The sequence below is a fragment of the Dendrobates tinctorius genome, unplaced genomic scaffold (genome assembly GCF_039654945.1).
Source record: "Dendrobates tinctorius isolate UK_male_01 unplaced genomic scaffold, ASM3965494v1 ptg000055l, whole genome shotgun sequence".
In the NCBI taxonomy this organism is placed as follows: Eukaryota; Metazoa; Chordata; class Amphibia; order Anura; family Dendrobatidae; genus Dendrobates; species Dendrobates tinctorius.
The window spans coordinates 6,536,299-6,593,588 of NW_027361723.1; the positions used below are offsets into that span (position 1 = coordinate 6,536,299).

Sequence of the window (57,290 nt, forward strand, 5' to 3'; positions counted from 1 at the left end):
CATCAAAGGACCGGATCGTGGCTCTGGATCTCCCCAGTTCGGGGAACCGGCTGCTTTTTTTAACAACCGGTTCCACCGAACCGGGGAGAACCCGCTGAATCCCACCCCTGCTGTCATGGGATTTTCTTGTGCAAATACTGTTGAAAAAAGTCATTTAGCATATTGGCTTTTCCCTCATCCTCATCCACCGTTTCACCCAGACTATTTTTAAGGGGACCAACACTATCATTTTTCAGTTTCTTACTATTTATGTAGTTAAAGAATATTTGTCTCAATCTTTGCTGCCTTGATTTGCATTTTATAGAATTTTACATTTACAGAGGTATTTTCTCATTCAGTGATTTCAGCATTTGGATGTATTGTACTTCCCTGGGAAATGTAAGAAGCGGCGGACAGTGTGCGCATTGTTCCCAGGGTGCGATGATTTCCTCCTCTCGCATTATCCGTCCTTTATTCTTGTGTTTATTGTGTGAGTTGTGTCATCCGAGCGTCACACCCAGAGATGGATCAGATGTAACCAGGAGGCTCAATCTCCCAGGAGCTGCATGCAGCACTACGGCCGCATCCATCGCCATGTCAGTGTATGTGGCGCCACTCCTGACACTGCTGTTCTACGGTGAGTACATCTGACGCACTCAGTGAGCTCATTCTGACTGTGCGCGCAGTGAGCTCATTCTGACTGTGCGCTCAGTGAGCTAATTTTGGCTGTGCGTGCAGTGAGCTCATTCTGGCTGTGCGCTAAGTGAGCTCATTCTGACTGTCCACTCAGTGAGCTCATTCTGGCTGTGCGCGCAGTGAGCTCATTTTGGCTGTGCGTGCAGTGAGCTCATTCTGGCTGTGCGCTAAGTGGGCTCATTCTGACTGTCCGCTCAGTGAGTTCCATTCTGGCTGTGCACTCAGTGAGCTCATTCTGGCTGTGCGCGCAGTGAGCTCATTCTGGCTGTGCGTGCAGTGAGCTCATTCTGACTATGCGCTCAGTGAGTTCCATTCTGGCTGTGCGCGCAGTGAGCTCATTCTGGCTGTGCACGCAGTGAGCTCATTCTGGCTGTGCGATCAGTGAGCTCATTCTGGCTGTGCGTGCAGTGAGCTCATTCTGACTATGCGCTCAGTGAGTTCCATTCTGGCTGTGCGCGCAGTGAGCTCATTCTGGCTGTGCGCGCAGTGAGTTCATTCTGGCTGTGCGCGCAGTGAGCTCATTCTGGCTGTGCGTGCAGTGAGCTCATTCTGACTATGCGCTCAGTGAGCTCATTCTGGCTGTGCGCGCAGTGAGCTCATTTTGGCTGTGCGCGCAGTGAGTTCATTCTGGCTGTGCGCGCAGTGAGCTCATTCTGGCTGTGCGTGCAGTGAGCTCATTCTGACTATGCGCTCAGTGAGTTCCATTCTGGCTGTGCGCTCAGTGAGCTCATTCTGGCTGTGCACGCAGTGAGCTCATTCTGGCTGTGCGTGCTGTGAGCTCATTCTGACTATGCGCTCAGTGAGTTCCATTCTGGCTGTGCGCTCAGTGAGCTTATTCTGGCTGTGCGCTCAGTGAGCTCATTCTGGCTGTGCGTGCAGTGAGCTCATTCTGACTGTCCGCTCAGTGAGTTCCATTCTGGCTGTGCGCTCAGTGAGCTCATTCTGGCTGTGCGCGCAGTGAGCTCATTCTGGCTGTGCGTGCAGTGAGCTCATTCTGACTATGCGCTCAGTGAGTTCCATTCTGGCTGTGCGCGCAGTGAGCTCATTCTGGCTGTGCACGCAGTGAGCTCATTCTGGCTGTGCGATCAGTGAGCTCATTCTGGCTGTGCGTGCAGTGAGCTCATTCTGACTATGCGCTCAGTGAGTTCCATTCTGGCTGTGCGCGCAGTGAGCTCATTCTGGCTGTGCGCGCAGTGAGTTCATTCTGGCTGTGCGCGCAGTGAGCTCATTCTGGCTGTGCGTGCAGTGAGCTCATTCTGACTATGCGCTCAGTGAGTTCCATTCTGGCTGTGCGCGCAGTGAGCTCATTTTGGCTGTGCGCGCAGTGAGTTCATTCTGGCTGTGCGCGCAGTGAGCTCATTCTGGCTGTGCGTGCAGTGAGCTCATTCTGACTATGCACTCAGTGAGTTCCATTCTGGCTGTGCGCTCAGTGAGCTCATTCTGGCTGTGCATGCAGTGAGCTCATTCTGGCTGTGCGTGCAGTGAGCTCATTCTGACTATGCGCTCAGTGAGTTCCATTCTGGCTGTGCGCTCAGTGAGCTCATTCTGGCTGTGCGCTCAGTGAGCTCATTCTGGCTGTGCATGCAGTGAGCTCATTCTGACTATGCGCTCAGTGAGATCCATTCTGGCTGTGCGCGCAGTGAGCTCATTCTGGCTGTGCGCGCAGTGAGTTCATTCTGGCTGTGCGCGCAGTGAGCTCATTCTGGCTGTGCGTGCAGTGAGCTCATTCTGACTATGTGCTCAGTGAGTTCCATTCTGGCTGTGCGCGCAGTGAGCTCATTTTGGCTGTGCGCGCAGTGAGTTCATTCTGGCTGTGCGCGCAGTGAGCTCATTCTGGCTGTGCGTGCAGTGAGCTCATTCTGACTATGCGCTCAGTGAGTTCCATTCTGGCTGTGCGCTCAGTGAGCTCATTCTGGCTGTGCACGCAGTGAGCTCATTCTGGCTGTGCGTGCAGTGAGCTCATTCTGACTATGCGCTCAGTGAGTTCCATTCTGGCTGTGCGCACAGTGAGCTCATTCTGGCTGTGCGTGCAGTGAGCTCATTCTGACTATGCGCTCAGTGAGTTCCATTCTGGCTGTGCGCTCAGTGAGCTCATTCTGGCTGTGCTCGCAGTGAGCTCATTCTGGCTGTGCGTGCAGTGAGCTCATTCTGACTATGCGCTCAGTGAGTTCCATTCTGGCTGTGCGCGCAGTGAGCTCATTCTGGCTGTGCGCGCAGTGAGCTCATTCTGACTGTGCGCTCAGTGCGCTCATTCTGGCTGTGCACTCAGTGAGCTCATTCTGGCTGTGCGCTCAGTGAGCTCATTCTGGCTGTGCGCGCAGTGAGCTCATTCTGGCTGTGCGTGCAGTGAGCTCATTCTGACTATGCGCTCAGTGATTTCATTCTGGCTGTGTGCTCAGTGAGCTCATTCTGACTATGCGCTCAGTGATTTCATTCTGGCTGTGCACGCAGTGAGCTTATTCAGGCTGTGTGCTCAGTGAGCTCATTCTGGCTGTGCACGCAGTGAGCTCATTCTGGCTGTGCGTGCAGTGAGCTCATTCTGACTATGCGCTCAGTGAGTTCCATTCTGGCTGTGCGCTCAGTGAGCTTATTCTGGCTGTGCGCTCAGTGAGCTCATTCTGGCTGTGCGTGCAGTGAGCTCATTCTGACTGTCCGCTCAGTGAGTTCCATTCTGGCTGTGCGCTCAGTGAGCTCATTCTGGCTGTGCGCGCAGTGAGCTCATTCTGGCTGTGCGTGCAGTGAGCTCATTCTGACTATGCGCTCAGTGAGTTCCATTCTGGCTGTGCGCGCAGTGAGCTCATTCTGGCTGTGCACGCAGTGAGCTCATTCTGGCTGTGCGATCAGTGAGCTCATTCTGGCTGTGCGTGCAGTGAGCTCATTCTGACTATGCGCTCAGTGAGTTCCATTCTGGCTGTGCGCGCAGTGAGCTCATTCTGGCTGTGCGCGCAGTGAGTTCATTCTGGCTGTGCGCGCAGTGAGCTCATTCTGGCTGTGCGTGCAGTGAGCTCATTCTGACTATGCGCTCAGTGAGTTCCATTCTGGCTGTGCGCGCAGTGAGCTCATTTTGGCTGTGCGCGCAGTGAGTTCATTCTGGCTGTGCGCGCAGTGAGCTCATTCTGGCTGTGCGTGCAGTGAGCTCATTCTGACTATGCACTCAGTGAGTTCCATTCTGGCTGTGCGCTCAGTGAGCTCATTCTGGCTGTGCATGCAGTGAGCTCATTCTGGCTGTGCGTGCAGTGAGCTCATTCTGACTATGCGCTCAGTGAGTTCCATTCTGGCTGTGCGCTCAGTGAGCTCATTCTGGCTGTGCGCTCAGTGAGCTCATTCTGGCTGTGCATGCAGTGAGCTCATTCTGACTATGCGCTCAGTGAGATCCATTCTGGCTGTGCGCGCAGTGAGCTCATTCTGGCTGTGCGCGCAGTGAGTTCATTCTGGCTGTGCGCGCAGTGAGCTCATTCTGGCTGTGCGTGCAGTGAGCTCATTCTGACTATGTGCTCAGTGAGTTCCATTCTGGCTGTGCGCGCAGTGAGCTCATTTTGGCTGTGCGCGCAGTGAGTTCATTCTGGCTGTGCGCGCAGTGAGCTCATTCTGGCTGTGCGTGCAGTGAGCTCATTCTGACTATGCGCTCAGTGAGTTCCATTCTGGCTGTGCGCTCAGTGAGCTCATTCTGGCTGTGCACGCAGTGAGCTCATTCTGGCTGTGCGTGCAGTGAGCTCATTCTGACTATGCGCTCAGTGAGTTCCATTCTGGCTGTGCGCGCAGTGAGCTCATTCTGGCTGTGCGTGCAGTGAGCTCATTCTGACTATGCGCTCAGTGAGTTCCATTCTGGCTGTGCGCTCAGTGAGCTCATTCTGGCTGTGCTCGCAGTGAGCTCATTCTGGCTGTGCGTGCAGTGAGCTCATTCTGACTATGCGCTCAGTGAGTTCCATTCTGGCTGTGCGCGCAGTGAGCTCATTCTGGCTGTGCGCGCAGTGAGCTCATTCTGACTGTGCGCTCAGTGCGCTCATTCTGGCTGTGCACTCAGTGAGCTCATTCTGGCTGTGCGCTCAGTGAGCTCATTCTGGCTGTGCGCGCAGTGAGCTCATTCTGGCTGTGCGTGCAGTGAGCTCATTCTGACTATGCGCTCAGTGATTTCATTCTGGCTGTGTGCTCAGTGAGCTCATTCTGACTATGCGCTCAGTGATTTCATTCTGGCTGTGCACGCAGTGAGCTTATTCAGGCTGTGTGCTCAGTGAGCTCATTCTGGCTGTGCGCGCAGTGAGCTCATTGTGACTGTGCGCTCAGTGGGCTCATTCTGGCTGTGCGCTCAGTGAGCTCATTCTGGCTGTGCACTCAGTGAGCTCATTCTGACTGTGCGCTCAGTGAGCTAATTTTGGCTGTGCGTGCAGTGAGCTCATTCTGGCTGTGCGCTAAGTGAGCTCATTCTGACTGTCCACTCAGTGAGCTCATTCTGGCTGTGCGCGCAGTGAGCTCATTTTGGCTGTGCGTGCAGTGAGCTCATTCTGGCTGTGCGCTAAGTGGGCTCATTCTGACTGTCCGCTCAGTGAGTTCCATTCTGGCTGTGCGCTCAGTGAGCTCATTCTGGCTGTGCGCGCAGTGAGCTCATTCTGGCTGTGCGTGCAGTGAGCTCATTCTGACTATGCGCTCAGTGAGTTCCATTCTGGCTGTGCACGCAGTGAGCTCATTCTGGCTGTGCACGCAGTGAGCTCATTCTGGCTGTGCGATCAGTGAGCTCATTCTGGCTGTGCGTGCAGTGAGCTCATTCTGACTATGCGCTCAGTGAGTTCCATTCTGGCTGTGCGCGCAGTGAGCTCATTTTGGCTGTGCGCGCAGTGAGTTCATTCCGGCTGTGCGCGCAGTGAGCTCATTCTGGCTGTGCGTGCAGTGAGCTCATTCTGACTATGCGCTCAGTGAGTTCCATTCTGGCTGTGCGCTCAGTGAGCTCATTCTGGCTGTGCACGCAGTGAGCTCATTCTGGCTGTGCGTGCAGTGAGCTCATTCTGACTATGCGCTCAGTGAGTTCCATTCTGGCTGTGCGCTCAGTGAGCTTATTCTGGCTGTGCGCTCAGTGAGCTCATTCTGGCTGTGCGTGCAGTGAGCTCATTCTGACTGTCCGCTCAGTGAGTTCCATTCTGGCTGTGCGCTCAGTGAGCTCATTCTGGCTGTGCGCGCAGTGAGCTCATTCTGGCTGTGCGCTAAGTGGGCTCATTCTGACTGTCCGCTCAGTGAGTTCCATTCTGGCTGTGCGCTCAGTGAGCTCATTCTGGCTGTGCGCGCAGTGAGCTCATTCTGGCTGTGCGTGCAGTGAGCTCATTCTGACTATGCGCTCAGTGAGTTCCATTTTGGCTGTGCGCGCAGTGAGTTCATTCTGGCTGTGCGCGCAGTGAGCTCATTCTGGCTGTGCGTGCAGTGAGCTCATTCTGACTATGCACTCAGTGAGTTCCATTCTGGCTGTGCGCTCAGTGAGCTCATTCTGGCTGTGCATGCAGTGAGCTCATTCTGGCTGTGCGTGCAGTGAGCTCATTCTGACTATGCGCTCAGTGAGTTCCATTCTGGCTGTGCGCTCAGTGAGCTCATTCTGGCTGTGCGCTCAGTGAGCTCATTCTGGCTGTGCATGCAGTGAGCTCATTCTGACTATGCGCTCAGTGAGATCCATTCTGGCTGTGCGCGCAGTGAGCTCATTCTGGCTGTGCGCGCAGTGAGTTCATTCTGGCTGTGCGCGCAGTGAGCTCATTCTGGCTGTGCGCTCAGTGGGCTCATTCTGGCTGTGCGCTCAGTGAGCTCATTCTGGCTGTGCACTCAGTGAGCTCATTCTGACTGTGCGCTCAGTGAGCTAATTTTGGCTGTGCGTGCAGTGAGCACATTCTGGCTGTGCGCTAAGTGAGCTCATTCTGACTGTCCACTCAGTGAGCTCATTCTGGCTGTGCGCGCAGTGAGCTCATTTTGGCTGTGCGTGCAGTGAGCTCATTCTGGCTGTGCGCTAAGTGGGCTCATTCTGACTGTCCGCTCAGTGAGTTCCATTCTGGCTGTGCGCTCAGTGAGCTCATTCTGGCTGTGCGCGCAGTGAGCTCATTCTGGCTGTGCGTGCAGTGAGCTCATTCTGACTATGCGCTCAGTGAGTTCCATTCTGGCTGTGCGCGCAGTGAGCTCATTCTGGCTGTGCACGCAGTGAGCTCATTCTGGCTGTGCGATCAGTGAGCTCATTCTGGCTGTGCGTGCAGTGAGCTCATTCTGACTATGCGCTCAGTGAGTTCCATTCTGGCTGTGCGCGCAGTGAGCTCATTTTGGCTGTGCGCGCAGTGAGTTCATTCTGGCTGTGCGCGCAGTGAGCTCATTCTGGCTGTGCGTGCAGTGAGCTCATTCTGACTATGCGCTCAGTGAGTTCCATTCTGGCTGTGCGCTCAGTGAGCTCATTCTGGCTGTGCACGCAGTGAGCTCATTCTGGCTGTGCGTGCAGTGAGCTCATTCTGACTATGCACTCAGTGAGTTCCATTCTGGCTGTGCGCTCAGTGAGCTTATTCTGGCTGTGCGCTCAGTGAGCTCATTCTGGCTGTGCGTGCAGTGAGCTCATTCTGACTGTCCGCTCAGTGAGTTCCATTCTGGCTGTGCGCTCAGTGAGCTCATTCTGGCTGTGCGCGCAGTGAGCTCATTCTGGCTGTGCGCTAAGTGGGCTCATTCTGACTGTCCGCTCAGTGAGTTCCATTCTGGCTGTGCGCTCAGTGAGCTCATTCTGGCTGTGCGTGCAGTGAGCTCATTCTGACTGTCCGCTCAGTGAGTTCCATTCTGGCTGTGCGCTCAGTGAGCTCATTTTGGCTGTGCGTGCAGTGAGCTCATTCTGGCTGTGCGCTAAGTGGGCTCATTCTGACTGTCCGCTCAGTGAGTTCCATTCTGGCTGTGCGCTCAGTGAGCTCATTCTGGCTGTGCGCGCAGTGAGCTCATTCTGGCTGTGCGTGCAGTGAGCTCATTCTGACTATGCGCTCAGTGAGTTCCATTCTGGCTGTGCGCGCAGTGAGCTCATTCTGGCTGTGCGCGCAGTGAGCTCATTCTGGCTGTGCACGCAGTGAGCTCATTCTGGCTGTGCGATCAGTGAGCTCATTCTGGCTGTGCGTGCAGTGAGCTCATTCTGACTATGCGCTCAGTGAGTTCCATTCTGGCTGTGCGCGCAGTGAGCTCATTTTGGCTGTGCGCGCAGTGAGTTCATTCTGGCTGTGCGCGCAGTGAGCTCATTCTGGCTGTGCGTGCAGTGAGCTCATTCTGACTATGCGCTCAGTGAGTTCCATTCTGGCTGTGCGCTCAGTGAGCTCATTCTGGCTGTGCACGCAGTGAGCTCATTCTGGCTGTGCGTGCAGTGAGCTCATTCTGACTATGCGCTCAGTGAGTTCCATTCTGGCTGTGCGCTCAGTGAGCTTATTCTGGCTGTGCGCTCAGTGAGCTCATTCTGGCTGTGCGTGCAGTGAGCTCATTCTGACTGTCCGCTCAGTGAGTTCCATTCTGGCTGTGCGCTCAGTGAGCTCATTCTGGCTGTGCGCGCAGTGAGCTCATTCTGGCTGTGCGTGCAGTGAGCTCATTCTGACTATGCGCTCAGTGAGTTCCATTCTGGCTGTGCGCTCAGTGAGCTCATTCTGGCTGTGCGCGCAGTGAGCTCATTCTGGCTGTGCGTGCAGTGAGCTCATTCTGACTATGCGCTCAGTGAGTTCCATTCTGGCTGTGCGCGCAGTGAGCTCATTCTGGCTGTGCACGCAGTGAGCTCATTCTGGCTGTGCGATCAGTGAGCTCATTCTGGCTGTGCGTGCAGTGAGCTCATTCTGACTATGCGCTCAGTGAGTTCCATTCTGGCTGTGCGCGCAGTGAGCTCATTCTGGCTGTGCGCGCAGTGAGTTCATTCTGGCTGTGCGCGCTGTGAGCTCATTCTGGCTGTGCGTGCAGTGAGCTCATTCTGACTATGCGCTCAGTGAGTTCCATTCTGGCTGTGCGCGCAGTGAGCTCATTTTGGCTGTGCGCGCAGTGAGTTCATTCTGGCTGTGCGCGCAGTGAGCTCATTCTGGCTGTGCGTGCAGTGAGCTCATTCTGACTATGCGCTCAGTGAGTTCCATTCTGGCTGTGCGCTCAGTGAGCTCATTCTGGCTGTGCATGCAGTGAGCTCATTCTGGCTGTGCGTGCAGTGAGCTCATTCTGACTATGCGCTCAGTGAGTTCCATTCTGGCTGTGCGCTCAGTGAGCTCATTCTGGCTGTGCGCTCAGTGAGCTCATTCTGGCTGTGCATGCAGTGAGCTCATTCTGACTATGCGCTCAGTGAGTTCCATTCTGGCTGTGCGTGCAGTGAGCTCATTCTGACTATGCGCTCAGTGAGTTCCATTCTGGCTGTGCGTGCAGTGAGCTCATTCTGACTATGCGCTCAGTGAGTTCCATTCTGGCTGTGCGCTCAGTGAGCTCATTCTGGCTGTGCGCTCAGTGAGCTCATTCTGGCTGTGCATGCAGTGAGCTCATTCTGACTATGCGCTCAGTGAGTTCCATTCTGGCTGTGCGCTCAGTGAGCTCATTCTGGCTGTGCACGCAGTGAGCTCATTCTGGCTGTGCGCGCAGTGAGCTCATTCTGACTATGCGCTCAGTGAGTTCCATTCTGGCTGTGCGCGCAGTGAGCTCATTCTGGCTCTGCGTGCAGTGAGCTCATTCTGACTATGCGCTCAGTGAGTTCCATTCTGGCTGTGCGCTCAGTGAGCTTATTCTGGCTGTGCGCTCAGTGAGCTCATTCTGGCTGTGCGTGCAGTGAGCTCATTCTGACTGTCCGCACAGTGAGTTCCATTCTGGCTGTGCGCTCAGTGAGCTCATTCTGGCTGTGCGCGCAGTGAGCTCATTCTGGCTGTGCGTGCAGTGAGCTCATTCTGACTATGCGCTCAGTGAGTTCCATTCTGGCTGTGCGCGCAGTGAGCTCATTCTGGCTGTGCGTGCAGTGAGCTCATTCTGACTATGCGCTCAGTGAGTTCCATTCTGGCTGTGCGCGCAGTGAGCTCATTCTGGCTGTGCGCGCAGTGAGTTCATTCTGGCTGTGCGCGCTGTGAGCTCATTCTGGCTGTGCGTGCAGTGAGCTCATTCTGACTATGCGCTCAGTGAGTTCCATTCTGGCTGTGCGCGCAGTGAGCTCATTTTGGCTGTGCGCGCAGTGAGTTCATTCTGGCTGTGCGCGCAGTGAGCTCATTCTGGCTGTGCGTGCAGTGAGCTCATTCTGACTATGCGCTCAGTGAGTTTCATTCTGGCTGTGCGCTCAGTGAGCTCATTCTGGCTGTGCATGCAGTGAGCTCATTCTGGCTGTGCGTGCAGTGAGCTCATTCTGACTATGCGCTCAGTGAGTTCCATTCTGGCTGTGCGCTCAGTGAGCTCATTCTGGCTGTGCGCTCAGTGAGCTCATTCTGGCTGTGCATGCAGTGAGCTCATTCTGACTATGCGCTCAGTGAGTTCCATTCTGGCTGTGCGTGCAGTGAGCTCATTCTGACTATGCGCTCAGTGAGTTCCATTCTGGCTGTGCGCTCAGTGAGCTCATTCTGGCTGTGCGCTCAGTGAGCTCATTCTGGCTGTGCATGCAGTGAGCTCATTCTGACTATGCGCTCAGTGAGTTCCATTCTGGCTGTGCGCTCAGTGAGCTCATTCTGGCTGTGCACGCAGTGAGCTCATTCTGGCTGTGCGTGCAGTGAGCTCATTCTGACTATGCGCTCAGTGAGTTCCATTCTGGCTGTGCGCGCAGTGAGCTCATTCTGGCTCTGCGTGCAGTGAGCTCATTCTGACTATGCGCTCAGTGAGTTCCATTCTGGCTGTGCGCTCAGTGAGCTCATTCTGGCTGTGCACGCAGTGAGCTCATTCTGGCTGTGCGTGCAGTGAGCTCATTCTGACTATGCGCTCAGTGAGTTCCATTCTGGCTGTGCGCGCAGTGAGCTCTTTCTGGCTGTGCGCGCAGTGAGCTCATTCTGACTGTGCACTCAGTGCGCTCATTCTGGCTGTGCACTCAGTGAGCTCATTCTGGCTGTGCGCTCAGTGAGCTCATTCTGGCTGTGCGCGCAGTGAGCTCATTCTGGCTGTGCATGCAGTGAGCTCATTCTGACTATGCGCTCAGTGATTTCATTCTGGCTGTGTGCTCAGTGAGCTCATTCTGACTATGCGCTCAGTGATTTCATTCTGGCTGTGCACGCAGTGAGCTTATTCAGGCTGTGTGCTCAGTGAGCTCATTCTGGCTGTGCGCGCAGTGAGCTCATTGTGACTGTGCGCTCAGTGGGCTCATTCTGGCTGTGCGCTCAGTGAGCTCATTCTGGCTGTGCACTCAGTGAGCTCATTCTGCCTGTGCGCGCAGTGAGCTCATTGTGACTGTGCGGTCAGTGGGCTCATTCTGGCTGTGCGCTCAGTGAGCTCATTCTGGCTGTGCACTCAGTGAGCTCATTCTGACTATGCACTCAGTGAGTTCCATTCTGGCTGTGCGCGCAGTGAGCTCATTCTGACTGGGCGCTCAGTGAGCTCATTCTGACTATGCGCTCAGTGAGTTCCATTCTGGCTGTGCGCGCAGTGAGCTCATTCTGACTGTGCGCTCAGTGGGCTCATTCTGACTGTGCGCTCAGTGAGTTCCATTCTGGCTGTGTGCACAGTGAGCTCATTCTGGCTGTGCGCTCAGTGAGCTCATTCTGACTGTGCGCTCTGGGCTCATTCTGGCTGTGCGCGCAGTGAGCTCATTCTGGTTGTGCGCTCAGTTGGCTCATTCTGGCTGTGTGCTCAGTAAGCTCATTCTGGCTGTGTGCTCAGTGAGCTCATTCTGGCTGTGCGCTCAGTGGGCTCATTCTGGCTGTACGCTCAGTGAGCTCATTCTGGCTGTGCGCTCAGTGAGTTCCATTCTGGCTGTGCGCTCAGTGAGGTCATTCTGGCTGTGCACGCAGTGAGCTCATTCTGACTGTGCGCTCAGTGAGCTCATTCTGGCTGTGCACTCAGTGAGTTCCATTCTGGCTGTGCGCTCAGTGAGGTCATTCTGGCTGTGCACGCAGTGAGCTCATTCTGTCTGTGCGCTCAGTGAGTTCTATTCTGGCTGTGCGCTCAGTGAGCTCATTCTGACTGTGCGCTCAGTGAGTTCTATTCTGGCTGTGCGCTCAGTGAGTTCCATTCTGGCTGTGCGCACAGTGAGCTCATTCTGACTGTGCACTCTGAGCTCATTCTGGCTGTGCACTCAATGGGCTCTTTCTGACTGCGCTCAGTGAGTTCCATTCTGGCTGTGCACTCAGTGAGCTCATTCTGGCTGTGCGCGCAGTGAGCTCATTCTGACTGTGTGCTCAGTTAGGTCATTCTGACTGCGCTCAGTGAGTTCCATTCTGGCTGTGCGCTCAGTGAGCTCATTCTGACTGTGCGCGCAGTGAGCTCATTCTGACTGTGTGCTCAGTGGGCTTATCCTGACTGCGCTCAGTGAGTTCCATTCTGACTGTGCGCTCAGTTGGCTCATTCTGGCTGTGTGCTCAGTGGGCTCATTCTGACTGTGTGCTCAGTGGGCTTATCCTGACTGCGCTCAGTGAGTTCCATTCTGACTGTGCGCTCAGTTGGCTCATTCTGGCTGTGCGCTCAGTGGGCTCATTCTGGCTGTGTGCTCAGTGAGCTCATTCTGACTGTGCACTCAGTGAGCTCATTCTGACTGTGCACTCAGTGAGCTCATTCTGACTATGCGCTCAGTGAGTTCCATTCTGGCTGTGCGTGCAGTGAGCTCATTCTGACTATGCGCTCAGTGAGTTCCATTCTGGCTGTGCGCTCAGTGAGCTCATTCTGGCTGTGCGCTCAGTGAGCTCATTCTGGCTGTGCATGCAGTGAGCTCATTCTGACTATGCGCTCAGTGAGTTCCATTCTGGCTGTGCGCTCAGTGAGCTCATTCTGGCTGTGCACGCAGTGAGCTCATTCTGGCTGTGCGCGCAGTGAGCTCATTCTGACTATGCGCTCAGTGAGTTCCATTCTGGCTGTGCGCGCAGTGAGCTCATTCTGGCTCTGCGTGCAGTGAGCTCATTCTGACTATGCGCTCAGTGAGTTCCATTCTGGCTGTGCGCTCAGTGAGCTTATTCTGGCTGTGCGCTCAGTGAGCTCATTCTGGCTGTGCGTGCAGTGAGCTCATTCTGACTGTCCGCACAGTGAGTTCCATTCTGGCTGTGCGCTCAGTGAGCTCATTCTGGCTGTGCGCGCAGTGAGCTCATTCTGGCTGTGCGTGCAGTGAGCTCATTCTGACTATGCGCTCAGTGAGTTCCATTCTGGCTGTGCGCGCAGTGAGCTCATTCTGGCTGTGCGTGCAGTGAGCTCATTCTGACTATGCGCTCAGTGAGTTCCATTCTGGCTGTGCGCGCAGTGAGCTCATTCTGGCTGTGCGCGCAGTGAGTTCATTCTGGCTGTGCGCGCTGTGAGCTCATTCTGGCTGTGCGTGCAGTGAGCTCATTCTGACTATGCGCTCAGTGAGTTCCATTCTGGCTGTGCGCGCAGTGAGCTCATTTTGGCTGTGCGCGCAGTGAGTTCATTCTGGCTGTGCGCGCAGTGAGCTCATTCTGGCTGTGCGTGCAGTGAGCTCATTCTGACTATGCGCTCAGTGAGTTCCATTCTGGCTGTGCGCTCAGTGAGCTCATTCTGGCTGTGCATGCAGTGAGCTCATTCTGGCTGTGCGTGCAGTGAGCTCATTCTGACTATGCGCTCAGTGAGTTCCATTCTGGCTGTGCGCTCAGTGAGCTCATTCTGGCTGTGCGCTCAGTGAGCTCATTCTGGCTGTGCATGCAGTGAGCTCATTCTGACTATGCGCTCAGTGAGTTCCATTCTGGCTGTGCGTGCAGTGAGCTCATTCTGACTATGCGCTCAGTGAGTTCCATTCTGGCTGTGCGCTCAGTGAGCTCATTCTGGCTGTGCGCTCAGTGAGCTCATTCTGGCTGTGCATGCAGTGAGCTCATTCTGACTATGCGCTCAGTGAGTTCCATTCTGGCTGTGCGCTCAGTGAGCTCATTCTGGCTGTGCACGCAGTGAGCTCATTCTGGCTGTGCGTGCAGTGAGCTCATTCTGACTATGCGCTCAGTGAGTTCCATTCTGGCTGTGCGCGCAGTGAGCTCATTCTGGCTCTGCGTGCAGTGAGCTCATTCTGACTATGCGCTCAGTGAGTTCCATTCTGGCTGTGCGCTCAGTGAGCTCATTCTGGCTGTGCACGCAGTGAGCTCATTCTGGCTGTGCGTGCAGTGAGCTCATTCTGACTATGCGCTCAGTGAGTTCCATTCTGGCTGTGCGCGCAGTGAGCTCTTTCTGGCTGTGCGCGCAGTGAGCTCATTCTGACTGTGCACTCAGTGCGCTCATTCTGGCTGTGCACTCAGTGAGCTCATTCTGGCTGTGCGCTCAGTGAGCTCATTCTGGCTGTGCGCGCAGTGAGCTCATTCTGGCTGTGCATGCAGTGAGCTCATTCTGACTATGCGCTCAGTGATTTCATTCTGGCTGTGTGCTCAGTGAGCTCATTCTGACTATGCGCTCAGTGATTTCATTCTGGCTGTGCACGCAGTGAGCTTATTCAGGCTGTGTGCTCAGTGAGCTCATTCTGGCTGTGCGCGCAGTGAGCTCATTGTGACTGTGCGCTCAGTGGGCTCATTCTGGCTGTGCGCTCAGTGAGCTCATTCTGGCTGTGCACTCAGTGAGCTCATTCTGCCTGTGCGCGCAGTGAGCTCATTGTGACTGTGCGGTCAGTGGGCTCATTCTGGCTGTGCGCTCAGTGAGCTCATTCTGGCTGTGCACTCAGTGAGCTCATTCTGACTATGCACTCAGTGAGTTCCATTCTGGCTGTGCGCGCAGTGAGCTCATTCTGACTGGGCGCTCAGTGAGCTCATTCTGACTATGCGCTCAGTGAGTTCCATTCTGGCTGTGCGCGCAGTGAGCTCATTCTGACTGTGCGCTCAGTGGGCTCATTCTGACTGTGCGCTCAGTGAGTTCCATTCTGGCTGTGTGCACAGTGAGCTCATTCTGGCTGTGCGCTCAGTGAGCTCATTCTGACTGTGCGCTCTGGGCTCATTCTGGCTGTGCGCGCAGTGAGCTCATTCTGGTTGTGCGCTCAGTTGGCTCATTCTGGCTGTGTGCTCAGTAAGCTCATTCTGGCTGTGTGCTCAGTGAGCTCATTCTGGCTGTGCGCTCAGTGGGCTCATTCTGGCTGTACGCTCAGTGAGCTCATTCTGGCTGTGCGCTCAGTGAGTTCCATTCTGGCTGTGCGCTCAGTGAGGTCATTCTGGCTGTGCACGCAGTGAGCTCATTCTGACTGTGCGCTCAGTGAGCTCATTCTGGCTGTGCACTCAGTGAGTTCCATTCTGGCTGTGCGCTCAGTGAGGTCATTCTGGCTGTGCACGCAGTGAGCTCATTCTGTCTGTGCGCTCAGTGAGTTCTATTCTGGCTGTGCGCTCAGTGAGCTCATTCTGACTGTGCGCTCAGTGAGTTCTATTCTGGCTGTGCGCTCAGTGAGTTCCATTCTGGCTGTGCGCACAGTGAGCTCATTCTGACTGTGCACTCTGAGCTCATTCTGGCTGTGCACTCAATGGGCTCTTTCTGACTGCGCTCAGTGAGTTCCATTCTGGCTGTGCACTCAGTGAGCTCATTCTGGCTGTGCGCGCAGTGAGCTCATTCTGACTGTGTGCTCAGTTAGGTCATTCTGACTGCGCTCAGTGAGTTCCATTCTGGCTGTGCGCTCAGTGAGCTCATTCTGACTGTGCGCGCAGTGAGCTCATTCTGACTGTGTGCTCAGTGGGCTTATCCTGACTGCGCTCAGTGAGTTCCATTCTGACTGTGCGCTCAGTTGGCTCATTCTGGCTGTGTGCTCAGTGGGCTCATTCTGACTGTGTGCTCAGTGGGCTTATCCTGACTGCGCTCAGTGAGTTCCATTCTGACTGTGCGCTCAGTTGGCTCATTCTGGCTGTGCGCTCAGTGGGCTCATTCTGGCTGTGTGCTCAGTGAGCTCATTCTGACTGTGCACTCAGTGAGCTCATTCTGACTGTGCACTCAGTGAGCTCATTCTGACTGTGCACTCAGTGAGCTCATTCTGACTGTGCACTCAGTGAGCTCATTCTGACTGCACTCAGTGAGCTCATTATGGCTGTGCGCGCAGTGAGCTCATTCTGACTATGTGCTCAGTGGGCTTATTCTGACTGCGCTCAGTGAGTTCCATTCTGACTGTGCGCTCAGTGGGCTCATTCTGGCTGTGTGCTCAGTGAGCTCATTCTGGCTGTGCGCTCAGTGAGCTCATTCTGGCTGTACTCTCAGTGAGTTCATTCTGGCTGTGCGCTCAGTGAGCTCTTTCTGGCTGTACTCTCAGTGAGTTCATTCTGGCTGTGCGCTCAGTGAGCTTATTCTGGCTGTACTCTCAGTGAGTTCATTCTGGCTGTGCGCTCAGTGAGCTCTTTCTGGCTGTGCGCTCAGTGAGCTCATTCTGGCTGTACTCTCAGTGAGTTCATTCTGGCTGTGCGCTCAGTGGGCTCATTCTGGCTGTGCGCTCAGTGAGCTCATTCTGGCTGTGCACTCAGTGAGTTCATTCTGGCTGTGCGCTCAGTGAGCTCATTCTGGCTGTACTCTCAGTGAGTTCATTCTGGCTGTGCGCTCAGTGGGCTCATTCTGGCTGTGCGCTCAGTGAGCTCATTCTGGCTGTGCACTCAGTGAGTTCCATTTTGGCTGTACGCTCAGTGAGTTCATTCTGGCTGTGCGCTCAGTGAGCTCTTTCTGGCTGTGCGCTCAGTGAGCTCATTCTGACTTCTGATGGAGAATTTTAAGCTTTTTTGTATTTTTTAATTGCTCTATGATGTTTTATATTTTTGGATCTATATATGACTGTTTCTCTTTAATCCCACACAGCAGTTAAATACAATTAAAGGACTATTGCTAAAAGAAAACCAAAGAATCGGGGATAAGATGCTGACCGCTGTGGGTCCAACAATTAAATACTTCTTGCATATCATCTCCAGTTACACGCCAAATCCAGCCTCCTTGTTATACAGCAGAGGTGGTCGGGGTCTGTGAGTGCACAGAAGCTCCTGCTCCCTCTTAGCACCTGGGGGATTGAGCGCTGTTAGCACTTTTCATATCGTTTACACAGATCTTGTTCAAAACTATATATACTATAACTGCCATAAGGAAGGCAGAGACAGTAATAAACCATCTGTCTTTTTTCTGGGGCGTTTGTCTGCCGGGAGCTCCCCACTCCTGTTGACTCTGCTATGACATTTTAGAAAGTCACTACCGAGTAACATGTGGACCGGTCAAACATTTTAACTAAGTGGGCGGTCTGCAAGTAGTTAAAAAGACACTCCAAATAACTTTTTCTTACTCTATGTATACTTGTATGTAGTGCAGTGTCAGTGTGTTAATGTGCTCACCTACCACCATCTTCTCTGATATCCAGTTTGATTCCACTCCTCATCTGGGTTACGTCACCGCTCTATGGAGCCTCGTTCTGCTCCTCGTTCTGGTGCTCCATAGGTTTACATTGTAAAATCAAATTTCCAAAAACTGACCGTCACATCCAAGCATAAACTAAGTGTGAACAGATGCTTAACCTAGAGTCACCAACTCATATACACTCAAACAAAAAAGGAAGCACACTGTAGCGCCATAGTATGCAAACAAGAAATATGAAAAATGAATTGCATCACTGCATTGGAAATATGAGAATGCTTAGCGCATTAAATGGTCAATTTATGTGTACCTGGAAGCCACATTAAGGCGTTTATCGTGTTCCAGGACCTAACCTAATGCCAATCCTCACTTATATTTCATGTTTGCATGCTATGGCGCTACAGAGTGCTTCCTTTTTTGTTTGAGTGTATATGAGTTGGTGACTCTAGGTTAAGAACCTGTTCACACTTAGTTTATGCTTGGATGTGACGGTCAGTTTTTTGAAATTTGTATTCATTAACCTTCTGACTGAGCACTCCACATCTTAGCCGCAGATGGTTTTAATCACAGCAGGGCCACCACCCCTCCACAGATATATAGATTTCAGTCTAAGGAGAACATTTACATACTGTAGGTTCCCATACAGATGAAGACTTTAGTCCAAGTGAGGATTGGCATTAGGTTACGGTCCTGGAAAACGAGAAACACCTTAACGTGGCTTACCGGTATACATAAATAGGCCATTTTATGCGCTAAGCTTTCTCAATTTTTCATATTTCCAATGCAGTAATGCAATTCATTTTTCATATTTCATGTTTGCATGCTATGGTGCTACATTGTGCTTCCTTTTTTGCTTGAGTACATTGTAAAATCGACTTATAGGTCCATAAAGCCCAAAAAAGTCAGTAATAGTGATTCATCTAATTCTCATCCATTTTATTGCTTATTTAGCCTCAACAGGAGCATTATTTCATGATGGAGCCTTTATTGGCAGTGAGACTAACACTAAGCCACCAGAAATTAGTAACATCAGCGCAGGACCAGCAGACCTTCTTGTTTCCCTGACCAATGCTACATTTCCTTCTGACACCACAACCCACCAGAACAAGGTGATGAATTCAACTGCCTTTCTGGTCAAAATATTTGATCCATCACCAATTAAACGTACAGAGAAAAAACCTTCCACGGATGTACCACTTATGAAGCCTATAGGAAGAAACGATGCCTTAGTCCCAACACCAAAGTCACATGATGATATTACATTGCAACCTATGGATCAGGAGATGGAGTTTAAGACATCTGTGGTTACAAGCAGCATAATCCCATCAACTACAACAAGGAACACCAATATTCCACATGAGCTGACGAAAAACATCATCGATGTACAGCAAACCACTCTATATACACACAGTTATCAAGAAACCTCTCAACTAATAAGCTCTTTGTCAACAACTACACAAGCCAAAACAGCACTGCCAGGATTTACCACAGATCAAGGATCAATCAGGCCTTCTGACACCGTTATCCCATCAAGTACAAAAGGATTCACCAGTATTCAACCTAGTTTCACAAAAAACATCATCGATGTAGCAGACACTACTGTATATAAACACAGTCCTCAACCAATAAGTTTTCTGACATCACCGACTTCAAATTCACAAGCTAACACAGCACTGCCAGGATTTACCCCAGAACATGGATCAATAAGGCCTTCTGACACCATTATCCCATCAACTACAAAAGGAGTCACCAGTATCCAACCTAGTTTCACAAAAAACATCATCGATGTAGCGGACACTACTGAATATTATCATAGCCCTCAACCTATAAGTTCCCTGTCATTACCTACTTCAAAGTCAAAAGCCAACAGAACACTGCCAGGATTTACCACAGATCAGGGATCAACAAGACCTTCTGGCACCATAATCCCATCAACCACAAAAGAGATCACCAGTATTCAATCTGTATTTACGAAAAACATAATCGATGTAGCGAACACTGCTGTATATACTCACAGCCATCAAGAAACACCTGAACAAATGAGCTCATCATTTATTTCAACCACAAGTATACCATCATCATCCTCCATGTCTGCACAGGTGAGGTGTATTACCACTGCCAGAACAATGCAAGAGCCAACATGGCCAACAAACGATATGCTGACAACCTCAAAAGAGGATACTACAAATACCACGCTGATACCTGATAAAACACCCCAAACAATTTTGCCCTTGAAGTCTAAAGTCTCCGACCCAAAGCCACCATCTATGACAATGACAAAAACATCTCTATTATTGAACTCTAATAACCCTGGTACTATGTTACCAGCTATAATGAGTAGTGGAAAAACATTTACTGCGACTGGTTCCTGGTCTCCAGAGACAAAATCTGCACCAATGCCTACTGGTATGTCTGCTGCTACTACATTAGCTACTATATCTGATCTGCATTTTCATCTGTGACTGCCACCAATTACATTCATGCTGATACCCAACATTTAGGGTTAAGACAAAATTAGTCACCAAAAAACACTGGACTCAGTTATTGGTACACGAATACCAATAACTTTGTCCAGGGCACCAATGACACCCACCACTACATCACCTATGACATTGTGAGCAAAGCCTCCAAATATGAATCCTATCATATCACCAGCTACATCAACAAAGTGGCAACCAATATGCCACCAGATATAACAACTCATCACATACATTTTAGTGTGGCAAAAACCTCACCGCAATAAACTGCTATTGAACCACCACTTTATGTCATGACTGGCACCATATCATCTACTGACATAGCTGTACCGCCACCTTCTATCATGACTGGCTCAATATCATAGAATGCTAGAATGTTATAGTTGGAAGTGACCTGCGGCGTCATCATGTCCAATCCCCTGCTCAATGCAGGAGTCACTAAACCACCTCAGACAGATGTCTGTCCAGCCTCTGTATGAAGACTTAAACTCACCACCTCTCGTGGCCGCCTGTTCCCCTCATTAATCGCCCTCACTGTCAAAAAGTTTTTTTCTAAAATCTAATCTGTATCTTCTCCCTTTCAGTTTCATTCCATTGCTTCTCATTCTTCCATGTGCAAATGAGAATAATAATGATTCCTCTATACTGTGACATCCCTTCACATATCTGTAGACAGCTATTAAATCTCCTCTCAATCTTTTTTCACAAACTAAACATTCCAAGATCCTTTAACCATTCCTCATAGGACATACTTTGTAGTCCGCTCACCATCCTTGTCGCTCTTCTCTGAACTTGCTCCAGTTTTTCAATATCTTTTTAAAATGTGGCGCCCAAAACTGGACATAGTATTTCAGTTGAGGCCTGACTAAGGAGGAGTAGAGGGGATAATGACTTCACGTGATCCAGTCTCTAAGCTTCTCTTAGTTCATCCTAGAATTGCATTTGCCTTTTTTGCTGCTGCATCACACTGTTGACTCATGTGCAGTCTGTGATCTATTAATATACCCAAGTATATTTCACATGTGCTGTTGCTTAGTTGTAATTTTAATTTTTCTTGCCCAGATGTAGAATCTTGCATTTCTCTCTGTTAAATACCATTCTATTAGTCGCTGCCCGTTGTTCCAGCTTCTCTAGATCCTTCTGAATTCTCTCTCTTCTCTAGTATTAGCTAACCCTCCTATCTTTGCATCTTCTGCAAATTTGATCAGTTTACCTTCAGTTCCCTTATCTAGATCATTTATAAAAATGTTGAACAACACTGGGGCCAGGACAGAGCCTTGTGCTACCCCACTTGAAACATTCTTCCAATTGAATGTGGAACCATTTATGACTGCTCTTTCAGTACGATCACTAAGCCAGTTATGAATCCATCTAACCGTAGTGTTTTCAATCCCATACTTGGTCATTTTTTCAACAAGTAAAGTATGAGATACTTTATCAAATGCCTTGCTAAAGTATAGATATACTATATCTACCGCAGTTCCCTGATCTACCAGGATCATCTACTGACATAACTGTACCCCCAGCTTATACCATGACTGGTGCCATACCATCAGTTGTCGTAACTGTACCATCACCTACTACCATTAAAGACAACATATCATCCACTGATGTTACTACACCACCACCTTCTATTATTACTGCCACTATGTCATCAGCTGACAAAACTGTACCATCACTTTCTACCATGTCTGGCCCCATACGATTTGATTTACCGCAGTAATAATCACATCAACACCTACTTAAACTGACACGATGATAATAACAACAAAACCAACACCTAGAACGACCGACCACACACCATCACCTGTGCCAACTATTCCAGCACCATGAATGCCAATTAAACTGATTCCCACAATATTTCCAGGTATCCGGGACACAACCATCCCCTACATCGTAATACCACAATCACCAGCTCCAAAAAGAGCTGCAAATTCCAGAATAAACGCCAACTCTTCATCGACCATGGAGACCACCGAAGAACAAAGCTCTGAAATCACAGATACAAGACCAGAATACACCTTTAACCCAGAAATCACAGTGAGCAACTCTGGAGGTGAGCAGACATTTTTATATCTGATATGGTTTCTGATATGTCCACTGTGATATATTACTCATTACAAACGCTTTATAATACTAGCAATTCAATCAATCAATCAATCAATCAAATTTATTATCGCCAAGTACATATTACATATATACAAGGAATATTCAGGATTATAGTAGTTAATAGTCTTGTATATAGAGGCAGTATTATAGTAGTTTTATTCTTGTACATAGGAGCAGTATTATAGTAGTTATATTCTTGTACATAGGGGGCAGTATTATAGTAGTTATATTCTTGTACATAGGGGCAGTATTATAGTAGTTATATTCTTGTACATAGGGGCAGTATTATAGTAGTTATATTCTTGTACATAGGGGCAGTATTATAGTAGTTATATTCTTGTACATAGGGGCAGTATTATAGTAGTTATATTCTTGTACATAGGGGCAGTATTATAGTAGTTATATTCTTGTACATAGGGGCAGTATTATAGTAGTTATATTCTTGTACATAGGGGCAGTATTATAGTAGTTATATTCTTGTACATAGGGGACAGTATTATAGTAGTTATATTCTTGCACATAGGGGCAGTATTATAGTAGTTATATTCTTGCACATAGGGGCAGTATTATAGTAGTTATATTCCTGTACATAGGGGCAGTATTATAGTAGTTATATTCTTGTACATAGGAGCAGTATTATAGTAGTTATATTCTTGTACATAGGGGCAGTATTATAGTAGTTATATTCTTGTACATAGGGGGCAGTATTATAGTAGTTATATTCTTGTACATAGGAGCAGTATTATAGTAGTTATATTCTGGTACATAGGGGGCAGTATTATAGTAGTTATATTCTTGTACATAGGAGCAGTATTATAGTAGTTATATTCTGGTACATAGGGGCAGTATTATAGTAGTTATATTCTTGTACATAGGAGCAGTATTATAGTAGTTATATTCTTGTACATAGGGGCAGTATTATAGTAGTTATATTCTTGTACATAGGGAGCAGTATTATAGTAGTTATATTCTTGAACATAGGGGCAGTATTATAGTAGTTATATTCTTGCACATAGGGGCAGTATTATAGTAGTTATATTCTTGTACATAGGGGACAGTATTATAGTAGTTATATTCTTGTACATAGGGGCAGTATTATAGTAGTTATATTCTTGTACATAGGGGACAGTATTATAGTAGTTATATTCTTGCACATAGGAGCAGTATTATAGTAGTTATATTCTTGTACATAGGGGCAGTATTATAGTAGTTATATTCTTGTACATAGGGGCAGTATTATAGTAGTTATATTCTTGTACATAGGGGCAGTATTATAGTAATTATATTCTTGCACATAGGGGAGCAGTATTATAGTAGTTATATTCTTGTACTAGCTGAAGAGCCCGGCGCTGCCCGGGCATAGTAACTAACTGTGGTTAGTTATAGAAAATTATAATTATCCTCCATCCCATAGTCCGGTGCCCATATACCCATCACACATCCTCCATTCCATAGTCAACCATAATGACATCATAATGAGCGGCGGTAGGGCTTGCAACCTGTGATGACATCAGCGTCGCCATGGCAACCATTGTGACATCATAATGAGGGGCGAGGCTTGACGCGCACACACTTTTTCCCCCAGAATGTTGATAGGGGCAAAATTGTTTGGTGAATTGGAACGCGCGGGGTTAAAATTTCACCTCAAAACATAGCTTAGGACGCTCTCGGGGTCCAGGCGTGTGACTGTGCCAAATTTTGTGGCTGTAGCTGCGACGGTGCAGATGCCTATCCCGGACATACACACACACACATACACACTTTGAGCTTTAAGTATTAGATATAGGGGCAGTATTATAGTAGCTATATTCTTGTACATAGGGGGCAGTATTATAGTAGTTATATTCTTGTACATAGGGGCAGTATTATAGTAGTTATATTCTTGTACATAGGAGCAGTATTATAGTAGTTATATTCTTGTACATAGGGGCAGTATTATAGTAGTTATATTCTTGTACATAGGAGCAGTATTATAGTAGTTATATTCTTGTATATAGGAGCAGTATTATAATAGTTATATTCTTGTACATAGGGGCAGTATTATAGTAGTTATATTCTTGTACATAGCGGCAGTATTATAGTAGTTATATTCTTGTACATAGGGAGCAGTATTATAGTAGTTATATTCTTATACATAGGGAGCAGTATTATAGTAGTTATATTCTTGTACATAGGAGCAGTATTATAGTAGTTATATTCTTGTACATAGGGGGCAGTATTATAGTAGTTATATTCTTGTACATAGGGGCAGTATTATAGTAGTTATATTCTTGTACATAGGAGCAGTATTATAGTAGTTATATTTTTGTACATAGGGGCAGTATTATAGTAGTTATATTCTTGTACATAGGAGCAGTATTATAGTAGTTATATTCTTGTATATAGGGGCAGTATTATAGTAGTTATATTCTTGTACATAGGAGCAGTATTATAGTAGTTATATTCTTGTATATAGGAGCAGTATTATAGTAGTTATATTCTTGTACATAGCGGCAGTATTATAGTAGTTATATTCTTGTACATAGGGAGCAGTATTATAGTAGTTATATTCTTGTACATAGGGAGCAGTATTATAGTAGTTATATTCTTGTACATAGGGGCAGTATTATAGTAGTTATATTCTTGTACATAGGGGCAGTATTATAGTAGTTATATTCTTGTACATAGGGGCAGTATTATAGTAGTTATATTCTTGTACAGAGGAGCAGTATTATAGTAGTTATATTCTTGTACATAGGAGCAGTATTATAGTAGTTATATTCTTGTACATGGGGCAGTATTATAGTAGTTATATTCTTGTACATAGGGGGCAGTATTATAGTAGTTATATTCTTGTACATAGGGGCAGTATTATAGTAATTATATTATCTATGGAGCAGTATTATATTAGCTGTATTCCTGAGCTTACAGTAGAGGGCAGTATTGCTGTAGATTCTTGTACGTTATTTGTTGTTGTACAGTCTGTTATAATATTAATAGTGTTTTTTCTCTGCAGGGAAGATAATATTACGGGTGAAATTGGTGTCTTCTTCCACAACAGACTTTGCTGTTGTAATGAGAGACCTTTTACAGCAGGTAATTCCAGTTTTTATGAACCCCTCTGTTGTCAGAGAATTTTGTGACATTATTGCTTTATGATGAGATGATTCTTCACAGAAGGAATATTGTAGAGTAGTTCCGGAAAGAAGGGAAAAAGTACAATTATATCCAACCTTGATTCTTCCCAGCTACCTAGAAATTGCACATATAGTAGCATGTAAAAGTCTCAGCACCCCTGGTCAAAATTACTGTTATTGTGAACAGGTAAACAAGTTGATGGTGAAATGATCTTTGAAAGGCTTAAAGTTACAGATGACACATTTCCTTTGTATTGTAGGCCAAAAATTTATGTATTTTTATTTTTTTCCATTTTAAAAATTACAAAAAGGAATGTAGGTTGATACAAAAGTTTGTGAACCCTTGGAGATTTGTGTGCTCAGATAACTTTGACCAAGGTTTCAGACCTTAATTAGCCTGTTAGGCTTATATCTTGTTCACTGTCATCGTAAGGAAAGGCCAAGTGATACAAATTTCTCAGCTTTATAAAAACCCAACCTCCTCTAACCTTGTGCCAAAAACCAGCAGCCATGGGTTTTTCTAAGCAGCTGCCGAGCACTCTGAAAATTAAAATGATGGAATCCCTCAAAGCAGGAGAAGGCTATAAGAAAATAAAGCGTTTTCATGTTGCTTTTTCCTCAGTTTGAAATGTAATTAAGAAATTGCCATTAACAGGAACAGTGGAGGTCAAGATAAGGTCTGGAAGACCAAGCAAAATTTTAGTGAGAGCTGCTCATAGGATTGCTACAGAGGCAAATCAGAACCTCCGCTGGACTGCAAAAAACTTTCAGAAAGATTTGGCAGACTATGGAGTTGTAGTACATTGTTTTATTGTTCAGAGACACCTGCACAAATATGGCCTTCATGGAAGAGTCATCAGAAGAAAACCTCTCCTGTGTCCGCACCATAAATTTAAGCAACATAAGTATGAAAAAGAACATCTACGTAAACAAGTCTGATGCATTTTGGAAATCAGTCCTGTGGACCAAAGAAGGTAAAATACATTTCTTGGGCCACAATGATCAAAGGTATGTGTGGAGAAAAAGAGCACAGAATTTCAGGAAAAAAACATCTCATCAACCATTAAGCATGGTGGTGGATCAATCATGATTTGAAGTTGTTTTACAGCCAATGGCAAGGTGAACATTTCACAGATATAGGGAAGAATGGATTCAATGACATTTCACCAAATTCTTGATGCAAACATAACACCATCTGTAAAAAAGCTGAAGAGGATGAGGATGAGGATGGCAGCTACAAATGGATAATGATCCTAAACACACGTCACAATCCACAATAGACGACCTAAAAAGTCGCAAGCTGAAGGTCTTACAATGGCCCTCACGGTCCTCTGATGTGAACATCATTGATAATCTGTGTCTAGAACTCAAAATAGCAGAGGATGAAAGGTGACTCAGGAATCTCACAGAACGGAAGAAATTCTCCAAGGAAGAATGGAGGAAAATCCCTCAAACAAGAGCTGAAAGACTCTCGTCTGGCTACAAAAAGCGTTTACAAGCTGTGATACTAGCAAAAGGGGGAGCTACTAGGTTCTAACCATGAATATACCAAAATTAGTCCATGAATATATATGATCTGGCACTTGTCAGTAAATGTCACAACACACAATTTACGGACTTATATATTATAACTAGCCAAAAAAATGAAGAGATCCAGTAAAAAGTTAAAAATATCACATTTTATTAATATACATTAAAAAAAGAGTTAAAACTAACATGCCCAGTAGGAGGCGCTCAACCGCCTAACAGCAATGAAGTCACAAAACAATGCCGTAGTCGATATGTAGGTAAATCATGAGGAAAAATACTTGAATATAAACCGTTTATAAAAGGAATACAACACTTCCAAGTATAGATAGTACCTCAAAAAGGCTATATACTAAAGGTACTGTCACACTTAGCGATGTACCAGCGATCCCGACCAGGATATGACGCGGTCAGGATCGCTGGTACATCGCTAAGTGGTCGCTAGTGAGCTGCCACACTGGCAGATCTCACCAGCGACATCGCTGGGGACGGGGGTCGCTACTTACCTGTCACACCAGGCGATCCTGCGTCCTCCCGCCCGGCTCCACGCGTCGCTCGTCGTCACAGCAGGAAGCGCCGCAGGAAGCTGACGACGAGAAACAGTCCTGGACGTTCTCGCGCGATCACCGATTAGCAGTGGGGGAGCGGGTCGGAGGTAAGTATCAGACACAGCGATGTCGCTACCAATATCGCTATAACGTCACAAGTTATAGCGATATTGCTAGCGATATCTCTTAGTGTGACATGCCCTTAAGTGAGAGGGTTAATAGAATTATGATCACAGTGGTAGCATGACAAAAAATGTCTAAGTACATGTGGTTGTCAAGACCCTAAACTACACTACAATGTAGCCAAAGAGAGTAAAGAAATTTTTCAATCAAACGGTAACTATACCTGAAGTATACGGGCATGTCTGAATGGCACGGCCTCCTCCACCCCAATGCGCGTTTCGCACCAGCTTCTTCTGGGGCGTATGGACTACGGCATTGTTTTGTGACTTCATTGCTGTTAGGCGGTTGAGTGCCTCTTACTGGGCATTTGTTATTTTTAACTCTTTTTTTAATGTATATTAATAAAATCTTTAATCTTTATTTTTTATAATCTTTATTTTTTATATAGATAAGTTAAAATGTGATCTTTTTAACTTTCTACTGGATCTCTTCATTTTGTTTGGCTCATTATAATATAAGGCTGTGGGCCCACGTAGCGTTTTAAAACGCTCACAAAAAACCGGACTCCTTCCCAGAAATCGCGCGGTTTTTTCCACGCGATTTCACCGCAATTTTACCGCGATTATTATCGCGATTTTGCCGCGATTTTCGCGTGCGATATTCAAGCACTTTCCAAGCGATTTGAAGCATCGCTTGGAAAGTGATTGACAGGTTGGTCACACTCGTCAAACATAGTGTTTGACAAGTGTGACCAGGTTTTTACTATTGAGGCTGCCTATGCGGTATCAATAGTAAAAGATAGGATGTTAAAATGCTAAAAAAAATAAAAAAATCGGGGTATATTTACCTTCCGGCGTCCCACGCTGCATTCCCGGGCCTCAGCGTTCCCAGTAAGCCTTGCGAGACCTGTGATGACGTAGTCTCGCGTTGCTATAGCGATCTCGCGAGACCGCTAGAGTCACGCGAGACTACGTCATCACTGGACCGTGCCGCAAGGCATTACTGGGAACTGTCATGATCTGACAGTTTTAAATTGGCCAAAGTGAATTTTTTTTACTTTGTCAAGTGCAATGTGTGACGTGATTGCCCCCGGTGGCCATTAGAATTATCACACGTGGTGTCTTTCATTCTAAGTTGCCCAGTGGTAGGTTTAATTGTAATTATAAATCAGGTGTGAGGCTCTATAAATGAGTCTCAGGGTATTCAATCATTGTTGGTGATAGTTGTTCATTTGCAAACAACCTTGGTGGTGGAAGGAGCTGGAGAGATTGCTCAGCTCAATCTGAGTTCCTGATGTGGAAGGAGTCACCGAAGGGAGTTTTTTGCAGCGCTTACTGAACTTGGTGGCAGCTATTCAGGAGGAAGGCTGCAGTCGGTTGCTGGACTCTGTGCTGGAGCATTTGCACAGAGAGAGCTAAGTTTTCTATTTCCCCTGTTTGTGACTTTCCTTATGTGTGATCTAGTGCAGTGGTGGGATTAGTTTCCGCACCGGCCAATGCCCTAGCGAGGGACTAGGTTCAGGGCGAGTCAGGGCATAAGGTTCGCGTGCGGCGACAGGTGCGGAGCCTGTTTAGGGAACGTAAGGAGTGCAGGGACGCTTCCTCAGGGGAGCTTAGGAGGTCTCCACTTCCCTATTTCCTATTACAGGGCCCACCACTGTAATTGTTCCTGTGTTTCCCCTTATTATTTAAATTCGCCAGCTGGAGGCGGGGTATCCGGCTGCACGTTCCGGTATTATTTAAATTCGCCCCGCTGGAGGCGCTGTATCCAGGGTCACGTGTGTCATACATTCGCCCTGCTGGAGGCGCTGTGTCCAGTCACACGTTGATCATTACAGGAACGCTGAGGCCGGGAATGCAGCGCGGGACATCGGAAGGTAAATATACCCCGATTTTTAATTCTTTTTTTTACAGGGGTATGGTACCCAGGGCCTGGAGGACAGTCTCCTCTCCTCCACACCGTGGGTACCAACCGCACATGAGACGTTTAACTTCCCGCATGGTGGGCATAGCCACATGCGGGAAGTAAGCGATTCTCATGCATTCCTATGGGTGCGGAATCGCGGCAATTCTTTGCGATTCCGCACAAAAGAATGAGCATGCTGCGATTTTTTCCGCGATGCGATTCCGCCGCGGGAAAAAGCGCAGCATTAGCACAGCATGTGCGGAATGCCATAGGAATGCATGGGGGCGTTCTGTACATGATTTTTAAGCGTTTTCGCGCCGAAAATTGCAGCAAAAACGCTTAAAAATCGCTACGTGGGCACACAGCCTAAAAGTCCGAAAATTGTGTGTTGTGATATAGGTACTAACCATGCAGGGTGCACAAACGTTTGCATCAGCCCATTTTCCTATTTGTCATTTTTAAAATGTAAAAAGATGAAATATATATATATATATATATATTTTCCCCTAAAATACAAACGAAATGTGTCATATGTAAATTTAGGCCTTTTAGAGATCATTTAACCCCTTTCTGCCATATGACGTACTATCCCGTCCATGTGCCCTGGGACTTAATTCCCAAGGACGGGATAGTACGTCATAGCGGGTACCGGGGGGTATAGGAGAGAAGTGCGCAGGGAGGGGGCTTCTCTGCGGCCCCCGGAGCGATGCGATGTGCTGCGCTGCTCCGAGGGTCCTCCTCCCTGCAGGACCCATCATCCAATATGGCCATGGGGTCCTTTGGGGGCCTGCAGGGAGGCGGCTTCCTCACTGCCTGCTGAAACCAGGCATGAGGAAGCCTTGTTCAGCGCCTGTCAGATCGCCGATCTGACAGAGTGCTGTCTAAACTGTCAGATTGGCGATCTGACATTTTATAGTGATGTCCCCCCTGGGAGAAAGTAATAAAGTTTAAAAAAAAGTGTAAAAATAATTTATTAAAAAAAACGCTAAATAAATTAAAAAAAAAAATATTCCCCAATAAATTCATTTTATTGGAAATAAAAAAACCAAAACAATAAAAGTACACATACTTAGTATCGCCGTGTCCATAACGACCTATAAAACTGTGCCACTAGTTAACCCCTTAAAAAAAGAAGCAAAAAACAATTCTTTATCATCATACCGCCGAACAAAAAGTGTAATAACGTGCGATCAAAAAGACGCATATAAATATACATGGTACCGCTGAAAACGTCATCTTGTCCCGCAAAAAACGAGCCGCCACACAGCATCATCAGCGAAAAATTTAAAAAGTTATAGCTCGCAGAATAAAGCGATGCAAAAATAATAATTTTTTTATATAAAATAGTTTTCATTGCATAAAAGCGACAAAACATAAAAAACGACCTAAATGAGGTATCGCTGTAACCGTACCGACCCGAAGAATAAAGCCGCTTTATCAATTTTACCGCACGCGGATCAGTGTAAACGCACCCCCCCAAAAGAAATTCATGAAACGCCGGTTTTTGTACATTCTGCGTCCCAAAAATCGGAATAAAAAGCGATCAAAAGATGTCACGTGCCCGAAAATGGTACCAATAAAAACATCAATTCGTCCCGCAAAAACTAAGACCTCACGTGACTCGGTGGGTCAAAATATGAAAAAATTATAGCTCTCAATATGTGGTGATGCAAAAACTATTTTTACAATAAAAAGTGTCTTTTAGCGTGTGACAGCTGCCAAACATAAAAACCGCCATAAATAGTAAATCAAACCCCCCGTTATCACCCCCTTAGTTAGGGAAAAATAATAAAATAAAAAAAAATATTTATTTCCATTTTCCCATTAGGGTTAGGGCTGAGATTAGGGCTAGGGTGTGTTGGGGTTCGGGTTAGAGTTAGAATTGGGGGTTTCCACTGTTTTGGTGCATCAGGGGCTCTCCAAATGCAACATGGCGTCTGATCTCAATTCCAGCCAAAAAAAGTCAAATGGCGCTGCTTCCCTTCCGAGCTCTGCCATGTGCCCAAATAGTAATTTACACCCATATATCGGGTATCAGCGTACTCAGGACAAACTGCACAATACATTTTGCAGTCCAATTTCTCCTGTTACCTTTGGTAAAATAAAAAAAATTGAACCTGAAGTATTTTTTTTGTGAAAAAAGTTAAATGTTCATTTTTTTTTAAACATTCAAAAAAATTCCTGTGAAGCACCTAATGGGTTAATAAACTTCTTGAATGTGGTTTTGAGCACCTTAAGGGGTGCAGTTTTTAGAATGGTGTCACTTTTGGGTATTTTCTATCATATAGACCCCTCAAAGTGGCTTCAAATGTGATGTGGTCCCTAAAAATAAAATGGTGTTGTAAAAATGAGAAATCGCTGGTCAACTTTTAACCCTTATAACTTCCTAACAAAAAAAAACGTTGGTTCCCAAATTGTGCTGATGTAAAGTAAACATGTGGGAAATGTTATTTATTAAGTTTTTTGTGTGCCGTATCTCTGTGATTTAAGGGCATAAAAATTCAAGGTTGGAAAATTGCGGAATTTTCAAAATTTTTGCCAAATTTCCATTTTTTCACAAATAAAAGCAAGCTATATGAATGAAATTTTACCACTAACATGAAGGACAATATGTCACGAGAAAACAGTGTCAGAATCACTGGGATCCATGAGTTATAACCTCATAAAGGGACAGTGGTCAGAATTGCAAAAATTGGTCCGGTCATGAACGTGCAAACCACCCTTGGGGGTAAAGGGGTTAATCTTCAACCTGTTTAACTGTTCACAATAACAGTAATTTTAACGAGGGGTGCAAAAACTTTTACATGCCACTGTACCTCAACTCTTGACCTTACTATGTGGTGCCCGCACTTGCATCACTGTGGGGCTTGCGCTGCATTATCATAGTAGCAGTAATTGGACCATCGATTGGGCTACACTTCCTGTTAGGGAATACCATGAGATGATAGTTCTCTATTTTCGCGGACACACGTCTTATAGTTTTGGTAGTGGCACTTTGAGCAGATAGAGCTAGGTAGTGTATTTGGAAGCTGCAATAACTGTGCCGACCACCAGGAGGCAGTGTACCCTAGGATAAGATCTCGCCTATCACTGTGATATAAAGTCCTAATGGCGAACCTTCGCTCCACAGACTTGTCTCATCCTTGATCAGGAGATTCCGGCAGAAGATGTGACTGTGTCCTGGGTTCAGCAGAAGATGTTCCTGCCGTGCGTCACCGTCATGGAAATCGGATTTTAGGTTGCTCCACACCATTCGCTAGATAGTCATCTGCTAGTCAAGACATAGTCCAGACCGACCGGAGATACGCAGCTCATTTGGCCGTTTTAGGACTGGGTGTAGGTCAAACAGGTCACACTTCTCGTGGGATATGTAGTTATTGTAAATACCTCTTAAAAAAAAAGTAGAAAGAAATATAATAAAGCAGAAACGACTACAGAGAATCGGATAGCTAATAAAAAATGCTACGTTTTCTGGGACTCTAATATTTAGGATTGGCGATCATTGTCTCTTATGCCCCCATTCATCACTGTTTTTACACTTTTTTCCTTGAGTAAAAAGAAAAGATAAAATGGTAAAAACAAGTGAAAAATGCAAAAAAAAAAAGGCAATAAGACAGAAAAAGGGGCACGATTCACTATCTGCATTTCAGACACTTTTCTTGTTTAATTTGTTTACATTTTTGCAGCAAAATCTTCAACAATTGCTCACGTGGTTGATGATTTGTGATTCGCATATTCCACTAAAATAATCGAACAGCCGCTCAAAAATAAATCTACATATAATTTAATTGGATATATAATAATAAAATGCATAAAATAAGTGAAAAGCAAAACAAAATCAAAAGCATCAGATAAAAGGGGGCAACATTCACGGCCAGTACGGAATCTGTATACAGTAAAGGTTAGACTTGGAGAACATGATCTCATGTGGGATCTCTACATAAAAGGTCTATATAAGACCGAATAATAAGTGGTATTCTGGATGAGGTGAGGAGGAAAGACCCCGGCGTCTCATGGTAAATAAATATTACACCAAAGGTTTGATTTTCCATTGATATAACAGCAGTATCAATGTAAATGTATCATGTATATAACTAGACTAATCAGTGACCACCAAAACTGGGACGCACGTTTCGCCTTGGTTTTCTCAGGGGGTAATTTTAGTAAAGATGAAGTCATTAATTAAACTACATCTAACTAACAAAGAAGATGGAGATAGTATCAGGTGGAGGATTCGATTGAATGACCAGTGAATGGCATACTAACCTGAGCTCTATACTATGCACCCCGGAAATTATTATTATTATTATTATTATTATTTATTGTTATAGCGCCATTTATTCCATGGCGCTTTACATGTGAGGGGGGTATACATAAAAACAAGTACAATAATCTTAAACAATACAAGTCATAACTGGTACAGGAGGAGAGAGGACCCTGCCCGCGAGGGCTCACAATCTTCAAGGGATGGGTGATAATACAGTAGGCGAGGGTAGAGCTGGTCGTGCAGCGGTTTGATCGATCGGTGGTTACTGCAGGTTATAGGCTTGTCGGAAGAGGTGGGTCTTCAGGCTCTTTTTGAAGGTTTCGATGGTAGGTGAGAGTCTGATATGTTGTGGTAGAGAGTTCCAGAGTAGGGGTGATGCGCGAGAGAAATCTTGTATGCGATTGTGGGAAGAGGAGATAAGAGGGGAGTAGAGAAGGAGATCTTGTGAGGATCGGAGGTTGCGTGCAGGAAAGTACCGGGAGACGAGGTCACAGATGTATGGAGGAGACAAGTTGTGGATGGCTTTGTATGTCATGGTTAGGGTTTTGTAATGGAGTCTCTGGGCAATTGGGAGCCAGTGAAGGGATTGACAGAGGGGAGAAGCTGGGGAATAGCGGGGGGACAGGTGGATTAGTCGGGCAGCAGAGTTTAGAATAGATTGGAGGGGTGCGAGAGTGTTTGAGGGGAGGCCGCAGAGCATGAGGTTGCAGTAGTCAAGGCGAGAGATGATGAGGGCATGGACTAGGGTTTTTGCAGATTCTTGGGTGAGGAATGAACGGATGCGTGAAATATTTTTGAGTTGAAGTCGGCAGGAAGTGGAAAGGGTTTGGATATGTGGTTTGAAGGAGAGATCAGCATCAAGGATTACTCCGAGGCAGCGAGCTTGTGGGACTGGGGAGAGTGGGCAGTCATTTACTGTAATTGATAGGTTCGTAGGGGGCGTCACGTGAGATGGGGGAAAGATGATGAATTCTGTTTTGTCCATGTTGAGTTTCAGATATCTAGTGGAGAAGAAGGATGAAATAGTGGACAGACATTGAGGGATTCTGGTTAGTAGGGAGGTGATATCTGGTCCAGAGATGTAGATCTGTGTGTCATCAGCATAAAGATGATACTGAAAGCCATGAGATTCTATGAGCTGTCCCAGGCCAAAGGTGTAAATAGAGAACAGCAGGGGCCCTAGGACTGAACCTTGTGGGACTCCGACAGATAGGGGGCGAGGTGAGGAGGTGGTGTGTGAGTGGGAGACGCTGAATGTCCGGTCTGTTAGGTATGATGAGATCCAGGAGAGGGCCAAGTCTGTGATGCCGAGGGATGAGAGGGTCTGTAATAATAGGGAATGGTCCACTGTGTCAAAGGCAGCCGACAGGTCCAGGAGGAGGAGGACAGAGTAGTGTCGCTTGCTCTTGGCAGTTAAGAGGTCATTGGTGACCTTAGTAAGGGCAGTTTCAGTGGAGTGGTGTGACCGGAAGCCAGATTGTAAGCGGTCGAAGAGGGAGCAAGAAGAGAGATGGGAGGACAGTTCAAGGTAGACGTGTTGTTCCAGTAGCTTGGAGGCGTATGGGAGAAGTGATATAGGGCGATAGCTAGATACAGAGGATGGGTCAAGAGAGGGCTTTTTGAGGATAGGTGTGATGGAGGCATGTTTAAAGCTTGAGGGGAAAACACCAGTTGTTAGTGATAGGTTGAAGAGATGGGTTAGGGTTGGGATGAAGACTGTGGTGAGGTTTGGGATGAAGTGGGATGGGATTGGGTCGAGTGCACAGGTGGTGAGATGTGATCTTGAGAGTAGAGTGGAGAGTCGATCTTCTGTAATGGTGGAGAAGTTGGTTTTGAAGGTGGAGGGCTGGGAAGTCGGGAGGAAGGGCTCTGGGGGTTGTTGACCAAAACTGTCCCTGATGTTATCAATTTTCTGCTTGAAAAATGAGGCAAAGTCTTCAGCTGAGATGAGTGGGGAGGGAGGAGGTGCTGGGGGGCGGAGGAGAGAATTGAAGGTGTTGAATAACTGTTTAGGGTTGTGAGACAGGGAGGATATGAGAGATGAGAAGTAGGTTTGTTTAGCTGTGGCGAGTGTGGTCTTGAAAGTAGTGAGGGACTGTTTGAATGCAATGAAATGCTCGTTGGAGTGGGATCTTTTCCATCTGCGCTCAGCAGCCCTGGAAGCTCGCCTCAGCTCTTTGGTCAGGCTGGTGTGCCAGGGCTGTCTGTTGATTTTGCGAGTTTTGGTATGTGTAAGTGGGGCAGCGGATTCCAAAGCTACAGCTATTGTGGTGTTATATAGAGCGGCAGCGTCATCCGCATTGTGTAAGGAACTTATATCTGTAAGAGGGAGGAGGGATTCGGAGAATGAGTGTAGGTCAAGGTGTTTAAGATTCCTGCGAGGGTGTGAAAGTTTGTGGGGTGGGGATTGTAGACATGGAGTGAAGAGGGAAGAGAATGTGAGCAGGTTGTGGTCAGAGAGAGGAAGAGGTGAGTTAGAGAGGTTAGATAGGGAGCAGAGGCGGGTGAAGATGAGGTCCAGTGTGTGGCCATCTTTGTGGGTGGCTGTAGAAGACCATTGAGTGAGGCCGAAGGAGGAAGTGAGAGATAGAAGTTTAGTGGCAGCTGAGAGGGAAGTGTCAATGGGGATGTTGAAGTCGCCCATGATGATAGTGGGGATGTCCGCGGAAAGGAAATGAAGTAACCAGGTGGTGAAGTGGTCAAAGAAGGTGGTGGCTGGCCCTGGGGGGCGGTAGATGACAGCCAGTTGGAGGTTGGAGGGGGAGTAGATGCGCACAGAGTGCACCTCAAAGGAAGGGAGGGTAACAGAGGGTGGCAGTGGGATTGGGGTGAAGGAGCAGGTATCTGACAGGAGAAAACCAACTCCTCCACCATGTTTGCTGCTGGGGCGGGGGGTGTGAGAAAGGTGGAAGCCGCCATACGAAAGTGCAGCAGGAGAGGCTGTGTCAGAAGGGGTGAGCCAGGTTTCGGTGATGGCTAGGAAGGAGAGTTTGGTAGTAACAAAAAGATCATGGATGTAGGAAAGCTTGTTGCAGACAGAGCGAGCGTTCCACAGAGCTCCTGTTAGTGGGACTGGGGAAGCGGGGGCTGGGTGAATGGGTATAAGGTTGGAGAGGTTACGGAAGGTTGTGATAGAGCGTGGATGGGAGGTAGAAATGACTGTGGGAATGTGGTGAGGAGGACCAGGATTTGGAGAGATATCACCAGCAGTGAGAAGGAGCAGAGAAAGTGTTAGCAGGTGGGAGCAGGAGAGGGCATGAGGGGGCTGTCTGTGTTTGGAGACAGAGGATTGTATGTTAAGGAACAGTTTTGAGGCGGAGGTGAGGTGGATGGGGAGGATTGAAGAAGAGATGAACAGTTCCTTACTAGGAGTAGGGATTAGGGGAATTAGCAGAAAGTGAAGGAGTATTGGGGTGAAAGTGAAAACAAACAGAAACATTGTTTACAGTGACTGTGTCCAGTTACCTTCAGTTCCCTTCTGGTTCAATTCTGGTTTTAATTCTTAAATTAATCTTCACACTTCTAGCACACACTTATAGCAATCACAATGCAGACTGAAGTCTATGCAGACTTGTGCTCTGCAATATATGTACAACTAAGTGCAGTCAGGTGTGAAGCAGAGAGGAGTGGTCTCTGCTCATCTTGGCCAGACAATTAAGAGTGGACCAGATGTATATGATCAAGCCAGAGTAAACAAGGTCATAAATAACACTGGGGTAAGCTGGGGTTAGCTGAAAGACATACCATGTGAATGCTAGGTGCAGAGGCAAGTCTATGTGCAAAGCTGGGTGACGCACTGTGTGTCCTTCATAGACAGACAGCAGGAGAGCAGGAGAGCTGGGTGGATGGACATACCATGTGAATGCTAGGTGCAGAGGCAAGTCTATGTGCAAAGCTGGGTGACGCACTGTGTGTCCTTCATAGACAGACAGCAGGAGAGCAGGAGAGCTGGGTGGATGGACATACCATGTGAATGCTAGGTGCAGAGGCAAGTCTATGTGCAAAGCTGGGTGACGCACTGTGTGTCCTTCATAGACAGACAGCAGGAGAGCAGGAGAGCTGGGTGGATGGACATACCATGTGAATGCTAGGTGCAGAGGCAAGTCTATGTGCAAAGCTGGGTGACGCACTGTGTGTCCTTCATAGACAGACAGCAGGAGAGCAGGAGAGCTGGGTGGATGGACATACCTGTCGGAAGAATAGAGATGCTTGTTAGAGTGCGATGGTGGCAGGTAGCAGGGCACAGTCTGTATTCATCCTTCTGGTTTTAATTCTTAAATTAATCTTCACACTTCTAGCACACACTTATAGCAATCACAATGCAGACTGAACGATATCTCTCCAGGCGAAACGCAGGTTATAGTAATGGACTATTCGTTTCACTGTGGAGCATGTCTCATGGAAATGATGTGTGCGCTCAAAGTTTGAGCCCCGTGATGTACATCAGGTCAGATGAGTGCAGGTCCACAGCAGATGGTAGGGAAGAGAAGGTAAAGAATTCGACCGGAATGTATACCGACAAGAGATGATGTCTGCCTTACAAACGAGAGTGGCGCACAAACAATAGATAGTAAGGAAAATAATATGCGTTCCAGGGATGGAGGGCATGGGCTTGGACAACGGGTTTGGATATAAAAGACTGCAATGAGGAGTCCACATATCTATGAAGTGATAAAATAATATGAAAATGATAAAAACAATGAAAAGACCTTATAAATAATGTACAAAAAGGTAAACTAATGTGCAGTATATACATATGAAATAGATAAATATATTGTTATGAAACCTAGAGTGGACCCACTGGATCACAGTGCCGACGGATCCCGGGCGAGCTGGCCAGGTAGAACCAGCCCTATACAGGGACCGTTAGGGGCAGGCCCAGGTGGAAGGAATACCTCAATAGCTAGTGCCAGAGAGGCGGCTCAAAGACAACGAGGAGAAATAGGGGAACTCACCGAGAACGAAAAGGAGCAGAGCAGCCGCAGAGAGACACGGGGTCCTGGACAATGCCGAGTTCACAGAGGGTGTGAGATCCTGGATAGAGCAGAGCATGCACTGAAAGACATACAGGGACAGAGCGGAGCAGAGCACGAGCTGGAAGCATACAGGGACAGAGCGGAGCACGAGCTGGAAGCGTACAGGGACAGAGCGGAGCACGAGCTGGAAGCGTACAGGGACAGAACGGAGCAGAGCACGAGTTGGAAGCGTACAGGGAGAGAGCGGAGCAGAGCATGCACTGGAAGCATACAGGGAGAGAGCGGAGCAGAGCATGCACTGAAAGACGTACAGGGACAGAGCGGAGCAGAGCACGAGCTGGAAGCGTACAGGGACAGAGCAGAGCAGAGCACGAGCTGGAAGCGTACAGGGAGAGAGCGGAGCAGAGCATGCACTGGAAGCGTACAGGGAGAGAGCGGAGCAGAGCATGCACTGGAAGCGTACAGGGACAGAGCGGAGCAGAGCACGAGCTGGAAGCGTACAGGGACAGAGCGGAGCACGAGCTGGAAGCGTACAGGGACAGAGCGGAGCAGAGCACGAGCTGGAAGCGTACAGGGACAGAGCGGAGCACGAGCTGGAAGCGTACAGGGACAGAACGGAGCAGAGCACGAGCTGGAAGCGTACAGGGAGAGAGTGGAGCAGAGCATGCACTGGAAGCGTACAGGGAGAGAGCGGAGCAGAGCATGCACTGGAAGCGTACAGGGACAGAGCGGAGCAGAGCACGAGCTGGAAGCGTACAGGGACAGAGCGGAGCAGAGCATGCACTGGAAGCGTACAGGGAGAGAGCGGAGCAGAGCATGCACTGGAAGCGTACAGGGAGAGAGCGGAGCAGAGCATGCACTGGAAGCGTACAGAGATAGAGCAGAGCATGCACTTGAAGCGTACAGGGACAGAGCAGAGCATGGCCTGAAAGACGTACAGGGACAGAGCAGAGCATGAGCTGGAAGCGTACAGGGACAGAGCAGAGTAGAGCATGCACTGGAAGCATACAGGGACAGAGCGGAGCATGCACTGGAAGCGTACAGGGACAGAGCAGAGCATGCACTTGAAGCGTACAGGGACAGAGCAGAGCATGCACTGGAAGCGTACAGGGACAGAGCAGAGCATGCACTGGAAGCGTACAGAGACAGAGCGGAGTAGAGCATGCACTTGAAGCGTACAGGGACAGAGCAGAGCATGCACTGGAAGCGTACAGGGACAGAGCAGAGCATGCACTGGAAGCATACAGGGACAGAGCAGAGCATGCACTGGAAGCGTACAGGGACAGAGCAGAGTAGAGCATGCACTGGAAGCGTACAGGGAGAGAGCAGAGCAGAGAATGCACTGGAAGCGTAGAGAGACAGAGGAGAGCATGCACTGGAAGCATACAGGGACAGAGCGGAGCAGAGCACACACTGGAAGTGTACAGGGGCAGAGCACGTACTGGAAGACGTACAGGGACAGAGCGGAGTGTTATGAATGAGTCACCGGAGGAGGAAAAAACAAAAATGCAAGCTAAGTCCAGAAAACCGGAAAGGTTGGTAGCTAACGGATTGCAGACCCCTGATCCTATTCACAACAACTAACAGTAGCCGTGGGGGGTTCCTACGGTGATTCTAGACACCTCGTCACAGCCGGAGAGCTAAATAAGCCTAAAGAAAGAAAGGGGAAATCTAAACTGCCCCAGAGCAGACCCCAAAGCAATAGACAGCCCCCACCATGTATTGTCGGTGAAAAGCAGATGAAAACACAAACACAAACAGAAAGACAGGCAGAGCAAATGATGGGGCCCAACTAACTAGATAGGAAAGGACAGCTGCAATCCGCAAAAACCCTACCAAAAAAGTCCCAACACGTCTGATAAGAAAAACGGCCCTGAAGTCACTAGACTTCAAAATCCCTATATCAGCACTCCGATATATTCTGAAGACAGAGCAAAAGAGATTTAACCGATCAGGGACAAAATGGAAATTCAGCAAAGCCCCAATTGTGGCTGGCTGAACACAAAACTAAGCAAATCAGACAAATCTCATGGAACAATAACAGAGCAAAACTTAGCTTTCAAAAGACAGGAACTGAACTGGAGGCCAGAGCTCAGAGCAGAGAAATCACCAGCAACCTTACAGGGCGTCGGCAGCCTTATATCCACTCAGAGATTCCGGATGTCCAATCGCAATCCACCTGTTCAGATGACAGGTTTCTCCCATCCAAATCAGTTTCACCACCTCCTTTCACCAGCAGAGGGAGTTCATCGGACATCAAAGGTGAACGAGAAAATGAGCTCACAACAGTACCTCCCCCTTGAGGAGGGGTCACCGAACCCTCATCGACGCCACCAGGCCGATCAGCATGGGCCAAATGAAAAGCGCAAACCAATCTTTCGGCATGAATATCAGATGCAGAGACCCAAGAATCCTCCTGGCCATAACCCTTCTGGAGTCTCCGTCTAGCCAGGCGAGAATCCAGTATCTTCTCAACCTCATATTCCATGTTACCTTCAACCAATACAGGGTCAGGAGGTGCCACCACAGGAACTACTGACTCAACAAACCTCTGCAACAGAGACTTATGAAACACGTTATGGATCTTAAATGTAAGAGGAAGAGCCAATCGAAAAGAGACCGGATTAAGAATCTCCAAAATCTTGTAAGGTCCAATAAATCTAGGTTTAAACTTTGCAGAAGCCACTTTCATAGAGATATTCTTTGATGACAACCAAACCATATCACCCAGTGGCGTATCCAGGGGGGGGCAGCCGGGGCAGTTGCCCCGGGCGCAGGCAGCAGGGGGGCGCAGTCGGGCCGCCCGGCCGCCTAATGCAGCGGTCCGCAGTATGCCAGTATCTCCCCCTCCCCCCGGCGGCTGCGCTCTGCCGCTACCAGTCCTGGGAGTCGGCGGTTCTCTGTGTTTTAGCTGTCAAGCTGACAGCCGACAGCCGACGCAGAGAAGGAGGCTGCGCCGACTCCCAGGTAGCAATTGTACTTGGCGTCTATACAGACACCAGTACAATTGAAGCTCTGACCGCCGGGTCAGAGCGACGTCAGCAGCGTGATCAGGTCATGTGATCACGCTACTGACGTCACTCCCGGCGCCCAGAGCGAACGCTGGTGGTAAGTGTGCTCCTCTGTGGAGCTGAAGAACCACCGAAGATGGGAGATTGGGGGGGGGTGTTCATGAGTGGAGATGGGGGTTATTGTGGGGATGGGGGTTAATGAGCGGAGATGGGGCTTAATGTGGGAATGGGGGTTAATGAGTGGAGATGGGGGTTAATGTGGGAATGGGGGTTAATTGAGCGGAGATGGGGCTTAATGTGGGAATGGGGTTAATGAGTGGAGATGGGGTTAATGTGGGAATGAGGGTTAATGAGTGGAGATGGGGGTTAATGTGGGAATGGGGGTTAATGAGTGGAGATGGGGGTTAATGTGGGAATGGGGGTTAATGAGTGGAGATGGGGGTTAATGTGTGGGGGTTAATGAGTGGAGATGGGGTTAATGTGTGGGGGTTAATGAGTGGAGATGGGATTAATGTGGGGATGGGGGTTAATGAGTGGAGATGGGGGTTAATGAGTGGAGATGGGGGTTAATGAGTGGAGATGGGATTAATGTGGGGATGGGGGTTAATGAGTGGGGGTTAATGTGTGGAGATGGGGGTTAATGAGTGGGGGTTAATGTGTGGAGATGGGTTTTAATGAGTGGGGGGTTAATGTGTGGAGATGGGGGTTAATGAGTGGAGATGGGATTAATGTGGGGGGTTAATGAGTGGGGGATTAATGTGGGGATTGGGGTTAATGAGAGTGGGGGTTAATGAGTGGAGATGGGGGATTAATGAGTGGAGATGGGGGATTAATGAGTGGAGATGGGGGTTAATGTGTGGAGGGGTTAATGAGTGGGGATGGGGGTTAATGTGTGGGGGGATTTGGGAGTAGGGACGAGGGGTTATTGAGTGGGGATGGGTGTACTTAATGTGTGTGGGGGATTGGGGATGGGGGGATTTGGAGTGGGGGTACATAATGTGTGGGGGGATTTGGAGTGGGGGTACATAATGTGTGGGGGGATTTGGAGTGGGGGTACATAATGTGTGGGGGGATTTGGAGTGGGGGTACATAATGTGTGGGGGGATTTGGGAGTAGGGACGAGGGGTTATTGAGTGGGGATGGTATTTAATGTATGTGAGGAGATTTGAGGACACAAAATGAAGAGTATGTATGAGGAAACAGTATGGGGGATGGGTGCAGACAGTAAGGGGTGCGAACGGGTGAATGCATGTGGACACAGTATGGAGAGTCGGGGATATGTGTGAGCAGACAGTATAGAGAGTGAGGGGGTAAATATATGAGGAGACAGTATGAGGAGGGAGGGAAATAGTGTGAGGCCACAGTATATTGCAGATATTTTTATTTGGGAGCATTATAATGACACTTCTATCTTTAAGGGCATCGTGTGGGGATTTGCTGCAGAAGACCGGAGAAGATGGAAGTCTGCAGAGATGGCTGTGGATGAGAAAACTCATCATGGGGTCTGGACAAGAAGAAGAAAAGGAGACCGACTGCAGAGACGACGTCATCTATAAGGTAACTGGATGTAAATGTTATTTGTGATACTGACTAATTCTCATGTTTTTATTCGTTAGGAACATTAAAGGGGTTGTCCAGGTTTGTGCTGAGTCTGCAGACATTCTATGTGACTGCAGACTTCTGAATTCTCACAGTGCTCACTGAACGCTGTCAGGATTCTCTCGTGCCGGTAATTTACATACATACGGTCACATGCTGACTAGACATGTGTGGCCTCACTCAGTGAAAATGAACGGAGCAAGGCCGGGCATGTCTAGTCGGAATGTGACCAGTATACAAATCACATACTTGTGCTGACATGACTGTATATCGGCAAGGGAGAATCCTAAATGTGTGCAGTGCATTAGTTGTGAGAATTCAGAAGCTGCAATGTCAGGATTCAGCTCTGTAGGTTCCAGTAGTCATCACATGGACACTTCACTCATTTGCGATTTTCATAGTTATGGTCCTGTGACATCGAGCTTCTCTTCCTGCTTTCAGTTTTTTACTGAACATTGAGAGCATTAGGGAGAGCAGCTCGTGGGTACATGACTAACTGTGCAAGCCGCATATGTACTTAGGGGGGGGGCGCCGAACCAAATTCTTGCCCCGGGTGCCAGAAAGTCTAGATACGCCTCTGATATCACCCACCTTAAACCGGGAACCAATGGTCCTATGCCGGTTGGAAAACCGCTGGGCCTTTTCCTGGGAGAGAGACAACTTATCCACCACTTGGTCACAGATCTGGTGCATTCTCTCCACCACAGTGTCACGCCCCCTGAGGACGAAACGCGCGTCAGGGAGTGGGACACGCAGCTACTCACATCCATGTAAGCAAGTTGTGCTTTAATTGTTGCTGATCGCGGGTGTAGCATTATCTGCAAACACTTATTTTTACATAGTAGTGCTATTCATTTAGTTGGGGCACTTATAATCTATTGTGTTGCATGAATTGCTACCTAGCGGCACCGGACGTTTGAAGGGAGAGTGAGTTGTGCTATTTTTGGTATGGTGTCCATGAGGAGCCTTTTTTGAATCAGCCATTACCATGAATGCTATTTGAGCTATAGGTGAATATTCATTTGGCTTACCTCATGGTAAAAATATTTTTTCTATATATATCTTTACCATAGCATTTCCATCCATTGTTTTGCATGCATGATCTCTCCATTGTCCAATATTATTCATCTTTTGGATTTACATAGCTATGTACGTGTCTCATAACAGAGGTTTCCATGTTTGTTTGTTTTATATTCATCAATAAATTCATGTTTTTATTGTTTGTGTATAGTGCTTTTTCTGTCTTGGGGTAATTATTACTACCTATGGGACGGACGGGATTTGGCACTGTTAAAAGGCACTTTATTATTATTGGTTGGATTTCATGTTGATCTAATTCTCTGAGAGACAGGCAGATCAGAAATAAAATCCATTGAAATATGGGTCCATGGCCTCCTGGGCACCGGCAAAGGCATCAACAGCCCACTAGAGCGAGAACAAGGTTTAGACCGGGAGCAAGTCCCACAGGACTGCACAAAATTCCTGACATCACGAGATAAGGCAGGCCACCAAAAAGACCGACTCACCAAATCTCTAGTACCAAAAATACCTGGATGACCAGCCAATGCAGAGCAATGAACTTCAGACATTACTCTCTTTCTCCACTGGTCAGGAACATACAATTTTCCAATGGGACAACGCTCAGGTTTGTCCTCCTGAAACTCTTCCAGAGCACGTCTCAAATCGGGCGAGATGGCAGAAAGAACTACCCCCTCACCTAAGATGGTAGCAGGCTTGGTCACAATAGGAGAATCAGCAAAGAAACTCCTAGAGAGGGTGTCTGCCTTGACATTCTTAGTGCCTGGAAGAAAAGAGACCACAAAATCAAAACGTGTGAAAAACAAGGCCCACCTAGCCTGTCTAGGATTCAAGCGTTTGGCCGACTCAAGGTAAATCAAATTCTTGTGGTCAGTGAGGACCACGACTTGATGTCTAGCTCCCTCCAACCAATGTCTCCACTCCTCAAATGCCCATTTCATGGCTAACAGTTCCCGATTCCCCACATCATAGTTGCGTTCAGATGGGGAGAACTTTCGGGAAAAGAAAGCATAGGGATTCATTTTAGATGTTACCGGATCTTTTTGGGACAAAACAGCTCCTGCACCAATCTCAGAAGCGTCCACCTCTACCTGAAACGGGAGTGAAACATCAGGTTGCCGCAAAACTGGAGCAGAAGTGAACCTCTGCTTCAGCTCCTGAAAGGAAGAAACAGCCTCTGGAGACCAATTCAGCACATCAGCCCCCTTCTTAGTCAAATCAGTGAATGGTTTGGCAATACCAGAAAAATTAGCTATAAATTTACGATAAAAATTAGCAAAACCCAAAAACTTCTGGAGGGCCTTCAAAGAAGTGGGCTGAACCCAATCATAAATGGCCTGTACCTTGGCCTGGTCCATTTCAATAGCTGACGGAGACAAAATAAATCCCAAAAATGAAATCCTCTGTACACCAAAAAGGCATTTCGATCCCTTAACATACAGGGAATTCTCCCTCAAAATCCGGAACACAGTCCGAACATGTTCCACATGAGAGTCCCAATCCCTGGAAAAGATCAAAATATCATCCAGATAGATGATCAAAAATTTATCCACAAAGTCCCAGAAAATATCATTCATGAAGCTCTGGAAGACAGAAGGGGCATTAGTGAGCCCAAAAGGCATCACTAGGTACTCAAAATGTCCCTCCGGAGTATTAAACGCCGTCTTCCATTCATCCCCATGCTTAATGCGAATAAGATTATACGCCCCCCTGAGGTCAAGCTTGGTAAACCAGCAAGCACCTTTAACTCTGGAGAATAGATCATAAATCAGGGGTAACGGATACTGATATTTAACAGTAATTTTGTTGAGGGAACGATAATCAATACAAGGCCTTAATGAACCATCTTTCTTGGCCACGAAAAAAAACCCAGCATGCAAGGGTGAAGAGGATGGTCTAATATGACCCTTCTCCAATGACTCCTTAATTTAGGATCGCATAGCCTCGTGCTTGGGTACAGATAAATTGAAAAGTCGACCCTTGGGAAATTTACACCCAGGGCTCAGCTCAATTGCACAGTCATAACTCCTATGAGGAGGCAAAGACGCAGACTTAATCTCACTAAATACATCATAAAAATCAGCCAAATAGTCAGGAACATAATTAGACTGGGGAGAGGTGGAGAAAACAGGAGCGTCACTAAGAGCACACCGACAACCCAAACTCACCACAGACACAGATTTCCAATCCAAAACTGGATTATGGATTTGCAACCAGGGAAACCCCAGAACAATGGTATCATGCAAATTATGCAACACCAAAAACCTGCAATTTTCTTGATGGTCTGGGGCGACCCGCATTACCACTTGGGTCCAAAACTGAGGTTTATTCTTCGCCAAAGGAGTAGCATCAATACCCCTCAAAGGGACAGGCATCCGCAGAGGTGTCATAGGAAACCCACAATGTTTAGCAAAATCCAAGTCCATCAGGTTCAGAGCCATTCCTGAATCCACAAAAGCCTTAGCGGAAAATGTGGACAGGGAGCAGATCAGAGTAATTGCCAGAAGAAACTTAGGTTGTACACTACCCACAGCAAATGTGTGTGCAAAACGTTTCTCTCGTTTAGGGCAGCAGAAATAATATGAGGGGCATCTCCACAGAAAAAACACAGCTTATTACGCCTTCTGAACTCCTGACATTGCGCCCTAGAAAAAACTTTATCACATTGCATAGGTTCAGACATTTGTTCAACAGGTGGCAACATTTCTCGTGTAATTTTACGTTCACGTAAACACCGATCAACCTGAATGGCTAATGACATAGAATCGTCAAGACCAGATGGAGCAGGAAATCCCACCATAGTATCTTTTACAGTTTCTGACAAACCCTTCCGAAAGAGAGCTGCCAAGGCACCATCATTCCAGGTAGTAAGGACCACCCACTTTTGGAATTTTTGACAATACAACTCTGCAGAATCCTGACCCTGGCTCAATGCCAACAGGGCTTTTTCAGCTTGATCAGTAGCATTAAGTTCATCATACAACAACCCCAAGGCTTGAAAAAATGCGTCCACATTAGTTAGAATAGGATCATCAGGTGTCAAAGAAAACGCCCAATCCTGGGGATCGCCGCGCAGCAAAGAGATGACAATTTTAACCTGCTGCGCAGAACTCCCCGATGAGCTAGGCTTCAAGGCAAGAAATAATTTACAATTATTCTTAAAATTCAAAAATTTAGACCGATCCCCAAAAAACACATCAGGAGAAGGGATCTTTGGTTCAGCAGCATGTGAATGAGCAAGATAGGTGGAAATTCCCCGCACTTCAGCAGTAAGCTGCTCCACACGATCAGACAATTGCTTAATCTCCATTAAGAAAAAATTCCTCCTACGGCCCCAGAGAAAAAGAGGAAAAAATATACATAAAAAAAAAAAAATTCTGACACTTTTTTTTACAATTCTTTCCTGCTATTGAGTACCCTAGAATCTGCGGTATGGCTGGTGATTCTGTTATGAATGAGTCACCGGAGGAGGAAAAAACAAAAATGCAAGCTAAGTCCAGAAAATAGGAGAGGTTGGTAGCTAACGGATTGCAGACCCCTGATCCTATTCACCACAACTAACAGTAGCCGTGGAGCGTTCCTATGGTGATCCTAGACACCTCTTCACAGCCGGAGAGCTAAATAAGCCTAAAGGAAGAAAGGGGAAATCTAAACTTCCCTAGAGCAGACCCCAAAGCAATAGACAGCCCCCAACAAGTATTGTCGGTGAAAACAGATGAAAACACAAACACAGACAGAAAGACAGGCAGAGCAAACGATGGGGCCCAACTAACTAGATAGGAAAGGACAGCTGCAATCCGCAAAAACCCTACCAAAAAAGGCCCAACACGTCTGATAAGAAAAACGGCCCTGAAGTCACTAGACTTCAAAATCCCTATATCAGCACTCCGATATATTCTGAAGACAGAGCAAAAGAGATTCAACCGATCAGGGACAAAATGAAAATTCAGCAAAGCCCCAGCCGGGGCTGGCTGAACACAAAACTAAGCAAATCAGACAAAATCTCATGTAACAATAACAGAGCAAAACTTAGCTTTCAGAAGACAGGAACTGAACTGGAGGCCAGAGCTCAGAGCAGAGAAATCACCAGCAACCTTACAGGGCGTCGGCAGCCTTATATCCACTCAGAGATTCCGGATGTCCAATCGCAATTCACCTGTTCAGATGACAGGTTTCTCCCATCCAAATCAGTTTCACCACCTCCTTTCATCAGCTGAGGGAGTTCATCAAACATCAAAGGTGAACGAGAAAATGAGCTCACAACAGCAGAGCAGAGCAGAGCACACACTGGAAGATGTACATGGTCAGAGTGGAGCAGAGCACAAATTGGAAGATGTACAGGGACAGCAGAGCAGAACACACACTGGAAGCATACAGGTACAGAGCAGAGCACGTACTGGAAGATGTACAGGGACAGAGTGGAGCAGAGCATGCACTGAAAGACGTTCAGGGACAGAGCAGAGCAGAGCACGCACTGGAAGACATTCAGGGACAGAGCGGAGCTGAGCACGCACTGGAGAAAACGTACATGGGCAGAGCGGAGCAGAGCACACATTGGAAGACGTACAGGGACATAGCAGAGCAGAGCACACATTGGAAGACGTACAGGGACAAAGCAGAGCAGAGCACACACTGGAAGACGTACAGGGGCAGAGCTGAGCAGAGCATGCACTGGAAGACGTACAGGGGCAGAGCGGAGCAGAGCATGCACTGGAAGACGTGCAGGGGCAGAGCGGAGCAGAGCATGCACTGGAAGATGTACAGGGGCAGAACACACACTGGAAGACGTACAGGGACAGAGCGGAGAAGAGCATGCACTGGAAGCGTAAAGGAACAGAGCAGAGCATGCACTGGAAGATGTACAGGGGCAGAGCGGAGCAGAGCGTACACTGGAAGACGTACAGGGGCAGTGCGGAGCAGAGCACACACTGGAAGACGTACAGGGGCAGAGCGGAGCAGAGCATGCACTGGAAGACGTACAGGGGCAGAGCGGAGCAGAGCATGCACTGGAAGATGTACAGGGGCAGAGCGGAGCAGAGCGTACACTGGAAGACGTACAGGGGTAGAGCGGAGCAGAGCACACACTGGAAGACGTACAGGGGCAGAGCGGAGCAGAGCACGCACTGGAAGACGTACAGGGACAGAGCAGAGCACACACTGGAAAACGTACAGGGGCAGAGCGGAGCAGAGCACACACTGGAAGATGGACAGGGACAGAGCAGAGCACACACTGGAAGACGTACAGGGACAGAGCAGAGCACACACTGGAAAACGTACAGGGGCAGAGCGGAGCAGAGCACACACTGGAAAACGTACAGGGGCAGAGCGGAGCAGAGCACACACTGGAAGATGTACAGGGACAGAGCAGAGCAGAGCATGTGTTATGAGCTCATTTTCTGCTCCACCAGTTGAGAGTTCCCCTTCCGTTCTCCCTCTGGTAGTGATGGGAGGTGGTGAGGTTGGTTTGAGTGGTAGTGATCTGCCACCTGGTGAGGAAGATAGTGATTGGATCTCTGGAGTATCGGACTGGATATAAGACAGCCGACGCCCTATCCTGTTGCTGGTGATTCAGTCTGTTTCTCAGGTCTACTACTCAGCTCTGTTCCAGTCTTCTAAAGATAAGTTTGTTTTTTTACTAATGTTCACACTTGCTCTTGTTGGTCTTTTCAGTTTTTTGTGTGGTCAGCCAGCTCGGCTGGGCTGTGCTGAATTTCCACTCTTATTTGCCAAATTGCCTTTTTTTGTCCCTTATTAGATTGGCCTCTTTTTGCTCTGTCTCAGAATATTTCAGAGTGCTGATATAGTGAGAGAAGTCTAGTGACTTCAGGGTTAATTTTGCTATCAGTTGTGTTGGACATTTTGTAGGGTTTTTTGGCAGACTGCAGACAGTGTCTTTCCTTTCCTGTCCTTTCTAGTTAGTCTGGCCCCATCGTTTGCTCAGCCTATTTTCCTGCCTTTGTTTGTGTTTTCTTCATTTTTCACCGTCAATACATGTGGGGGGCTGTCTCTCCTTTGGGGTCTGCTCTGGGGCAGTTAGTTTTCCCCTTTTCCTGCTTTAGGCTTATGTAGTTCTCCGGTTGTGACGAAGTGTCTAGGACCACCGTAGGAACGCTCCATGACTGCTGCTAGTTACGTGTTAGGATCAGGGGTCTGCAGTCTGCATAGTTACCAACCTGTTTGGTTTTCTGAGACTTAGCTTGTGTTGTTTTTCATTTCCTCCTCGGCTACCCGTTCATAACAAGCATGCACTGGAAGAGTACATGGATAGAGCAGAGAAGAGCACGCACTGGAAGACGTACAGGGACAGAGCACAGCACACACTGGAAGACGTACAGGGAAAGAGCGGAGCAGAGCACACACTGGAAGACGTACAGGGACAGAGCGGAGCAGAGCACACACTGGAAGACGTACAGGGACAGAGCGAAGCAGAGCACACACTGGAAGACATACAGGGGCCTTGACGAGCACCTACACATGTAAGTGCAGGAAATAATAATCAGGCGCTGAGGAACGGCCGAAGTTGTCTGATATATACCTGACACCGGGCGCCCGGCGAGATCACTTCCAGGTCAGGACTCTGGCAGAAGCCTAGTGCACCCGGCAAGCGCATGGCTGAGGCCTAAGAGTGCGCATGCACGGACAGCGAGGGACCTGGGGAGACTGCAAGGCGGGGAGCATAGCGACAGCGTGGTGCGCTTCGATCCCAGCAGCCCATACGGAGATCGGTGCACGGGGAGCGCGGGCGGATATGGCAGTAATATATATATAAATGTGTCATAAGCAGTTTGCCAAAAACAATAGCGCCAAGGATCCCATATAAAGAATATAGTAAATATCACAATAAATGATAACATATAATAATAATAATAATAATAGCTAATAAAAAGAAAATATAGTAATAAAAAAACAAAAACACGGCATACAAGCGCACAAGTGAGTGCAAAATAACATAAATAATGTGGCTTATGTGGACACGTCACAAGCTAATAAAAGGCAGCAAAAGAGTAATTACTATATTGATAAACGATATACAGTGGGGCAAAAAAGTATTTAGTCAGTCAGCAATAGTGCAAGTTCCACCACTTAAAAAGATGAGAGGCGTCTGTAATTTACATCATAGGTAGACCTCAACTATGGGAGACAAACTGAGAAAAAAAAATCCAGAAAATCACATTGTCTGTTTTTTTTTCATTTTATTTGCATATTATGGTGGAAAATAAGTATTTGGTCAGAAACAAGCAATCAAGATTTCTGGCTCTCACAGACCTGTAACTTCTTCTTTAAGAGTCTCCTCTTTCCTCCACTCATTACCTGTAGTAATGGCACCTGTTTAAACTTGTTATCAGTATAAAAAGACACCTGTGCACACCCTCAAACAGTCTGACTCCAAACTTCACTATGGTGAAGACCAAAGAGCTGTCAAAGGACACCAGAAACAAAATTGTAGCCCTGCACCAGGCTGGGAAGACTGAATCTGCAATAGCCAACCAGCTTGGAGTGAAGAAATCAACTGTGGGAGCAATAATCAGAAAATGGAAGACATACAAGACCACTGATAATCTCCCTCGATCTGGTGCTCCACGCAAAATCCCACCCCGTGGGGTCAGAATGATCACAAGAACGGTGAGCAAAAATCCCAGAACCACGCGGGTGACCTTGTGAATGAACTGCAGAGAGCTGGGACCAATGTAACAAGGCCTACCATAAGTAACACACTACGCCACCATGGACTCAGATCCTGCAGTGCCAGACGTGTCCCACTGCTTAAGCCTGTACATGTCCGGGCCCGTCTGAAGTTTGCTAGAGAGCATTTGGATGATCCAGAGGAGTTTTGGGAGAATGTCCTATGGTCTGATGAAACCAAAGTGGAACTGTTTGGTAGAAACACAACTTGTCGTGTTTGGAGGAAAAAGAATACTGAGTTGCATCCATCAAACACCATACCTACTGTAAAGCATGGTGGTGGAAACATCATGCTTTGGGGCTGTTTCTCTGCAAAGGGGCCAGGACGACTGATTTTGAGTGCAAACCTCCTTCCATCAGCAAGGGCATTGAATATGAAACGTGGCTGGGTCTTTCAACATGACAATGATCCAAAGCACACCGCCAGGGCAACGAAGGAGTGGCTTCGCAAGAAGCATTTCAAGGTCCTGGAGTGGCCTAGCCAGTCTCCAGATCTCAACCCTATAGAAAACCTTTGGAGGGAGTTGAAAGTCCGTGTTGCCAAGCGAAAAGCCAAAAACATCACTGCTCTAGAGGAGATCTGCATGGAGGAATGGGCCAACATACCAACAACAGTGTGTGGCAACCTTGTGAAGACTTACAGAAAACGTTTGACCTCTGTCATTGCCAACAAAGGATATATCACAAAGTATTGAGATGAAATTTTGTTTCTGACCAAATACTTATTTTCCACCATAATATGCAAATAAAATGAAAAAAAAACAGACAATGTAATTTTCTGGTTTTTTTTTTCTCAGTTTGTCTCCCATAGTTGAGGTCTACCTATGATGTAAATTACAGACGCCTCTCATCTTTTTAAGTGGTGGAACTTGCACTATTGCTGACTGACTAAATACTTTTTTGCCCCACTGTACATTGTAGAATCCAGAGGTGATGTGAATATGAGGTAATATAATGATGAATGTCAGACATTGGGACTGGGCGGTGACTGATGATGCAAAAAAAAGCTGTTATCTGATGAACTAATGGAAAAAAAGAAAAGCTTAATAATCATATAAACAATAAGACTGATATCCAGAAAAGCAATGTTGGTTCTACCCACTTTGTAGGTTTAGTATATGTTCTTATTTTTTTTCTTTAAATGCATCATGAAGAGACTGATATCCTCAGCTGACCACTCCCAATTGCAGAGGATATCATCAATATAACCGCCCCAGAAATGAACCTTTGTAATTAATGGTATTGGTAAAGTGAATATCTTCCTCTCCCACAGCTCCATGAAGCAAATTAATTAGCATATGAGGGGGTAAAAGCCATCCCCATTGCTGTACCCTAGAGCTGAAGGTAGATGTAGAGGTAGGTATGGACATTTTTAAGAATATATTCTATGAGTTTCACAATTAAAGGGGTTATCACATAATTTTTGTGTATGGGGCTAAGAACTAACAGGCAGGTCTTACTGCCTGCCTGTTATGCATAGGGACAATATTTGTCAGCTCAGCAAGCAATTCCTTTTCTTCATTTCACCTCTCGTCAGGGCAGCACCTTCTCTTCTGCTCTGCATTGTCGAAAGGGCATCACTGCCAATACTATGCGGATTGACAGGCAGCTCCCCTCAGTTAGGTAGCATAGAGTCATTCTGTCAATCAGCATGACATCAGCAGTAATTTCCCATCGACAGTGCAGAGCAGAAGAGAAGACGCTGTCCTGTCGACGTGATGCCAGCAAAAGCAGAGGAATCACCGGCAAGATTTCTCTGAGCCCGCAGAAATCATTGCGAGGCAGAACAGGCAGGTAGTCAGCAACTACAGGGCTGTTAGTTTATAGCCTCTTAAGCAAAAATAGTAACAGTCTCGGATAACCCCTTTATATCACAGACCTCACCATTAATGTTGGACATGAAGAGAAGTTGATGAACGACTTCCAGACCATCTTGTGTTGGATCAATGTGTAAAAAGATTTCATATCACGGGTGACCAAAAACATGACTTGTTCCAAGTGTAGACCATCGAGCTCCGGCAAGACATCGCCGGTATATTGGAGATATGATGGTAAAGTGTCGGCTAAGGTTGACGGATGCGGCCAATGAGCTCATATACGTAATCACACCTTATTTCCCTACATGACAGGATGGCCGGCTGAACACGTCGTACTTTTACTTACGCAACTTTGACAGCAGATAAAATGCAGCAACGGAATGTTCAGTGATACCATCGGCCTTCTTGATATATTATTGGATTTCCTGCCCATCCAGTTTTGTTGTCGATAAGAGGATGAAGGATTACAGGCGAGTCCTCGGTAACATCTACAATCCCGCACCTCAGCTTTCCTTTCATTTTTGTGATGAGTTTTTTATTGTCATCTTCCAGTTTTTTTTCCACTCCACTGAATTTTTAAAACCACCAGTGTTTTTTTTTATTAAAAATGATGACAAAATGCTCCAAATTAACTTGTATTGTACAAACCTGCTGACATATAAAGGTCTTCAAGTAATTTTTTTTTTCAGATACTTAACTACTTTCCGACATCAGGCGTACATTTACACCAATTTCGGACTCCCTCCCTTTGATGTGGGTTCCAGCGGTGAGCTCACGTCTTTCCCGGAACAGGTCAGCTTTTTTGAACAGCTGACATTTGCCCGGAATAGCCGCGGGTGGAATTGCGATCCACCTTTGGCTATTAATCCATTAAATGCCGCTGTCAAACTCTGACAGAGGCATTTTACGGGTGCTTCTGCCCATCGGGCTGGAAATTCGCACATCGGTGACCCACGTCTTGTGACCGTGAGTCACCGATAGGTTGGCAAGACAACCAGAAGTCTCCTGGAGACCTCTTTTGGTTGTCACTGCCGGATTGCTATGAGCGCCGCTTGGTGGTCAGCACTCATAGCAAGTGAGGTATTCCGCTTCATACAGGCAATATGATCATCACCGTATGTAGCAGAGTCGATCGGGCTATCATATGGCAGCTTCTAGTCTCCCATGGAGACTATTGAAGCATGCAAAGAGTAAAAAAAAGTGTTTTTTTATTTAAAAAAAATATATACAAGTTCAAATCACCCCCCTTTCACCCCATTCAAAACAAAACAATAAAAAAAGTCAGACATACACATATTAGGTATCGCCCGATCTATCAATAAAATAAAGGCTTAACCTGATCGCTAAATGGTGTAGCGAGAAAAAAAAGTCAAAACGCCAGAATTACGTTTTTTGATCTCCGCAACATTGCATTAAAATGTAATAACGGGCGATCAAATGATCGTATCTGCACCAAAATGGTATCAATAAAAACATCAGCTCGGCACGCAAAAAATAAGCCCTTACCTAACCCCAGATCACGAAAAATAGAGACACTACAGTATCGGAAAATGGCCCAATTTTTTTTTTTTAACATAGTTTGGAATTTTTAGCACCACTTAGATAAAAAATAACCTAGACATGTTTGGTGTCTATGAAGCATAATGACATGGAGAACCATAATGGCAGGTCAGGTCATTTAGAGAACATGGTGAAAATAAAAAAACCGCAAGTGTGGTATTGCACTTTTTTTTGCAATTTCACCGCACTTGGAATTTTTTTCCCGTTTTCAAGTACACGACATGGTAAAACCAATGGTGTCGTTCAAAAGTACAACTTGTCCCACAAAAAAACAACCCTCACATGACCATACTGACGGAAAAATAAAAAAGTTATGGCTCTGGGAAGAAGGGGAGCAAAAAATGAAAATGCAAAATGAAAATACCTCCAGGGGCTAAGGGATTGAAAATACTTTTTGTGTAAGTATTTTAAATGTTTGTCTTCTACATATTCTGTGTATCACCTGTATGATGGCCGCCGGGCAGGTCCTGGAGGGAAGAGATGTGTCATCGCGGCTATTAGCTGCAGTGATGTGAGCTCGGAAGTGTGCTCCAGCACCTATAGTGCTGAGAGAGTTATTTGGCCATTCTTCCTGTTTGCTTTCACCTTGTGCCAGAAAAGTCTGTACCTTTGTTTTGAATATCCAGAGCGGTTTATACCATTTTAATAAACTTGTCTGGACATTGCAGCAATACTGCATCCTGTGCCGACCTGAACAGCAGCCGAGTGAGTACAAATCCCTATACACCGTACATAGGAGAGTGCAGAAAAAATCTATCAGAGAAAGATCCTGGAAGTTTATTTATGACTATTGCAACACTTATTTTATTCAATAACGCAGCATTAAAAGAGATCAAGTTAGCCAAACACGAGTATGCAAAGATTCTGGAGGAAAGGTTCTCATCAAAAGATACTAGATCTGCATGGAGAGGATTAAGAGAGGTCACCAATTATAAAAGCCACCCCACTATAGTGAACCCCAGCAGAAGTCTGGCAGCAGAGTTAAATGAATTCTACTGCAGATTTGAGGCAAGCTCTACACACAGTGGCTATTCATCTCTAAGCTCCTCAGTATGTTCATATAAAGATCATTCATTGTGCAACACCCAAGTAGTGATCTCCGAGGCAGAGGTGATACGCATCCTGAAGGGACTTAAGGTCAAAAAGGCACCTGGCCCTGATGGTGTATCTCCAATGTGTCTGAAAGTATGTGCTACCCAGCTTGCCCCTATACTGACAAATATATACAATGTGTCACTGAAAGAGTGCGTTGTACCTCAGTGTTGGAAAAATTCCACAATTATCCCTGTCCCCAAGAAAGTGGGATCCTCTGAGTTGAACGACTATAGACCAGTAGCACTCACATCTGTAGCTATGAAAGTCTTCGAAAGAATTATGATGTCCCACCTGATAAAATTCACGCAGAAGCTATGGGACCCGCTTCAGTTTGCCTATAAGGAGAATCGTTCGGCAAACGACACTGTCAATCTGGCACTGAAGTACATTTTGGATCATACAGATGAACTGCACTCATATGTCCGGATTCTTTTCATGGACTTTAGCTCAGCGTTCAATACCATTGATTCGAATTTACTTCATAAGACAATGGTAGCTCTTGGAGTCCCTCTCAACTTATGCATGTGGATTTATAACTTCCTGACAGCCAGGATACAGAGTGTAAAAGTTGGACCATTCACTTCGGACACCTTGGTCACAAACATCGGGGCACCTCAGGGGTGTGTTTTGTCCCCGTTACTGTTTTCTCCCTATACGAATGATTGCATCTCTTCAGCAGACTCAGTAAAAATCTTGAAATTTGCCGATGATATGACACTGATTGGTCTCATCAGGGGAAATGCTGAAGACTTGTATCGGAGTGAGGTGGAAAGAATATGTGACTGGTGTAATAATCTTGTACTCAACACTAAAAAAACTGCTGAGATGGTTGTGGATTTTAGGAAAGATCAACATGAGATACTTCCAATCTACATCCATGACGAAGTGGTTCTTAGGGTCACAGAGACCAAATTCCTTGGTGTTATCATCTCTCATGATCTTAAATGGGGGAAAAACGTGGATGCTGTTATAAGAAAAGCACAACAGAGGATGTTCTTCCTGCGTCAGCTGAAAAGATATGGTTTGTCTAAGAATCTGCTGATCTTATTCTTTAATGCTGTCATCAGATCTGTGATTTGTTCCTCTCTGATAGTCTGGTATGGGGGAGCCACTGCGCATGACAAACTCCGCTTACAAAGGACTTTCAGAACAGCAGAGAGAATTATAGGCTCCCCCTGCCTAAAATCCAGGATCTTTATGATAAGAGTATTCGATCCCACGCATTGAAAATTTCATCCGATCCCTCTCACCCGGGACACTCCTCATTCCAACTACTCCCTTCAGGACGTCGCTTCAGAGTCCCCAAATGCAGTACCAACCGCCATATGAACAGCTTCTATCCACTCTGTTCAACAATTAAATCGTCATGTGT

General features: G+C 47.0%; 1 protein-coding gene across 1 annotated transcript; it reads left to right on the top strand.

Annotated features, from left to right (window-relative positions):
- Nucleotides 1-511: 511 nt before the first annotated feature.
- LOC141091679 (uncharacterized) lies at nt 512-32,909 on the top strand. Its single transcript, XM_073577374.1, has 5 exons — nt 512-616; nt 18,019-19,473; nt 21,412-21,600; nt 24,649-24,728; nt 32,003-32,909. The coding sequence occupies exons 1-5, from the start codon at nt 574-576 to the stop codon at nt 32,108-32,110; spliced, it is 1,875 nt and encodes a 624-aa protein (XP_073433475.1). The 5' UTR covers nt 512-573; the 3' UTR covers nt 32,111-32,909.
- Nucleotides 32,910-57,290: the final 24,381 nt, after the last annotated feature.

What these genes read in the sequence shown, in the direction of transcription:
- LOC141091679 (XM_073577374.1), top strand. Translation starts at nt 574, where the DNA reads ATGTCAGTGTATGTGGCGCCACTCCTGACACTGCTGTTCTACG. An exon ending in CACAGTGAGCAACTCTGGAG is followed by an intron (nt 21,601 to 24,648) that starts GTGAGCAGACAT and finishes TTTTCTCTGCAG; the next exon opens with GGAAGATAATATTACGGGTG. An exon ending in TGAGAGACCTTTTACAGCAG is followed by an intron (nt 24,729 to 32,002) that starts GTAATTCCAGTT and finishes TTCGCTCCACAG; the next exon opens with ACTTGTCTCATCCTTGATCA.